Genomic DNA, 72,089 nt, shown 5'->3' with positions numbered 1-72,089 from the left:
CATTTGTACTTTCCTAAAACATATATAAAATTTTGTGATACGAAATGAAGTTAATTAGTTACGAGTTTAGCAATTTTACAAGGGTATTTGAGCAATTTTAATTCAGACACCAAGTTAAAAATTGTTGACATATGTGAAAATAACTTATTAAGAAACTTGACGAAATTCTAAGAAACTTACATATATAACATATTTTAATTGGACCAATGGTTTAAAAGTTATAACATATGCATAGAAATGGCATTTTTAAGAATGTATAAAATACAGAAATAACTAATATAAATAACAAGACTAACACAACTGAGCATTAGATATTAAATCGCACCCATAGGCGGTGTGTTGGGGATATTACTATTGGGTGTAAACCGGCCAGGAGAGGCTGGGTTAACTTCATCAATAGTTGGTTATGCTTGAAGCCCATGAAGACATATGAGGATGTTGTGTAAGGCCCAGGACCCAGGACCGGTTTAAGGCCTGCAGCTGTAAACCGGCTTTTGGTATGTAACTTGTATTGTAAGATAGAAGTAGTGGAGACCGAACCGGACACGCTTATGAGCCGGTCTCGGGACTCCGTAAACCGACGGGCATCAACCCATGTATATAAGGGGACGACCCGGCGGCGGTTCAGGACAACAGACAACAACTCGAGACTTAGGCGAAGCATATTCGCTCCCTGGTCATCAAAACCCCATAAATTCCATCACAAATAGGCATAGGCTTTTACCTTCATCGAAGGGGCCGAACTAGTATAAACTCTCTTGTGTCCCTTGTCCGCTTTAACCCCTTCAAGCTAACCCGTAGCGATGGTTCCACGACTAAGTCCTTTCAAGAGGACATCTGTCGTGACAAAACCACGATAGTTGGCACCCACCGTGGGGCTATCGCACGATGGTCTCAAGTTCTTGGAGGGAAACTTTGAAGGACTCAAGGGTTACGCCGTGGGCCGGATGACCAAGAGTCGTCACGGCAAGCTCTACATCGACGATGCAGGACGGGGCCCCGAGGCCGGCTCAATTGAGTACGGGTATCGGGTCCCCTTTGGTGGCATACACGTCTTCATCGGCAAGATCGGTGAACTGGGCCCTGAGCCGGACATCTGCACTGACCTAGTCAAAACGGCTCAGCGTGCATGATCTGCCCGGGTCAAGCCAGCCATGAAGCGTGCCTTCATGGGAGTCATCCATGGAGGGGAATACGAGGATAGATCGGAATCTGGTGGTGAGACTGTCATTTATTCCAGCGACGAGTCATCGACCAGAGAGACCGAGTCATTGTATCAATTACAAGATGGACAGTATTCCGGACCCTTCTGATCCGCCAAACCGGGTTGGAATATTCATGGTCGGTACACACTACAAAAAAAACACTTCCGTGATGATACGTGTTTGTCACAGTAGGTCGCTTTTTTGCCATGCATGTACATCAATGACAAATTTATGATAGAATCAAGATAGTCATACCTGTGCTGTCGTAGAAGTGTTCCATGACATTACCAAAATTATCATCACGGAAGAGTCCACTTCCATGACGATAAATCGCGCGTCACATAAGTGCTTTCGTCAAGGGTGACCGACACGTGGCATCCACTGTAACGGAACACCGTTAAGCTATCAGGTCGGGTTTTGGATCCGATAACCCGTTAATAGCCACGACCAATGGGAAATTTCCATGTGTAAATTCTTATTAGCCGGACGAAACACGTGTCAGCTCATCAGTGGGTCAGATAGGCGCCTATGATATGTCGACACGTGGCACGGCCCAACAGAGGCCCATTCCTGTGAAAAGGCCGGTCCGCTTGACTTGGTCAAAAGGTGGAGGGCCGGCCCAAGGAAAGCCTGTTAACGGCATGTTCGCATATAGCCCATTTACAGCCCGCTAAGCCAAGGCCCGTTACACCCAATCCGAATTAGGCCCAGTAGCGTCATCTGGGTTGTCCAATATGATTCCAGCCCGTTTTCACTTCTGGCCCATGTATAGCCCATGATGTCTTTTGGCCCATATGAGGCCCTTTGTAACTCCTGGCCCATTAGCTGCCCGTGCTGAAACTGGCCCGTAATGAACAGTGTATTACTTTACACCCCTTAACGGCCCATGGTGGAACTGGCTCGTAATGAACAGTGTATCACTTTATACCCATTAACGGCCCGTTATTCCGTTGGGCCGTTTCCAACCCAAGTTAACTTTCGGCCTTTTGAGGGCCCATTTATTCTTGCGCTCATTTGCAGCATTTGGTTACTTACGGCCCATTACTGTCCTTTTCTGCTTGTGGGCCAAATTCAGCCCGTCGTTACAGTCGGCCCGTTTGTGGTCTGTTAATACGTTGGGCCGTTTTCATAGCGTCATCAAATACGTCCTATTAATGATGGCCCGTTACGGTCGGCCCATGAACGGACGATTCCAACTCTAGACCGTTTACGGCCATAATGCGGCCTATTATTGGCCCATGTTTGGCCAATCGATCATACGGCCCATATAAGGCCCATTGATGATACGGCCCATAGAAGGCCCATTGTTTCTACGGCCCGTAGAAGGCCTGCGGTTTCTACGGCCCGTAGAAGGCCCACTGTTTGTATGCCCGTAGGAGGCCCAGTGTCACTACAGTAAATATTAGCCCATGGTTATTGTGGCCTCGTTTTAAAAAATAGGTTATTGCGGCCACTAGTTAACCGCGGAAAAAGAACTGCAATGACTACAAGCAAACAAATAAACAAGACAACAAGGAAATAATTAAGCAAGCAACTAACGCTAGGCTATCACGGCTATTACACATATTACATCCACTGGGCATCAAAGTTCACCACCAGTGCAAATATAGGGAACAAAGCAGCATACCATATACACTGGCCGTCAAAATTGGCCACTAGTGCAAATAAACGTGGTAGCAAAACAAGAGCATAACTGTAACAACTTCAGGAGAGCTCAAGAAATGTTATCCTGGGTATCCACCATGCTGGCAATAAGCTTAGCAAGCTGATTAGCTTTGTCCTGTTTGGCGCTAAAATCCTCCAACGCTTGTTGTTGCACCAGAAAGTATGCATCTGAATGCTCCAGGGACTTCCGCAGTCCTTCCGCTTCTTGTCACAGCACAGCTGATTGATGTCTTTCAGCTTGTAGTTGAGACTCAAGAAACCAAACTGATTCAGACAGTGAGTTTGAATAGCTTGTGCAAGCGTTAGTGGCCAGTAACTCCAACACTGAACCAAGAGAGGATGTGTCACTATCCTGAACCTTATCTGCATTACTTCCTTTACCGTTGCTTAATAAGGCACTCTTCCCCAATATTCTGTCAGCATTCTAAAAGAAGAAACAAGCAGACACATAACAAGTTTAGCATGTACTACTATATGAAACTCATTTCGGTGAACTAGTTCATTGGTAAGGTGGACAGGATTAAACTACCAAGTCTTCTATTGCCAAGTACTAGTACATAATAAAAGCATCAAACAAACATATATCTATGTCCTATGGTAGCAATGGAACCTTAGATTAGAACAGTTGTTCTTCAGGTTTAGGCACTTGTTCTACATGAACAGAGTATAGTAAGACGCAAGAATATAATACTTAAAAATAGAAAATTAGCTCATAGACCTTACCACAATCTTGGTTCGGGACCAGTACAGAACAAGGCGTTCCCAGTCATCGTCTAGTAAATGTGTCTCAGGAGAACGTAAGGGAATTTGATGAGTTGCTTTGCCGGTGAAGTACGTTTTCTTCAGGTAATTCTGATACTACCACCAAGAATTCTTGAAGATAGCAGAGGTATTAGCATAGGTTACCTCATCCTGAGTTTCCAAATCGGTCCTTCTCTATAGAGAAAAATGGGAAAATTTGCTGTATTATAACCATCATGAAGGTAGGATGTATGGGACGAAGCAAAGTAATTGCCATGAATAACATTACTTACACATAACTCCTGGACAAACACCTGCAACTGGCATTTTCCTTCATCTTCAGTATAATATTTCCAAGATAGGAAGATATGCACATACGATTTAACAACATCAAATGCGATAGATGCTAAACTACGACTAGCTGGTTGTGTTTCCTCCACAGGAATAGGTGTATTAACTGGTGGAGTTGGGGTTCGCCGTGATAGTACTGGCCCTTTGGGCACTGGAGCTGCCTTACTAACTGCTCTTGTTTGGGAGCTCTGTGGTGGAGATGGTGCTATGTCAACAAGAACTGGGTTACTATCGGCTGGGGTTGGGGTTAGATTGGGTGAAGCTGGTTCTCTGTCCATCGTAGTAGGGGTACAATCTGCGAGAGTTTGGGTTATGTGTGGTAGGGCTGGTTCTCATGCATGTACAACCGGGGTGCTATCTCCACCAAGAGGTAGCACTATTTTATTCGAAGACTGTGTTTTTAGTCTGCTAGATACTAGCATCACCCGCTCCAATTCAAATGGCTGATAAACAGGAAACATAGTTGAATGTACAAACATTGTATGAGAGACGGATGCAATAGATAGTGTTGAAAAAAGAGGGCATGAGAGAGTTGACATGTATATTGTTTAACTAAAACGGATAGCATGACATAATTTCACATATGTGATGTCTATCTAAACTGGATAGCATAGCATAACATAATTCAAAGATATGATGAATAACTAAACAGGATCGCATGACATAATTCACCTACATGTTATCTAAGTAATCAGTATCGCATCATTTAATTCACATATGTGATTTATATGCTAAACAGAGGGCATTCGATATGATGTCTGAACTAAGAACATGGTGTTGAATATTGTGTATATGATCTCTAAACTATGCAATGCAAGACATTGTATGCATGATATGAGTAGTATAACCGTGCCAAGTTAGAGCATACACCTCAGTGGGGGAATAGGATTGGTCATCTGTCTCTGAATCCATCTCTGAGGAGCTATCGGGACCCAACAAGAGATCTGCTTCGACAGGTAGCACTGTCTACTCTGAAGGCCTTGTTTTCACTCCAGATTTTTCCATCTCCCACCCAAATGGCAGATTCACAGGAAGAGTAGTTTAATGTACAAACATTGTCGACAAATGGAAATGTAATGATGAAAAGGAAGGGCAAGATATCATTCAAATATATGATGCCTGGTTAAACAGGATGGCATTGCACATTTCACATATATTATGGCTGGCTAAAAGACATGAGACTGCATAATTCCCATATATGATATAGAAACTAAACAGGTGGCATTACAGAACATGTCTAAACTAAGCAAATGACATATATGATGTCAAAAGTAGGCACTGCAAGGCAACATATGCATGATATGACAAACATCATCATGCCAAGGTAGATCAAACACTTTGGGGGGTAAATAGGAGTGGTCAGCGGCGTCTGAATCCGCCTCAGAACAGATATCTTCCTCTGGATTACAATCTGGAGAGGGGTGGGGAGGGTTTGCCATTAAACCCACCATGGAGCGATGTCTGCATGACATTGTATTGCCGTGCAAAATTCTTCTCTTTTTCTCTACATGTTCAACGTGACTGTGTACAATATCTGACATGCATACGAAAAAATATGGTGAGATTATGTAAGGAGAGAACGCAGAAATTTAGAGTGATGGTAACAACCAGTGGATCTATCTTTTTCCGTTGAACCAAAATAGCCCTAATGGATCGACGTTAATGTATAGTAATAAGTGATGCAACAAGTGTACAACCTCTTTGCTGTAGCCGTGTCGACCTCAGCATCATTGGGTTGGTCGCTGAAGCAGTTGAGTCAGAGGTGGTTGTCGGAGGTGTGGAGGAGGATCTGAGGAATCTGTAGACGGTGTCCAGGGCACTGCTCTATTGTGATGGATGGTTCTATCGTTGGAGCAGCTCCGATGAGCCGTAAGACGTCAAGGCTAAAGCAGCACAAAACAGACATCGTCAATCTCAAGTGGGATTCTAATAGCATCTCCAACAGATGATGTAAAATGGATGTAAAATTAACATCACCAAAAACCACCTGACTAAAATAGATGAGGTAAAAACTGTTGACTCTGAACTCAACTGTCGAAACTGAAATTTACTGTGGAATCTGAATACTACTGTCGAAACTGAACGCAATGGTAGCAGAGAGGCACTTGACATGTAGTTTAGGGAGGGCCTGCAGTTCATCTTCAACCTGCACCCCCCTGAGCCACCAGCCATCACCGGCCGAACCGCCGGCCCCAGCGCCGCCTCGCCGCCCCGAAACAACTCGCCACCGCCGCCCCGGCCAGCCCTCTAGCCCCTCCCCCACCGTGAACCCTAAGATAGATAGTGGGGTACCTCTCGGTCTATCTCGTCCCCATGATAGACGAGGTTAAGGCGGCGCTGTGGGGATGGAGCAGCCGCGATAGACGAGGCGATCGTCGGAGTAGCTCCTTGGAGGTGGAGGACGGGGCGGATGAACCGGCGGGACGGCGAGATGGATGATGGATCCTCATCCGGGGAGGTGGACGAGGGACGTCGAGCTGTTGCGGTGGACGACGTCGTCGAGGAAGAGGCTCCGGCTGGGCAGCGGTGACGTGGCGGACGGAGGAGGGTGGGGTTTCACGGCTGGAGCGGATAGGTTATGGCGGCCTGAGATTTCGAATGGCAAAAAGGGGGCGATGGGAGGGGGTGAAGCAAAGACTTAGGAACACGCTTGTCCAAAATGTAGGGTGTGTTACAAAATTACCCCCCACCGATTTGAACTAGCGGCCCTTTCTACTCAGGGTTAGAAGGGGGATTTCGCGTGTCGGGATTTGGCAGCTGGAGGGAGTTTTCGCGCGCGTTGTAATTTCGGGATAGCAATGCGCGGGTTGTGAAGGCTCCAGTTTTCGGAGCACGATATCTGAATTTTTGGGATATAACAAGACGCGGGTTGAATTTTAGGGACAAGCCTAACGTGTCGTCATATTGTACTTGTACGTACCAAATCAATTCGCACTTCCCTCAACCAAAAAGAAAACGAAAAAAATAAAGATATTCACACCACACAAAGAGGGAGTCTTGCCCCGTTTTACTATACAAATGCTACTCCCTCCTTCCATCTATATAGGGCCTAATGCTTTTTTCGATGCTAACTTTGACCAAATATTAGAGCAATGATATATGACATGCAACTTACACAAAGCACACCGTTAAATTCGTCTATGAAAGGTTCTTTCAATGATATAATTTTCACATTGCGCATGTAATGTACTATTAATCTTGTCAATAGTCAAAGGCGGTCTTAAAAATCTCATTACACCCTATATAGATGGAAGGAGGGAGTATGAATCCATGTTATGTCCGATTAAATTTTTTCGCTTGCTGTATAATGCATGTAACCTACTCATACCAACATTTTAGTGCATTCCAAATGTCTATACTACCGTTGCAATTAGAACTAAATTTGAATTCGTTTCTCTATTTCAATAAGAATCTACAATCATGATTGTTGCCAACTTCAACCATCAAAGTTTCCTTGCTATCCACCAGATATAAATCAGACGGCCTATAATGCAGGATGGCAGGCACACCATCATCAACAACTCCGTTTTTTTATAAGAGTAGAGATAAAATATATTAAATGTAGCATACCATGTTCATAACCACACCATGTTTATCACCGTTATATATATTCACACATCCGTCGGTTTTAAACACTATGATAAATTCTTCAAATATACGAATTCGCTTTTTATAATGAAGTATATATGATCTCTAAGACTCTTTTACACCCACACAACCCTCTTATCTTTGTAGCTAGCGCTAACTTTCTCTTGTGCATGCACACACCTGCATCCATCTCACCCTCCCTCAGCATTCTCTAGCTCCATCGTGCAAATTCGTGTTTTCAATTTAGGTCATTCACCCACGGTGTGTGTAGGCCCCCCAGCTCCTTCTTTACGGCACACATCGATCGATATGCCTCTCTAGCCAGGTGTGCCTAGCACAAACACAAGCTTCCTCTCTTCTCTTGTCACTGTCCATGCCTCACTCCCACCACTCTTCTCATCGTTCTTGTACTCGCACACTCCTCCCCCTCGATATAGTACGCCTCTCGTACCACCTCCTACATGCATCCCTCTCTCTCTATCCTTCTCCTCGTGCCTCATTTGCTTCTAACACACACATGCATGTAAACCGATCGATCTCCCAACATATACCTAGATCGACTTTAACTACCCCCCCATTGATCGACGTACCTCACAAGTTATGTCTCTCCTTTCTCTTACAAAGGGCGATTGATCTCCCTATGTAGTTATGTCTGCTTACCACAGCCACATCGTCCCACCTCATCATTCGTGCATGCCTCCTGACCCGTCTCTCACACGCACATGCACAGACAACAAGCAGCCATCTCCTCTCTTATTGATATTGCGGGCGTGCCCTCCGTTTTTCTAGCAAGCCTATCCCACCATTTGTTAGAAGCAACTCCACTACCACCCCCTCCAACACTGTAGCTCTGTCTCTCTCCCAACCTTATTCATCTCCTGCACATATGCATGGATGCCGATCGATCTCCCTTAATTCATGAGGCAGATCGATCTCCTTAATACATGAGGTAGGCCTCTCTCCTCCTCCACACATATACCAGCCATTGTACCTCTATAGTTAATTGGGCCTCCCTCTTCCCCCAGCACACACTGATAGTCGAGCGCTGCAGGTAGGTATCCATGCCACAGAGACAAACTGCACATGTCCCATCTCACGTTCCAGTAGGCCAGCCACTCTATATCTTTGATGTGGGCACACACGAATTCGATGGCACTCTTTATCGATCGCGCGCGCACACACACACACACACAAATCATCCCTCTCTTTGATTCTATGGACACCTCAAGCCGATGATACCTCCACTCTCTTCTCGTGGATCGCCCCCTCTATATATATGTTATATCCAGGACTCTATTTCACACACATTGCATATGTTAATTTTTTCGATTGACGCCCCCCCCCCCAAAAAAACTCTCAAGAACCCACACACTATATCTCTCTAGGTTTGTATCTCTCTCACACAACCCCACGTAGGTGGTGTACGTATACAAGAAGAGAATAGGTGCACCATGCACGTACTCACGCTTCGTGCCCAGCCACACCCGCGCGGGTACACGGTGGAGCTCATTTCTTTACGAAATGGCAGCCCACGTGCTAATTTGAACGCCTGTAGCGGTTGTTTACCTAGGGGGGTCGTGTACCACGCGTGCACAAAACAAAGTTCGACTTGACGCGTTGCCGCGTTATTTTTAAATAAAGTTATAGTGCTCAATGGCACGTACACAGAATATAAAACTATTTTTATGGAGGAAAATGTAGTCCGCTCTTCAGAGTATCTCACACAAGGCTCCGGTGGCCTCTCTCTCTCACTGTTGGTCACTGATCCGGCCGCATCCCGTCCGCAGGGGGAAAGGAAGTGCGGTGGCCTCTCTCTCTCTCTCACCATTGGTCACTGATCCGGCCGCATCCCGTCCGCCGGGGGAAAGGGAGTGCGGTGGCCTCTCTCTCTCACCGTTGGTCATTGATCCGGCCGCATCCTGTCCGCCAGGGGAAAGGGAGGAAGTGCATCGTTTCTCCGTTCAACGGCACCGAGGCAGCACGTCCTGATCTGCGGTACACGTCGTTCTCTTTGACCAAGCTCTGGCGCGGCAGGGCCTACGCCACCTAGTCGCAGATTCTGCCCGCCGCCGCTCACCTAGTTACATCTCGACGACCTCCAGGTATCCCCTCCAGCCTTGCTCCACTGCCCGTTTTCCCACGTCGCTGCATGTGGATCTTCCATAGTTCTTTGCCCAAAACGTAGCTCGTCCCGCATACTTTCCATATTGCATTCTCGTCCTCACACCGCTTTAGACAAACACAACCGTGTTGTTATCTTCCCTTAGGACAAGGAATATGCTTCTTTTTTGTCATCACATTGGCCAGTAATTGTTTCCTTTCTACCTCTTTTTTGCAAACAGGGCTATCCATTTCACCTCGTTGCTATTGCGACCTTTTGGTGAACTGCACAAATCACTTTTTTCTTAAGAGTGTTTTATGCATTTGTACTAAAATGTCACACAGGCAACGTCTCTACATTTCAGTGCGACTGCACAAAGGGAGATTGGTTTTGCTCTATCCTCCTCATCCAACTCCGAGCCTAATCTTCTCCAACTAGTTAGTCTTAAGAGACACTGCAAAGGTGACCGGCTTCTATTTGTGTGTTTATTGTTTCATCAGCAATCCTCTATTATCGTAATCACACTTGATATCTTTGGAACAGGGACGCTCAGCTCTATTTTAGTGGAACTGCACAAAATGATCGGAATCTTGCATGCTCTAGACAGCTACTTTTTTTCCCAACATGCCTTGTTGATTTAGACAGAGCTGGGGGACATTGCTGCCAATGAAAGCATGGATCAATTTTAGTTTAACACCTTCTCACAACTTTGTCTTTAGTTGTGATGTAATTATTAGCTCTGATCTGCTAATAATTGACATGCATTAGCAAGGAAGTTAGTTTTTTATTGTTTCCGAAAGAGCATCGATGGCAAGGCACGCGGAACAAAAGCTGAAAGCTCACACCATTGTACAATTTCATGTCGCTGAAAATTATTTGTATAGTACGTCAATTATGTAAACAAATGATGGAAGCTTGATAGCATTGCCAGAAGCCTCTTCATCATCCGGGTCCATGTGCCATGCACAAAATTATACTCCTTCGTTCCTAAATATTTGTCTTTTTACAAATTTCAAACGGGCATATTTTAGAGTGTAGATTCACACATTTTGCTTCGTATGTGTACTCCCTCCGTTCCTAAATATTCTATTCGTCTTAACAGAGATTTCAACAAGTGACTACATACGGCGCAAAATGAGTGAATCTACACTCTAAAATATGTCTATATACATCCTATGTGCCAGTCCATTTGAAATCTCTAAAAAGACAAATATTTGTGTAGTCACACGTTGAAATCTCTAGAAAGACAAATACTCCGGAGTATATTTAAGAACCGAGGGGGTAGTGCACAACCGCTTGAGAGACTCAGCCCGGTCGTTGCGCCGAATTAATAGTGAGCAATGAGCATTCAAATCCTAAGCCCGACCTTTCCCACTGTAAGTTGCTCTGAAGAAGCAACCATCAATACGCTCTTCTTTGAATGTTCTCATACTACTCCATCCGTCACTATTTATACAGCACGCTTCAAAAAAAAGAAAAAAAAATCTGTGGGACCAAGGCGACTAGCCATTAGCCTGAAAAATAGCATTGGTAGTTATAGCACGGCGTCTATTACTAGAGGGAATAATGCATACACACATGCATGCAGTGCTTCCACCCCGGGTACACACATGCATGCACTCCGTAGTAGTATAGTACATGGAGAGAAAATTGTGGACTTGATTGCGGTTACCACGCCCTAATTAATTGAGCATTAAACCAAACGCGTCTAAAGTCTCTCTGGTGGTGGAAATGCATTGAGAGAAATGCATCATAATGAAGCGGTCTCCCTAAACTGTGATAGAGGGTGGAGTAGTATGAAGGTGCAAAACCAAGTACGCGTACTAGTATTGTGCTTGGCTCTTCGCCCCTTCGTGAAGTCGAACAATGATGGTACTCCGCATGTTGGGTACTACAGTGTATGCCTCTGACAATCTGACACCGAATGGACTGATGCATGTCCATCGAGGGTAGGTTGCATTAGTCAAAAGGCGTAAGCGAGCTTCACCATGTCCTGCAAGCTTGACGGGACACACCAAAAAGTAGTGCTAGTCCATACTCCCTCCTTTCCGGTTAATATGGCTTAATCTTTTTGCGGGTAAATGAGAGAGCTTTATTCATATATAAGCATTCTTAGGACGATCAGCCAAGACACTGGTCACTAGGAAGCGAGGTACCCCGCAAAAAAATAAGTAGGAAGCGAGGTGTTTCATCAAGCTAGCTCTCGGCCACATTCAAAGTGCAGCAAGCACGGTTCGCACGAAGATGCGCCGCAAGGTTTGCTGACCTGTTTACATGCTGAATAACAAAAAAGAGGAAATATTACTGAGCGCTACTATTTGTAACAGGATATGAGCCAGAATTAAACGAGAATTGTGGCGAGTGTTCCATGCAATCAACTTCCATTATCACATGCGAGAACCCTCGAAGAGAACCAAATGTGTTGAAGATAGCTTTATCACATTTTAAAATTACACTAGTGCAGAACTGGGCAATAGCACCGGTTCGTAAGGCCCTTTAGTGCCGGTTCGGTAACCGTCACTAAAGTGTGGGCACTAAAGGCCCCCCCTTTAGTACCGGTTCAGCACGAACCAGTGCTAAAGGGCAACCACGTGGCACGAGCCAGCTCCGAGGGCAGGGAGCCCTTTAGTACCGGTTGGTGACACCAACCGGTATTAAAAGGTTGCGGGGTTTTGGGTTTATGATTTATTTTTCATTTAATTTTGTGTTTTCCATTTAATTCTTTTTCGTTTGCTGATATTTTACGATGCTATATATTGTACACGTTATGCATATATATAAATAGAATTTCTAGTAGAACCGATCATATATATATATATATATATATCATCGAATGTCTCACATCCACCATTATAATTAATTCACACATAGATACACACGTGTATATATGTATACAATTAGGTAGCTATATACAATTTCTCCTAATTGGTGCCTTCGAAGCCAGTGGCATTAGCCTAATTGGTGCCTTCGGAGCACGATGACAATTGGAAGTGGTTCATGGGGGCGGTAGCGGGTAATAGTATTCTCCTTTGGGATCTATGACCTGGTCGAGCAAAAATCCCGCTATTTCCTCTTGATGTGCTTGTACGCGCTCCGTTGATAGGAGCTTCTCCCGCACCTCTGTGAACTGTTAAGAAGGAGATCAGTATGCATGTGTATTAGTTGTGTGACTAGATATCGATAATGGTGTAAAAATTGTGAATAGTGTTCTGACAAACGTACCCATTCCTGTCTTTGAGATCTGCTCCTTACGGACGCCATCATGCGAATGTTCTCGCAAATGCAGTATGCACACAAATCGGTCCCCTATGCCTGCTCAAGGGCCTTTACGTGAATGGAATTTGATCAGATAATAATTAATCAAGCATGATAATTAAAGAGATGGCAGCTAGCTACCTAGTACTACTTAATTAATTACCTCGGGTCGAAACCATTTCAGATTTCGATTCCATTTGCCTGGAGTGACGCTGATGAACTTTGCCCAAGCCCTGCCCGCCGACAAAGAAAATGAATAAATGGGTTATTAAATAGTTGTTATCAGGAAATGACAAACTAATTAAATAGGCCGAGATATAGTTAATAATGATTGAAATTACTTGTTGACTATCCCCTTCACGATGGTGTAGTCACTTGCTTTCTTAAGTAATGAGTCTAGTACTTCAACTGTTCTTCATCAACTTTAATGATTAAGAAGATACAGTGAAATCTGCATGCACACATGTTTGCATGTCTTAATTAAGCGGGCATATGTAAACAAAAACATGTATCTAGCTAGTAGGCAAAAACAGAGAATTTGTAGTATAAAACGGTGTGACTCATTGGAAGTTGTAAGGAAGTAGTATATCTTGATTGGTATTGAGGCGCTTCAAGAACTCTAGCATGCTTTCCTCTACATTTTTCTCATAATATGCATCTAATTTCCATGTGTATTCATTAACGGTATTTGGGTCAATGAACCCAATGCCATAGCGTCCACCTTTTTTCATTTCATACATCTTCATCCTGCATAATCCCACAGAAAAGAATATAGTGAGGATAATTACATGTAATGATTGATCAAAATGATCACTACAGCTACCTTGAGACTTAAATTACAGAAAGAAATCACTTACAGACAATAGAAACTAACTATAGATTTGTAAGTGCGTCTTGATTGTATAGCTGAAATAGTTCTGAATACTCAACGGCCACAGCTTACTCATGGTAGTAATGATCCTTCTTGACATTCACCATGAGGGACTCTCGATTGGAAATCTTGGTAATGTTCATGTACCATTGATGCAATTCATACATTCTCGTTGGGAGCTTCTTGACCTCGTCTGGCTCGACCAAAGGTTGGCCCCGGACATATTTCCGTTTTATTTCCTCCTCTGTAAGCAGAGGCATGGGCTTGATCTCGCAGAGTTGTCCAATAGTGATCTTGAGGATTTCAGCCTGCCTTATATGCTCCTCGGTTATTACCACATCGCCCAGCTGGGGAACGTTAATGGTTTGCCCAAAATAATATTGGGCGCATGTACTCTTATGTATTGTTGGCACAACAAGCGGGGGGATTGATTGCGCCGCCTGTTCTCCCAGCTGGGGAACAGTTTTACCGCATTTTTTGCCAGCTGATTTACTCGAGCTCGAGCTCACCTCTTTCTATAGACGTGCTCGATTTAACTTCCTGATGTGGCGCTCATAGTCTGTGTCAACAGGCTTGGGATCTGGTGGTCTAGCCATACGAATGAAGTGGTCAATCTTTTCCGCAGGCACTTTCTCCCTTGGCGGCGGTGGCGGTTTCGGTGCAAAATGGGCATCCACCTCGGCCTTCGATATGGCTGCGTTTTCCTCCTCGGACTTGTCATAATGCCTCTGTGCCATAGCTTTTATTTAACTAATCCAAAAGAAATATAAAACAATTTAGTATTCAAATTACAATGCATGGATGCAATCAATTAATAAGGAAAAACTGAATCAATCATAGTACATAATAAGCATCATCGAATAGTCTCGAATAATAGATATAATCTCGAACACATCGTCTCGAATAATATATATATAATCTCAAATAAATCATCTCGAACATTATATATCAAATACATCACTAGCTAGCTAGCTATCTATAGAAGCTAATAAAGATCGAATACTAAAGAGTAATCTAGGCCACTCGCGGTTCCTGAGGCGCGGGCGGTGGAAAACCAAAGTGAAGGAACCATCACTGGAGCATAGCTCGGGTGATCTCCCCAAAGAACCTGCCAGGTATTGGAGAACCTGACGTCCATAGCAGCCATGTAGCGATGGACGTGCTCGTCCTCCTCCCTGACACGGCGACGTACCACCTCCGGCGGGGCCGGCTCCCTCCGCACCGAAAGTGGCCCACGCGAACACCACCAAAGGAGATGAGGGTCGATGACGGGACCCGGGGCCGGGTTCCTCACCAAGTGTCGCGCCCCTGAAGGTAGCACCTCCCAGTGCCAGCCCGGCGGAGCCCAGTACCGGACATGGGTCCTCTGAAGCAGGACGTCGTCGTGAACGGGTCGATGGCGAGGATGCGGGCCGGGCATCGTCGACAACAAATACTATATGCCGCAAAAGTAAAGTAACATTTTTTAAATGATGGATTGTGATTTCATATATGCAAATTCTAAATTTTATAACTAAAAATATAAGAAACTAAAAAAACATCGATCATCGTCTAACAATTTGAAATTAATCTAATTCATCTAGCTAGCTAAAACTAACATTTCCAAAATTTCTAACATTTCTATATAACTACCATTTCTATAACATTTGACATTATATATATTATAACTAACATTTCTATATACTATTTGACATTAATCTAAGCTAATTAATTAATTCATCTAAAACTTTGTATGAAAAACAGAAAAACAGAAAAAACAGAAAAATTGTGTGTGTGTGTGCGCGTGTAGTGTGTGTGTGCATGTAGTGTGTGTGTGCGCGCGCGCATGCGTGTGGGTGCGCTACGGCCGGCGCCGGCGCGCGGTGTGGCTTTGATCGATTGGAGGGAGGAGAGGGGCCGGGGGAGGGGCTCACAGCGCGCGCGGGTGAGGTCGAGGCGACGGTGACGGCGAGGCGAGGTCGATCCAAGGCGACGGCGACGGCGAGGGTAGGGGACGGCGACGGGCCGGTGCGGCGACCGGGACAGGCCGGCGACGGGGGTGCCGCGGAGTCCACGGGGACGACGCGACGAAGACGGGGGCGTCGTCGAGTCGACGGGGACGGTGCGACAGGGGCGGCGACGGCGCGGGATGGGGCGGCGGCAGAGACAAATGGGAGATGAGAAAATGAAATTTTTCGAAGTGTTTCTTATATAGGGGACACCTTTAGTACCGGATGGAGCCACCAACCGGTACTAAAGGCCTGTTTTGGCCAGGCCAAACGGCGGGAAGGGCAGGCCTTTAGTACCGGGTGGTGGCTGGAACCGGTACTAAAGACCCACCCTTTAGTACCGGTTCCAGCCACCAACCGGTACTGAAGGTGGTGCGCTGGCGCAGGTGCGGTGTGGCAAGTTTAGTTCCACCTCGCTAGCCGAGGCGCTCCCGCACTGGTTTATAAGCCCCAGTGCAGTAGCTCTCTCGAGCTCCTCTCTTAAGCAGACTTTCCAGTCCTATGTCTACTGCTATGCCCTGATGGGCCTATTGGGCTAGCGGGCCTGCATCCTGGCCCAATTACAATTTGGGTTTCTAGTCGTATGCAGGTCGCTGTGGCCTAGTAGGTGGGCTTTTTTCATTTAGTTTTTTCTTTTCTGCTTTATTTATTTATTTTTATTTATTTTTAGTTTTTTTTGCTGTATTTAGTGTTTCTTTGTGAATATTTTTGCTTTAGGTAGAAAAATTAGAAACTTTCTGTTAGTGCCGGTAGTTTTCAAATTTGAATAGTTTCAAATTTGAATTATTTGAAATTTGTGTGACTCACTAGTTTGTGAATAACATAACTTTAAAAATCAGTAAAGGCATGAAAGAATTTGTTTGCACATAATATTTCTTCGCGTTTCAAATGCCAAAACACATAACTACCCTAACTATTACAGAGATTCCCTCCTAGGTGTGAAACACAGAAGAAAGTGATGATAGTGAAGCCGATCACATCCCAGATCTTTGGGTGTGAAACTTTTTCTTCGCGTGTCTCCCTTTTGAATTATTTGAAATTTGTGTGAATCACTAGTTTGTGAAAAACTTAATTTTAAAAATCATTAAAGGCATGAAAGAATTTTTTTTGCACACTTATGTGTTGTTGGCACAACAAGCGGGGGGATTGATTGCGCCGCCTGTTCTCCCAGCTGGGGAACGGTTTTACCACATTTTTTGCCAGCTGATTTACTCGAGCTCGAGCTCACCTCTTTCTGTAGACGTGCTCGATTTAACTTCCTGATGTGGAGCTCATAGTCTGTGTCAACAGGCTTGGGATCTGGTGGTCTAGCCATACGAATGAAGTGGTCAATCTTTTCCTCAGGCACTTTCTCCCTTGGCGGCGGTGGCTGTTTCAGTGCAAAATGGGCTTCCACCTCGGCCTTCGATATGGCTGCGTTTTCCTCCTCGGACTGGTCATAAGGCCTCCGTGCCATAGATTTTATTTAACTAATCCAAAAGAAATATAAAACAATTTAGTATTAAAATTACAATGCATGGATGCAATCAATTAATAAGGAAAAACTGAATCAATCATAGTACATAATAAGCATCATCGAATAGTCTCGAATAATAGATATAATCTCGAATACATTGTCTCGAATAATATATATAATCTCAAATAAATCATCTCGAATATTATATATCAAATACATCACTAGCTAGCTAGCTATCTATAGCAGCTAATAAAGATCGAATACTAAAGAGTAATCTAGGCCACTCGCGGGTCCTGAGGCGCGGGCGGTGGACAACCAAAGTGAAGGAACCATCACTGGATCATAGCTCGGGTGATCTCCCCAAAGAACCTGCCAGGTATTGGAGAACCTGACGTCCATAGCAGCCATGTAGCGATGGACGTGCTCGTCCTCCTCCCTGACACGGCGACGTACCACCTCCGGCGGGGTCGGCTCCCTCCGCACCGAAAGTGGCCCACCCGAACACCACCAAAGGAGATGAGGGTCGATGACGGGACCCGGGGCCGGGTTCCTCACCAAGTGTCGCGCCCCTGAATGTAGCACCTCCCAGTGCCAGCCCGGCGGAGCGCAGTCCCGGACATGGGTCCTCAAAAGCAGGACGTCATCACGAATGGGTCGATGGCGAGGATGCGGGCCGGGCATCGTCGACAACAAATACTATATGCCGCAAAAGTAAAGTAACATTTTTTAAATGATGGATTGTGATTTCATATATGCAAATTCGAAATTTTATAACTAAAAATATAAGAAACTAAAAAAACATCGATCATCGTCTAACAATTTGAAATTAATCTAATTCATCTAGCTAGCTAAAACTAACATTTCCAAAATTTCTAACATTTCTATATAACTAACATTTCTATAACATTTGACATTATATATATTATAACTAACATTTCTATATACTATTTGACATTAATCTAATCTAATTAATTAATTCATCTAAAACTTTGTATGAAAAATAGAAAAATAGAAAAAACTAAAAGCTAAAAACAGAAAAATTGTGTGTGTGTGCGCGTGTAGTGTCTGTGTGTGTGTGCATGTAGTGTGTGTGTGTGCGCGTGTGCGTGTGTGTGCGCTACGGCCGGCGCCGGCGCGTGGTGTGGCTTTGATCGATTGGAGGGAGGAGAGGGGCCGGTGGAGGGGGTCACAACGCGCGCGGGCGAGGTCGAGGCGACGGCGACGGCGAGGCGAGGTCGATCCTAGGCGACGGCCACGGCGACGGGAGGGGACGGCGACGGGCCGGTGCGGCGACCGGGACAGGCTGGCGACGGGGGCGCCGCGGAGTCGACGAGGACGCTGCGACGAGGACGAGGGCGTCGCGGAGTTGACGGGGACGGCGCGACAGGGGCGGCGACGGCGCGAGACGGGGCGGCGGCAGAGATAAATGGGAGATGAGAAACTGAAATTTTTCGAAGTGTTTCTTATATAGGGGACACCTTTAGTACCGGATGGAGCCACCAACCGGTACTAAAGGCCTGTTTTGGCCAGGCCAAACGGCAGGAAGGGCAGGCCTTTAGTACCGGGTGGTGGCTGGAACCGGTACTAAAGACCCACCCTTTAGTACCGGTTGCAGCCACCAACTGGTACTAAAGGTGGTGCGCTGGCGCAGGTGCGGTGCGGCAAGTTTAGTCCCACCTCGCTAGCCGAGGGGCTCCCGCACTGGTTTATAAGCCCCAGTGCGGTAGCTCTCTCGAGCTCCTCTGTTAAGCAGGCCTTCCGGGCCTATGTCTGCTGCTATGCCCTGATGGGCCTATTGGGCTAGCGGGACTGCATCCTGGCCCAATTACAATTTGGGTTTCTAGTCGTATGCAGGTCGCTGTGGCCTAGTAGGTGGGCTTTTTTCATTTAGTTTTTTCTTTTCTGCTTTATTTATTTTGTTTTATTTATTTTTAGTTGTTTTTGCTGTATTTAGAGTCTCTTTGTGAATATTTTTGCTTTAGGTACAAAAATTAGAAACTTTCTGTTAGTGCCGATAGTTTTCAAATTTGAATAGTTTCAATTTTTAATTATTTGAAATTTGTGTGAATCACTAGTTTGTGAATAACTTAACTTTAAAAATCAGTAAAGGCATGAAAGAATTTGTTTGCACATAATATTTCTTCGCGTTTCAAATGCCAAAACACATAACTACCCTAACTATTACAGAGATTCCCTCCTGGGTGTGAAACACAGAAGAAAGTGATGATAGTGAACCCGATCACATCCGAGATCTTTGGGTGTGAAACTTCTTCTTCGCGTGTGTCCCTTCGCGTGTGTCCCTTTTGAATTATTTGAAATTTGTGTGAACCACTAGTTTCTGAATAACTTAACTTTAAAAATCAGTAAAGGCATGAAAGAATTTGTTTGCACATAATATTTCTTTGCGTTTCAAATGCCAAAACACATAACTACCCTAACTATTATAGAGATTCCCTCCTCGGTGTGAAACACAGGAAAAAGTAATGATAGTGAAGCCGATCACATCCCAGGTCTTTGGGTGTGAAAGTTTTTCTTCGCGTGTGTCGCTTTGCGCCGTAACCATGGAAAATCTTCATCATTTAACGGGATGCTCGGGTCCATATTCACTATGAATGGAGCAATTTCATCAAACTTTTCATAATCTTCTGACATGTCTGTATTGTCATCCACTCCCGTGATGTTTCTCTTCCCAGAAAGAACTATGTGCCACTTTGGCTCATCGTATGATGCATTCGCTTCCTTATCTTTTCTTTTTCTCGGCTTGGTAGACATGTCCTTCACATAGAAAACATGTGCCACATCATTAGCTAGGACGAATGGTTCGTCTGCATACGCAAGATTGTTGAGATCCACTGTTGTCATTCCGTACTGCGGGTCTTCCGTTACCCCGCCTCGTGTCATATTGACCCATTTGCACCGAAAAAAAGGGACCTTCAAACCACGTCGATAGTCAAGTTCCCATATGTCCTGTATATAACCATAATATGTTTCCTTTCCCATCTTGGTTTCTGCATCAAAGAGGACACCACTTTTTTGGTTGGTGCTCTTCTTATCTTGGGCGATCGTGTAAAATGTATTACCATTTCTCTCGTACCCTTTGAAAGTCATTATATTCGAAGATGGTAACTGGGACAGCAAGTACAGGTCATCTTCAATAGAGCCGTCATGCATGGTACGTGTCTGCAACTAGCTGGCGAAACTCCTGGTTTGTTCACGTGTAATCCAGTCATCAGACCATTCCGGGTGTTTGGAGCGTAGCAAATTATTGTGTTCATCCATATACGGAGCCACCAAGGCAGAATTCGGTAGAACTGTGTAGTGTGCTTCAATGAGAGAATGTCCATCCATACATATTATTTGTTCCCCTCCTAGCGTGCCTTTTTCCATCCAGTCTGCCCTTATGCCGCGATTCAGGAACACCAATCGGCTTAAGGTCAGGAATAAAGTCAATACAAAACTCAATGACCTCCTCATTTTCATGGCCCTTTGAGATGCTTCCTTCTGGCCTAGCACGGTTATGAACATATTTCTTTAAGACTCCCATGAAACTCTCAAAGGGGAACATATTGTGTAGAAATACAAGACCCAAAACGTTAATCTCTTCGCATAGGTGAACTAGGACATGTGTCATGATGTTGAAGAAGGATGGTGGGAACACCAACTCGAAACTTACAAGACATTGCACCAAATCATTCTCTAACCTTGGTATGATTTCTGGATCGATTAACTTTTGAGATATTGCATTGAGAAATGCACATAGCTTCACAATGTCTAATCGAATGTTTTCCGGTAGAAGCCCCCTCAATGCAACCGGAAGCAGTTGCGTCATAATCACGTGGCAGTCATGAGACTTTAGGTTCTGGATCTTTTTCTCTGCCATGTTTATTATACCCTTTATATTCGACGAGAAGCCAGACGGTACCTTAATACTGAGCGGGCATTCAAAGAAGATTTCCTTCTCTTATTTGGTAAGAGCGTAGCTTGCATGACCCTGATGTATGTCGTCTCTTCCATGCATACGTTGCTGGTCCTCCCTTGCCTCAGGTGTATCTTTTGTCTTCACATACATGACCAAGAAGCCAAGCAGGTTCACTCAAAGATTCTTCGTCACGTGCATCACGTCGATTGCGGAGTGGACCTCTAGGTCTTTCCAATAGGGCAGGTTCTAAAATATAGATTTCTTCTTCCACATGGGTGCGCGTCCGTCAGCGTCATTCGGAACAGGTTGTCCACCATGACCCTTTCCAAAGACCACCTTCAAATCCTTGACCATATCATGTACATCAGCACCAGTACGGTGGGGAGGCTTCGTCCGGTGATCCGCCTCACCTTTGAAATGCTTGGCTTTCTTTCTTACGGGATGCCTGCTCGGAAGAAATCAACGATGTCCCAGGTACACATTCTTCTTACAATCAGCCAAATATATACTGTCGGTATCGTCCAAACAGTGCGTGCATGCGCGGTATCCCTTGTTTGTCTGTCCTGAAAGGTTACTGAGAGCAGGCCAATCATTGATGGTCACGAACAGCAATGCCTTTAGGTCAAATTCTTCCCCCATGTGCTCATCCCACGCACGTACACCTGTTCCATTCCACAGTTGTAAGACTTCTTCAACTAATGGCCTTAGGTACACATCAATGTCTTTGTCGGGTTGCTTAGGGCCTTGGATGAGCACTGGCATCATAATGAACTTCCGCTTCATGCACAACCAAGGAGGAAGGTTATACAAACATAGAGTCACAGGCCAGGTGCTATGGTTGCTGCTCTGCTCCCCAAAAGGATTAATGCCATCTGCGCTTAGACCAAACCATACGTTCCTTGTGTCATCTACAAACTCCTTCTCGTACTTTCTTTCAATTTTTCTCCACTACGACCCGTCAGCGGGTACTGTCAACTTTCCTGTGACGCCCGAATAATTAAGCTACAGTAATCCCATGTTAACGATGCCACGTCACCTCGGTTATTGTTGCTAATCTCACGTTAGTTCGAAACCGATTCAAATTCAAAATTTAAAATCAAGCAAACAATAAAAGTTTTCAAATATTAAAACTAAAATGTTCAATAAATAGTAGATAAATCAGAGGCTATGATAAAATGGTAAACAACATTATTGAAATTTGATAGGTGACTTAAATAACCTCAAACAGTGGTTGAAACAATTATTTAATAACCTTTTTATTAATACAAAATAAATATGAAATGATATTTACCCCAAACTAGTTGTTGTGGTAGGATATATTGTGCTGTGATTTGTGGGCCAGCTCTCATATTTTACAAAACTCATTTGGTGCCCAGACAATTAGCCAAAACAGAAAAACAAAAATAAGAAAAAGTAAAACAAAACAAGACAAACAAAAAAAGAGAAAAAGAGACCCCTCCCCCGAACTGGGCCTCGACCCAGCAGGCCATCGGGCCAACCAGCCCAACTGGGCAAAGGCCCAGCCGGCTACCCCACTCCCCCCGTAACCCCCACCCCTGGTCAAACCCTAACCCAACCACCCGCACTCCTCCCCGCACATCGTTTCCCCCCGATCCAGATTGGATCGGGGCTCACAAGCACGCCGCCGCCACTGCCCGTAACGCCGCCTCACCGTCCTCCTCCTCGACCCCTCGCTGGAGCTGCCCCACCGGACTCCATCGCCGACGTCGTCTCCGTCTACAAGGCCGTCCCCGTCTTCCTCCTCATGCCTCGCTGCCCCGTACCCTGCATGTTGATGTGAGCCGCCGCCTCCCTCCTCCCTCTCTGCTTCTGCAGCACCGTGCCCTTCCACCCACAATGCCGGCGACTACCGCTGCTCTACTGCCGCGGCTGCTGCTCCGCTGTCGTCGCCATGTCTCACCCCGCGCCCTGCTCCCCGCAGCGCCTGCCGAACTGTCATGGCCCTCGCTGCCTGCGCCCGGGGCCGGCACCCACGCCCGCACGCGCCCCCTGTCGCGCTCGCCGCGACCTTCATCCCCCGAGCGCGCGCGACCCTGGACACGCCACGCCCGTGACCCCATTTCGGCTCCGCCACCTCCCGCCTCTCGCTCCACCTCGTGGTCGAAGTCCTGCCGCTGCTCACTCGCCGCCCCGCTCCGGCCTCCCTCGCCGTGGTCCGCCTCCCTACGCTGGTCGCTCGCCGCGGCTTGCATCGCCACGCCCGCACCAGTAAAAAAGAATTAAAAATATATATAAAAAATTATAATTAATTAATTAATTACAGAAATAATTAACTTAATTAATTTTGATTAATTAAACTAAACAAATAATTAAACTAATTAAACATTAGTTATCTAATTAACCTGGTTAGTTAATTAGCTAATTAATATGTATGACAGTGGGGCCCACCCCCTAATTAATACTAATTAGGCTAATTGAAATGTTTATTTAATATGTGTCACTGACCAGTGGGACCCCCTGGTAAGGTTGACCAGTCAACTCTGTTGACTGCTGACGTCAGCATGACATCATGCTGATGTCATTAATCCATTTTTCGAAATAATTTAAATAATTAATTAAATTCCAGTAATTAATAAAATCTTTAGAAAATCATATCTTTTAATGTATAACTCGGATGAAAATACTTTCTACATGAAAGTTGCTCAGAACGACGAGACGAACCCGAAAACGCGGCCCGTTCGTCCACCACACACCCCTAACATACCGAACTCGCAACTTTCCCCCTCCGGCTCCTCTGCCCAAAAACGCGAAACACCGAGGACACTTTCCCGGTTGTTTCTCCCTTCACCGGTATCACATCATACCGCGTTAGAACATGTCTAGCTCTGCCTGTTATCCTGTTATGCACTTGCTTGCTATGTATTTACTGTTTCTCCCCCCTCTTCTCTTCGGTAGACCCCGTGACGATGCTGATGCCCCTGTGGTCGACTACGTCACCGACGACCCCTCCTTCTTGTCTAAGCAACCAGGCAAGCCCCCCCCCCTTGATCACCAAATATCGCCTATTCTCTCCTATACTGCTTGCATTAGAGTAGCATAGCATGCTACTGCTTTCCATTTATCCTATCCTGATCCATAGCCTGTCCTTACTACTACTGTTGTTACCTTTACCTGCAATCCCACATGCTTAGTATAGGATGCTAGTTTTCCATCAATGGCCCTACATTCTTGTCCATCTGCTGTGCTATACTATCGGGCCGTGATCACTCGGGAGGTGATCACGGGTATATACTATACTTTATACATGATACATGTGGTGACTAAAGTCGGGTCGGCTCGAGGAGTACCCGCGAGTGATTCACGGATTGGGGGCTGAAAGGACATTTGTCTCGACGGCCCTCTGGGTGGATCTTTGTGGCGGAGCGACAGGGCAGGTTGAGACTACCAGGGTGAGAGGTGGGCCTGGCCCTGTCGGCATTCGCGGTTATTTCAAAATAACACGCATAACGAGTTCTTGGTATTTGATCTGAGTCTGGCCATTTGGTCTATACGCACTAACCAACTACGTGGGAAAGTTATGGGCACTCGACGTGGTGGTATCAGCCCAAGCCTTCGTGATGTCAGCGACTGAGTGGCGCGCGCCGGGTTGGACTGCGTAACGTGACTTCCTTTGTAATGGAGGTTGCTAGGTCTGCTCGCCGGCCGCGTTCGCAACGTGCCGGTGTGCTAAGGGCGATGGGCCCAGACCCCTGTGCGCTTAGGTTTAGACCGGCGTGCTGACCTCTCCGTTGTGCCTAGGTGGGGCTGCGACGTGTTGATCTTCCGCGGCCGGGCATGACCCAGAAAAGTGTGTCCGGCCAAATGGGATCAAGCGTGTTGGGTTATGTGGTGCACCCCTACAGGGAAGTTTATCTATTCGAATAGCCGTGTCCCTCGGTAAAAGGACGACCCGGAGTTGTACCTTGACCTTATGACAACTAGAACTGGATACTTAATAAAACACACCCTTCCAAGTGCCAGATACAATCCGGTGGTCGCTCTCTAACAGGGAGACGAGGAGGGGATCACCGGGTAGGATTATGCTATGCGATGCTAATTGGAGGACTGCAGTCTACTCTCTTCTACATGCTGCAAGACGGAGGCTGCCAGAAGCGTAGTCTTTGACAGGATTAGCTATCCCCCTCTTATTCTGGCATTCTGAAGTTCACTCCACTGATATGGCCCTTTACACATATATCCATGCATATGTAGTGTAGCTCCTTGCTTGCGAGTACTTTGGATGAGTACTCACGGTTGCCTTGTTCCCCCCTTTTCCCCATTTCTTTACCCGATTGCTGCGACCAGACGATGGAGCCCAGGAGCCATGCGCCACCGTTGACGACTCCTACTACACCGGAGGTGCCTACTACTACATGCAGCCCACTGACGATGACCAGGAGTAGTTAGGAGGATCCCAGGCAGGAGGCCTGCGCCTCTTTCGATTGTATCCCAGTTTGTGCTAGCCATCTTATGGCAACTTGTTTAACTTATGTATGAACTCAGATATTGTTGCTTCCGCTGACTCGTCTATGAACAAGCACTTGTATTCGAGCCCTTGAGGCCCCTGGCTGGTATTATGATGCTTGTATGACTTATTTATGTTTTAGAGTTGTGTTGTGATATCTTCCCGTGAGTCCCTGATCTTGATTGTACACGTTTGCATGCATGATTAGTGTATGATTGAATCAAGGGCGTCACAAGTTGGTATCAGAGCCGACTGCCTGTAGGAATCCCCCTTTCCAACTCCTTGGCCGAAGTTGAATCTAGTCGATGAAAACTGTTTTACTAACATGGTTGTGCGGCTCATGGGCCCACGTCGCCATTGGGTGGTATTAGGATCTTTTATTCCTTGCCTATACTCTGGGACTCTAAGCTCTCTTCTATTCGGGTTAAACGATTTTACTAACTCCGACTCTAGGTTCTCGTAATTACTTCCTCCCGGAGAGCCCCTTATTACAGACGATCGCCCGCTGCACCAGAAGTTTCTGAAGATGTTATTTGATGTTTTACCGAGACACTTGTGCCCACCGCCCTTGAAAATTCACTACCACCGAGACATCCCTATGGATAACTACTTATACTTGCCATCCATACCTTCATTCTCGATTACTATTTTTAGTACAAGATACCCGAAGCTGCTTCCCGCTATTCTGAGAATCCTTTGTGCTTACTGCCTTGCAGTCTCTTTGCCACCTGAATACCCCTAAGTATAATTCCTCACACTTACCAAGGATTTGTTCATCCTCAGTTGTTCATGTGTTTCATAAAATTCTTTGGAACACTATTCGGTTTTCTGAAAATCCTTAGCAGCCTATTGCTCTTGAATTCCTTGAATTCCTGCATTATGGTTAATTCCATATTTCTAGTAATCTCCGTTGACATCCTTTGTCACTATCATTTTGAGTCCATTGATTCAAAATATTGCGAATGCTCGCAATCCTCAATCAGATCCTAGAATTCATCCTTTCGGCTCAGACGTCATTTTAAACATGAGCTGGATCTCGACCAATCAAATTGTTGTCTATTTTACCCCTAAGCTTACTCAACCTATCCATCCTTAATCGGAGCGTTTGCTTCTGATCCTTTGATTTGGAAATCATAACTCCTTTACATGTGATCTTTGAATTAGCCAGTTGCTTCTATAATCCAATGCCTTTGCATTGTTTCTTCCTCTGGTTGAGTACCGATACTCACGTTAGCTCCGTTATGGACCGCCACACCCATTGCTGGTTTGTTACCCGATGGGTTCATACACATTCAAATCTTGTGAGTTCTTTCCCTGATGCATAATGCTTTGAAAACCGTGCTCCACTTTCGAGCTTGTGTTAATTACTCCTAAAAATTCATGGTATATGTTTCTAAGATGCCCCAATGGGTTGAACCTATGCCTTCCTTAATCTGTGTGAACCCGGAAACTACTACGGGTCGTACTCTACAGGTGTTATGACAGATAAAATTTCAACACCACAACCTCGTTGAAGATGAGAAGTGAATGAAAGGTTATGCACTAAAGAAGTGGGAGTCGACCTTGAACTTTGTGTTCATGCCCATGGAAATGATGTAGATCCTCTCGTGGAAACATCTTGTAATAATAACTATTTCCTTGATAAATATCATCTCGTATCTGTGAATTGATCCATTGCAACCGTGGTTCCGACCATGATTGTTCTCCTTTGACTCTATTTCTCGGACAAGTTAAAGTACTTGCCTTCTGCAGACCAGTACGCCTTCCAAACCTCTATTTTGATCTACCTTCGAGTACCACCCCCTGGTATCTCGAGGATATCTTGCCATCGCACTACATCTTATGAATTTCTGATGAAGTAGTACATTTCCCTGTCATGGTCACTCCAATGGTTCTGGGTTGTCGTCATCCGAGGACTCCGAGAATTGAATCGAATCCGCAGTGCAATTCAGTACTCCTAGTACTTTGTTGTTGAGAAGTTTAATACTCCATCATGTCATTCCTAGCCTGATCGGCTACATCATTATCATGCTAAATTTAATCGTGCTACCTGGTCCTTATTCCCGGAGCAAAACTTTCAACGATGAGCTAAGCTTGCGTCGATTTTCGTCGTCATATCATTTCACCTTGAACAACAAACTTGATTTCAAGTTTGTGTCCTAAGCATGGTTCCAATAACCTTTCGCTTCATCATCCATTTCACTTGATGTCATCGCCGATCGATTACATCTTCGTGAAATCTCTCGACAAATGTGTCGTGATCATCATCTGTATTCCGAGCTTTTCCATGATATCAATTGAATTCATGATGAGAAATACCATCGTTGCCTCGATGATTTGTGATATCATCGACCACTTTATTGTCTTCCCTCCAACACAAACTTGCTCGTGTTTCGTGATATACCTTGAGATCCTTGCTATCCAGCCTTTGTTCTTCTTTACCTTGGGGTATTAGCATCTTTTATGTCAGGATTGTTATGAGAATTTCACCACCTCTGGAGAATTCTTGATACAAGTGATACTTATCACGATCACCATTCTAATACTGATCATGCTACCTAAGCCCATATTTCGGGTGCACCTTTCGACCAATGTTTAAATTGTGTATGTTTCCCTTAGCATACGTCATTAGTTCATTTGATCTGAAAAATGTTATCGCCTTGTTCACATGATTGTGGAAATCCATCCTTTTGGAATTATCGATGAATGGTCGCTGAGTCCATCAGCCACCTCCTCATCCTCTCCTTGGCTTAATGATGAACCCTCGTTCGGAACTCGCTTCCATAGTTCATTTCCCGAGAATCTTACATTATCATCTCGTCAATGTGTGTTACACCTTTTCTTCTCAGGCACCCTGAGTCTGAGGTATCCTAACACCGACCAGATCTGAATCCCGGTCAGATATGATGGTTGGAATATATTTCCAAGGGTAATAACAATGTTCTTTTATGACCTGGTAAGGTGGTGTCATGCCCAGCACACCTGGCCAGAGGACCTACCGTTATATTTCCTTTTTAGCAAGATTATCCATTCTTCCATGAGGAAATTGAAAGGCTTATTCTATGAGTTGTTCCTGATGGATCCTTTGTATCCAAAGTCTGACCTTGCTTGAAGACCATGCCAATGTTACCTTGAAGCATGTCTGTGATACTCCGATTTTCAATAAGAGCACTTGAAGAACAATGCTAAAATTTTCTTTGTCCATTATCCAAACACCGTTGCTTGGCTTATGTCATGAAATTCCTCTCCCCTTACCGAAATGGTTTTCTACTTTCTATCCTGTCATGGATATCATGCTCTGTTCGTCCTTGGGAAGGATATATCCCAGAAACATGTGTTTAAACACATTTTCCCTTCCATTGTTCTGTTTAATATGATTATCACCTTTTCCTTTCCATGGCTTTGTTTAACCTTACTAGTGATCTATATGATCTAAGCAGTATTATTCTCATGCTTAGGTAAGCACCTCGTTGAACCACTCTGTCACTAAGACCCTGTTAATATGGTTGATAACGTTCCGGTAACCACCGATGGATGAGAACTTTACCTATTGGTCCGCCTCGTTCAACGAGCAGGAAGATGGTTCTCGTCGTCCCTCGCCCTTGGTGCCGACATTGCCGACATAATTGATAGGCTATCCTTTAACATGCCTTGTTATCATGACTGTGCAAAATATCACCGCCCTTTCTACCTTTAACCCACATGGTGGGCCCATAACTCACAGTTCCACAGGATCGAAACCTAACTCACCTGTACACCTCTTGTTCCCAAGGTTGCTCCTCGCGCGTGGCCTCATAAGTAATTCACGAGCCACCTTTGGAGAGCTCATCAATTCTGGTATCAGACAAAATACTTATTCCCGTTGCTTTGAACCCCGTTCACGCCCCGTTTCAGGCATCGAACGTTTGTCTGCCCGCTTGAAACTTCACATGATACCTCCTTACTATGCTCTCGATATTTTCGTAAGTTTCCATTCGAGAGTTACTTCCGCGGTTCCGCCACCTTCCTCGATGTTATCGACCAGATAGTCGACCTTGCGGAGGTCTGTTCTCTTGGAAAGCCCACCCTTTATTCTTTCGTAAGTACGATGGAGTTCCTGATGAAAGGATGCCGACTTTCTCATGATTACCCGAAGCAGAGAAATGAAGCATCAATGTAATGGATCGACCTCTTTGAGAAGAGCAACCAAGGCCGAGAAGATCCATTAGGACTTCGTAACTAGACCTTTCCCCCTTCTCTACCTCTTAAATATCCGAACGAGATTTCTTGTAGTGGAGGAGAATTGTGATGCCCGAATAATTAAGCTACAGTAATCCCACGTTAACGATGCCACGTCACCTCGTTTATTGTTTCTAATCTCGCGTTAGTTCGAAACCAATTCAAATTCAAAATTTAAAATCAAGCAAACAATAAAAGTTTTCAAATATTAAAACTAAAATGTTCAATAAATAGTAGATAAATCAGAGGCTATGATAAAATGGTAAACAACATTATTGAAATTTGACAGGTGACTTAAATAACCTCAAACAGTGGTTGAAAACATTATTTAATAACCTTTTTATTAATACAAAATAAATATGAAATGATATTTACCCCAAACTAGTTGTTGTGGTAGGATATATTGTGCTGTGATTTGTGGGCCAGCTCTCATATTTTACAAAACTCATTTGGTGCCCAGACAATCAGCCAAAACAGAAAAACAAAAATAAGAAAAAGTAAAACAAAACAAGACAAACAAAAAAAGATAAAAAGAGACCCCTCCCCTGAACTGGGACTCGACCCAGCAGGCCATCTGGCCAACCAGCCCAACTACGCAAAGGCCCAGCCGGCCACCCCACCCCCCCCATAACCCCCCACCCCTGGTCGAACCCTAACCCAACCACCCGCACTCCTCCCCCCACGTCGTTACCCCCGATCCAGATTGGATCGGGGCTCACAAGCACGCCGCCGCCGCTGCCTGGAATGCCGCCTCACCGTCCTCCTCCTCGACCCCTCGCTGGAGCTGCCCCACCGGACTCCATCGCCGACGTTGTGTCCGTCTACAAGGTCGTCCCCGTCTTCCTCCTCATGCCTCGCTGCCCCGTACCCTGCATATCGATCTGAGCCGCCGCCTCCCTCCTCCCTCTCTGCTTCCGCAGCACCGTGCCCTTCCACCCACAATGCCGGCCACTGCCACTGCTCTACTGCCGCGGCTGCTGCTCCGCTACCTTCGCCATGTCTCACCCCACGCCCTGCTCCCCGCAGCGCGTGCCGAACTGTCGCGGCCCATGCTGCCTGCGCTCGGGGCCGGCACCCACGCCCGCACGCGCCCCCTGTCGCGCTCGCCACGACCTTCATCCCCCGCACGCGCACGACCCTGGACACGCCACGCCCGTGACCCCTTTTCGGCTCCGCCACCTCCCGCCTCTTGCTCCACCTCGCGGCCGACGTCCTGCCGCTGCTCACTCGCCGCCCCACTCCGGCCTCCCTCGCCACGGTCTGCCTCCCTACGCTGGCCGCTTGCCGCGGCTCGCATCGCCGCGCCCGCACCAGCCACGGCCTCGCCTAGCGTAGCCGCACGCCGCCGCTGTTGCCTCCCGCCTCCGTCTGTGCTGCCCGCACGCAGTGCCACTCCCCTCGCCATCGGCGCCGCCATGCTGCTCTCCTACCGGCGTCCCCCTCCGGTGACCGCTCGGCCTCGCCACGGCGCCCTGGGCGTGTGCCCGATTGGGTTGCGCCCGAAACCGTCGCCCGCGCCCGTTTTCCCTCTGTGCCTGTGCCCACTAGCCCCTCTGGACCAATGACAGGTGGGCCTAGCCCAGAACGTTTTATAAAAAAAAGAATTAAAAAATATATAAAAAATTATGATTAATTAATTAATTTTGATTAATTAAACTAAACAAATAATTAAACTAATTAAATATTAGTTATCTAATTAACCTCATTAGTTAATTAGCTAATTAATATGTATGACAGTGGGGCCCATCCCCTAATTAATAATAATAATTAGGGTAATTAAAATGTTTAATTAATATGTGTCACTGACCAATGGGACCCCCTGGTCAGGTTGACCAGTCAACTCTGTTGACTGCTGACGTCAGCATGACATCATGCTGATGTCATTAATCCATTTTTTGAATTAATTTAAATAATTAATTAAATTCCAGTAATTAATAAAATCTTTAGAAAATCATATCTTTTAATCCGTAACTCGGATGAAAATACTTTCTACATGAAAGTTGCTCAGAACGACGAGACGAACCCGGATACGCAACCCGTTCGTCCGCCACACACCCCTAACATACCGAACTCGCAACTTTCCCCCTCCGGCTCCTCTGCCCAAAAACGCGAAACACCGAGGATACTTTCCCGGTTGTGTCCCCCTTCACCGGTATCACCTCATACCGCGTTAGAACACGTCTAGCACTGCCTGTTATCCTGTTATGCACTTGCTTGCTATGTATTTACTGTTTCTCCCCCTGTTCTCTTCGGTAGACCCCGTGACGATGCTGATGCCCCTGTGGTCGACTACATCACCGACGACCCCTCCTTGTTGTCTGAGCAACCAGGCAAGCCCCCCCCTGATCACCAGATATCGCCTATTCCCTCCTATACTGCTTGCATTAGAGTAGTGTAGCATGTTACTGCTTTCCGTTTATCCTATCTTGATGCATAGCCTGTCCCTGCTACTACTGTTGTTACCTTTACCTGCAATCCCACATGCTTAGTATAGGATGCTAGTTTTCCATCAGTGGCCCTACATTCTTGTCCGTCTGCTGTGCTATACTATCGGGCCGTGATCACTCGGGAGGTGATCACGGGTATATACTATACTTTATACACGATACATGTGGTGACTAAAGTCGGGTCGGCTCGAGGAGTACCCGCGAGTGATTCACGGATTGGGGGCTGAAAGGACCTTTGTCCCGACAGCCCTCTGGGTGGATCTTTGTGGCGGAGCGACAGGGCAGGTTGAGACTACCTGGGTGAGAGGTGGGCCTAGCCCTATCGGCGTTCGCGGTTATTTCAAAATAACACGCATAACGAGTTCTTGGTATTTGATCTGAGTATGGCCATTTGGTCTATACGCACTAACCAACTACGTGGGAAAGTTATGGGCACTCGACGTCGTGGTATCTGCCGAAGCCTTTGTGACGTCAGCGATTGAGTGGCGCGCGCCGGGTTGGACCGGGTAACGTGACTTCCTTTGTAATGGAGGTTGCTAGGTCTGCTCGCCGGCCGCGTTCACAACGTGTAGGTGTGCTAAGGGCGATGGGCCCAGACCCCTGTGCGCTTAGGTTTAGACCGGCGTGCTGACCTCTCTGTTGTGCCTAGGTGGGGCTGCGACGTGTTGATCTTCCGTGGCCGGGCATGACCCAGAAAAGTGTGTCCGGCCAAATGGGATCAAGCGTGTTGGGTTATGTGGTGCACCCCTGCAGGGAAGTTTATCTATTCGAATAGCCATGTCCCTCGGTAAAAGGACGACCCGGAGTTGTACCTTGACCTTATGACAACTAGAACTGGATACTTAATAAAACACACCCTTCCAAGTGCCAGATACAACCCGGTGGTCGCTCTCTAAGAGGGCGACGAGGAGGGGATCGTCGGGTAGGATTATGCTATGCGATGCTACTTGGAGGACTGCAGTCTACCCTCTTCTACATGTTGCAAGACGGAGGCTGCCAGAAGCGTAGTCTTTGACAGGATTAGCTATCCCCCTCTTATTCTGGCATTCTGCAGTTCATTCCACTGATATGGCCCTTTACACATATATCCATGCATATGTAGTGTAGCTCCTTGCTTGCGAGTACTTTGGATGAGTACTCATGGTTGCCTTGTTCCCCCCTTTTCCCCCTTTCTTTACCCGATTGCTGCGACCAGACGATGGAGCCCAGGAGCCAGACGCCACCGTTGACGACGACTCCTAGTACACCGGAGGTGCCTACTACTACGTGCAGCCCACTGACGACGACCAGGAGTAGTTAGCAGGATCCCAGGAAGGAGGCATGCGCCTCTTTCGATTGTATCCCAGTTTGTGCTAGCCATCTTATGGCAACTTATTTAACTTATGTCTGAACTCAGATATTGTTGCTTCCGCTGACTCTTCTATGATCGAGCACTTGTATTCGAGCCCTTGAGGCCCCTGGCTTGTATTATGATGCTTGTATGACTTATTTATGTTTTAGAGTTGTGTTGTGATATCTTCCCGTGAGTCCCTGATCTTGATCGTACACGTTTGCGTGCATGATTAGTGTACGATTGAATCGGGGGCGTCACATTTCCGTCTTTCTTACGGTCTTCTCTATGCCATCGCATCGCCTTGGCATGCTCTTTGTTTTGGAACAAACGATTCAACCGTGGTATTATAGGAGCATACCACATCACCTTGGCAGGAATCTTCTTCCTGGGGCGCTCGCCCTCGACATCACCAGGGTCATCGGGGCTGATCTTATAGCACAATGCACCGCATACTGGGCAAGCGTTCAAATCCTCGTACTCACCACGGTAGAGGATGCAATCATTAGGGCATGCATGTATCTTCTACACCTCTAACCCTAGAGTGTAGACAGCCTTCTTTGCTTCGTACCTACTCTCGGGCAATTCGTTTTCCTTTGGAAGCATATTCTTTATCATTACCAGCAACTTTCCAAATCCCTTGTCAGATACACCATTCTCTGCCTTCCATTGCAGCAATTCCAGTGTGGTGCCCAGCTTTTTCTTGTCACCTACGCAATTCGGGTACAACAATTTTTTGTGATCCTCTAACATGCGCTGCAACTTCTTCTCCAAATCACTTGCGCAGTTTCTTTTTGCATCGGTAATGGCCCGACCTAGATCATCAACGGGCTCATCTAATGCCTCTTCTTCAGCTTCTTCCCGCATTGCCGGCTCAGCTTCTCCCCGCATTACCGGCTCAGCTTCTTCCCCCATTGTTGTATCATCGTATTCTGGGAACCCATGGCCAGGATAGCTGTCGTCACCCTCTTCTTCTTCATCGTCTTCAATCATAACCCCTCTTTCTCCGTGCTTGGTCCAAACATTATAGTGGGGCATGAAACCGGACTCAAACAGGTGGACGTGAATGGTTCTTGACGTAGAGTAATTGTGACCATTCTTACAGCCAGCACATGGACAAGGCATAAAACCATCCGCCCGCTTGTTTGCCTCAGCCGCAAGCAGAAAAGTATGCACGCCATTAATGAACTTGGGAGAGCATCGGTCATCGTACATCCATTGCCGGCTCATCATTAATACACAGCACCAAAAACACCAAATTAATACAATACATAAAGTTCATACATAAAGTTCATACAACACTTAAATGCAACAAACAAATAACTCTCTAGCTAAAGCATTTAAATGCAACAACAAATGCGATCAACATTGCAACTAAGGTAACAATTGATCCAACAGCATAATGATACCAAGCCTCACTATCAATGGCATATTTTCTAATCTTTCTAATCTTCAAGCGCATTTTATCCATCTTGATCTTGTGATCATCGACGACATCGGCAACATGCAACTCCAATTCCATCTTCTCCCCCTCAATTCTTTTCAATTTTTCTTTCAAATACTCGTTTTCTCTTTCAACTAGATTTAACCTCTCAACAATAGGGTCGGTTGGAATTTCCAGTTCACATACCTCCTAGATAAAAATATCTATGTCAACTTGATGGGCATAATTTGTCATAAACACGAAATGCAACAAATAGTTGTAAAAGAGAATATACCACATCCGAATCATAACAAGGACGAGGGCCGACGGGGACGGATATCAAAACCATGGCACTATGTATAACAAACAACGTACGGGTAAGATAATTATACGAGTAACTATATATCCAAATCACACAAACATCAATTTTTTATATAAAATTACATGAACAAGAGGCTCACCACAAGGTGGTGTCGGCGACGGGACGATGCGGGTGATCGACGGTGGTTACGACGGAGATTTAGAAGGCACTAAGTAAACCACACCTACATATGCAAAGTACGTGTTATTTTGACCTCAATTTGCATATAAATCAAATACTACCACATATAATTCCTCCCAAATTACTAAAACCCACAATTAGTCACTATATAAACTAATGCAAGATCTAATCTAGCAATGAGAAATGAAATGACAAAGTTGCTAACCTTTGTGATCATTTGAATGGATGGGGGCCTACAAATCTTGACAAATTTGGGGCAAATTTTGTGATGAACTTGAGAGGAAGAAGGAAAGAATAGAGGAGAGGGAGAGGGGAAAGGGGGAAGAACATAGTGCTGGTGGACGAAGGGTTTATATAGGACGACCTTTAGTACCGGTTCGTGCCACGAACCGGTACTAAAGGCGTTGGAGGGGCCCCACTCTGACAACATCCTGCCACCACTTTCATTAGTACCGGTTCGTGGCACGAACCGGTGCTAAATGTTTGCCATGAACCGATACTAAAGAGATCCTCCCGCCTAGCCGTTGGAACCGGCACTAATGTGTCTCACATTTGACCCTTTTTCTACTAGTGTTATAATAAGAGTGCAGACGCTCCTCCATCCGGTTCCTAGTACTAGTATAGTACGTACCTTTATGGACTATAGTAGTAGTACTACTCCTAGTAAACTTTGCGCTTGGTTGTTCGGGAAGTCGAACAATAATAGCACTAGTAGTATAGTGTATGCTTCTGGCAATCTGACACCGAATTAACTGTTGCACGTCCACCGCCTGAGCGAGGGAGAGCTTTCATTAGTCAAAAGTTTCTCCTTGTCCTGTGAGCCACCGCGCGCAAGCTTCTCCCGTCCTGCAACCTTCTCCTTGTTCGCCAAGTTGACGGGACACAGCAAAGTAATGCTAGTCCATGCTGCCTCCTCTCCGGTTAATATGACTTAATTTCAAACGAGATAAATACACTGTCTGTCACTGTATATTTGTAAAAATACGGTGAGTGGACTTCATAATACGCTCATTTCGCTCAATATATATATATATATATATATATATATATTCCGGTGTTCATATGGTCACTAGCTCACCCTGACTGAGTATGTGGGTGCATGCACGTGTAGGTTGAGCACTTGAGCGTCACCGTGTGTGTTCCGTCATGTGCTCGGACATGCATGCATTAGGGTGTCGCGCGCGTTTTTACGTCCATGTGTACGTGTGACTGTCGGAGTGTGCTGACCCACGAGCACCTATGGGACTCGGCGGACCGAGCCCCTTTTTGGTTCGGCGGGGGCGAGGGTTGCGCAAAGAGCAGATCGAGGCAAGGCACGCGAGCGATTTTACCCAGGTTCGGGCCGCACGGATGCGTAAAACCCTACTCCTGCTTTGTGGATTGTATTGAGTTCTTGCTCGGGAGCGAGGAGTGCTACAGTACACTCCAGCAGCTGGCGAGGCCGAGCGTGAATGAGTGTCCTCTCCCTGCTACGTTGCACACGGGCCTCCTTTTACATGCTCAAGGGGTCACCGACAGGTGGCAACATAGACGAAAGGGCAAAAATGGAAGATTGGTGGTTGGTACAACTACTTGTACAGTGTATCATACCTAACCCTGATGGCAGGGGACAAGGGCATTAATTGCCCGTCTGTGTCGCCCAAACAGTGCGAAAAGGGACCGCCAGGGACGCCACCATTTGCCACGATGGCTATCTTGTCAGTGCATGCTTGCCACCGCGTACCCCTAGCTGCACAGCCTCCCCGACACGTGTGCTTGGGAGGGTCCCAGAGCGACGCGTGGTGGGTGTGCTGGAGCGCGGGCACGAAGTGGGGGCTTCCCGCGGCAAGCTCCTTGCTGCGGTCGTTGTCTTGTCGTGCTTGGGAGCTTGTCGCTCTCCGGGCCTTGCCGGGACGCGTGGCGCGTCGCGGCAAGTCTCCATGATATGCCTTGGTTGGCCTTCCCGGCAAGCTCCTCTTGCCGAGGTCTTGCATGCCTCGATCGGCCTTCCTGGCAAGCTCCTCTTGCCAGGGTCTGGTTTTCTTCCCGGCAAGCTCCTCTTGCCGGGGCCTTGGTCTAAATACTTTGTTCTTGAATGGCTCTAAAGTAGCCATGGAGGGTCTTGGCGGTTACCCGGCAAGCCTTGCCGCGGGTCGCTGCGACTGCCCGTGCACGAGTTCGGGGTACTAAGGGTACCCCTACTCTAGTACACCGACAGGGTCTTGGCGGTTACCCGGCAAGCCTTGCCGCAGGACGCTGCGACTGCCCGTGCACGAGTTCGGGGTACTAAGGGTACCCCTACTCTAGTACACCGATAGGAGCCCCCGGGCCTGGGCCAGACACGGTGCCGAGCGCTGTTGGGCCAGGCCCAAAACAGTGCACGGGCACGCGTGGCCTAGGTCACGCCGTAGATCTCTCCGCACCCACCGCACATGCCCCGAGCAGCACGCGTCGAACACGGCGTCGTGGGTGAGGTCGTGGGTGGTATGCGCGGGGCTAAGCCCCGCGTGCGTGCGTTGTGGGAGCCCTTCAGAAGGTGTTGATGAAGGTGGCCTTCCGCAATCCAGGCCTCCGCCTCAACAACGTCCTCACACCCTTGCCGCCTGATATCGATCAGGAGGAGCTCAAGGCCCTTGTCGCACCCATTGTGGACAAGGTGGGCGGGATCAAGAGGGTTGAGGGCGACCGCGTTGACTAAGCCGCCCACTTTCTTCTTTCCTTGTCGTTGCTAGCTATGTCATGGAAAACATCTGTTAGAGCAGCGACAAACTATTTTGTAATATAACTTTCTTATGGGTAGTGATTGCTATGTTATTTCCTTTACTTGCTCCCTCCCCTTGTATGCTTTTACCCTACGCTTTTAGGGAACTTGCCGGTGCGGGCACCTTTGCCGTGAGCGCAGAGTGCGGAACGTCAACAACGGAACTCCAGCAGCCTGCCGGCGATGCTGTAACCGACAGGAAACCTCGTCGCGGAGCTAGTCGCAGCTTACTTTAGTCATTGAGCGGACTCGAAACGACAGTAAGGCAACTAGCTACGAGTTGGTCCCCTGCCGGCGGTGCCGTAACCGACAAGAAACCTTGTCGCAGAGCTAGTCGCAGCTCCCTTAAGTTGTTGAGCGGACTCGAAACAACAGTAAGGGGGAGACTAGATACGAGTTGGTTCCTCCGCGCACAGGTTTTCCATACAAGGGACGATCGCAAGAAGGAACATAACTCTATAAATTTAATTTCTATGTTATTTCCTTTACTTGACTCCTTCCTTTGTATGGTGTTGCCCTGCGCATATAGGGAACTTGCCGGCGCGGGCACGCTTGCCGCGCGTGCTGAGTGCGGAACGTCAGTGATCTGCGGGCGGTGCTGCGGCCGACAAGAAACCTTGTCGCAACTAGCTCCAGCTCACTTAAGTTGCTGAGCGGACTCGAAGCAAAGTAAGGGCGCGGCTAGTTAAGCAACTAGTCGCAGCTCGCTTACGTTGTTGAGCAGGCTCGAAACAATGCAAGGGCGCGGCTAGTTAAGCAACTAGCCGCAGCTCACTTAATGTTGTTGAGCGAGCTCGAAACAACGCAAGGGCGCAGCTAGCTACGAGTTGGCTCCTCCGCGCACAGGTTTTCCATACAAAGTACGGGCGTTCAAGGAAAATAACTCAAAAGCTCAAAGGAAGTCTGATTAATCAAACTTTGACAACTTATCTGTTCTGTTGTTTGCTTCCCGGCAAGGCGAAATCCTTGAACTCCGCCCGGTCCACATCACTATCTTCTCCTCCCCCACCCGCGCCCCCAAGGCAGGGGCCTTCTCACGGTCGGCGTCAACTTGTTGGAATTCTTGGCGGACTGAATGCGCCGAAGAACAAGGTCGCCTTCCTCGAGACTTCTGGCATCAACTTTGCGGCTATGGTAGCGGCGCAAAGCTTGCTGGCAGCGAGCAGCTCGCACAGCAGCCTGAAGACGGTCTTCCTCAAGGAGCAGCGCGTCATCCTGCCGCAGCTGCTCTTGCTCGAGCTCATCATGAGCGAGCACTCGAGGTGACCCGTATACGAGGTCCGTGGGGGGGGGAGATGATGAAGATCTAGCTCGTGTGGACGCCGGATCTGGTTCGCACAACCTCGACGCCCCTACCTGGCGCGCCAGAGATGTCGGGGTGTGCTGACCCACGAGCACCTATGGGACTTGGCGGACCGAGCCCCTTTTTGGTTCGGCGGGGGCGAGGGTTGCGCAAAGAGCAGATCGAGGCGAGGCACGCGAGCGATTTTACCCAGGTTCGGGCCGCACGGATGCAAAAAACCCTACTCCTGCTTTGTGGATTGTATTGAGTTCTTGCTCGGGAGCGCGGAGTGCTACAGTACACTCCAGCAGCTGGCGAGGCCGAGCGTGAATGAGTGTCCTCTCCCTGCTACGTTGCACACGGGCCTCCTTTTATATGCTCAAGGGGTCACAGACAGGTGACAACATAGACGAAAGGGCAAAAATGGAAGAGTGGTGGTTGGTACAACTACTTGTACAGTGTATCATACCTAACCCTGACGGCAGGGGACAAGGGCATTAATTGCCCATCTGTGTCACCCAAACAGTGCGATGGCTATCTTGTCAGTGCATGCTTGCCACCGCGTACCCCTAGCTGCACAGCCTCCCCAACACGTGTGCTTGGGAGGGTCCCAGAGCGACGCGTGGTGGGTGTGCTGGAGCGCGGGCACGAAGTGGGGGCTTCCCGCGGCAAGCTCCTTGCTGTGGTCGTTGTCTTGTCGTGCTTGGGAGCTTGTCGCTCTTCGGGCCTTGCCGGGACGCGTGGCGCGTCGCGGCAAGTCTCCTTGATATGCCTTGGTTGGCCTTCCCGGCAAGCTCCTCTTGCCGAGGTATTGCATGCCTCGATCGGCCTTCCCGGCAAGCTCCTCTTGCCAGGGTCTGGTTTTCTTCCCGGCAAGCTCCTCTTGCCGGGGCCTTGGTCTAAATACTTTGTTCTTGAATGGCTCTAAAGTAGCCATGGAGGGTCTTGGCGGTTACCCGGCAAGCCTTGCCGCGGGTCGCTGCGACTGCCCGTGCACGAGTTCGGGGTACTAAGGGTACCCCTACTCTAGTACACCGACAGGGTCTTGGCGGTTACCCGGCAAGCCTTGCCGCGGGACGCTGCGACTGCCCGTGCACGAGTTCGGGGTACTAAGGGTACCCCTACTCTAGTACACCGACAGTGACTGTTGCATACACGTAGGGGGAGTACATGTAGGGGCCACTAAGGAGCAGTCAAATCACACATTAAGTTAGTCGGAAGAAGCAACCATCATTTCACTCTTGAATGACACGTACGCAATATAAAATGGTTGATATGGAGAGAAAAAGGAAACCACTATATATACACTAGCAGGAGCCTAAGCTACAAGCCTGCTTTCTTAGGTTGCTCTCTTCACAAGAATAATACGACGGGCCTGATCCCGCAGTTGGGGGAAGGGAATAATGTTCTGCGTAGACGCGGTCGACATTGGCGAGGGAGAAAACCAATAGTCGGTGCGTCCCAATCGGGGGTCACCGCGGTATGGGCCGATGCCGCGTCCCAACCGCCCTTCTAGCTACAGCCCGACGTCCCAGGTAGTCCATCTTCCTTTTGCAGCCGGCTTGCTCCACTGCCGTAGCTCCATCTCCATGTCGATCTTTCTCTACTTCTACCGACTTCTACTTGTGATGAGTTTATGTCTCATGAACTAGTGCGAGTACTATTATTCTAATCACACTTCTTCAATATCTTTGCCATTAGGGATGCTCAGGTCGATTTTAGTGGAACTGCACAAAAGCATCGTATGATCCGAGGGTTCCATCCTACTTTCCTTCGACAGGTTCTACCTGGCCAGGAAATTAAATCATGTTTAGGGTTTAGGGTTTAAGTCGTAGTGACCCCATCAGTAGTTTTTCTATCGTACACGCTCTCACAACTTTTTTCTTTAGTTGTGAAGTAAATATTGGCTATGATCTGTGAATCATTGAGATGCATCAGCATGCTTGTTAGTTTTCCTTTGTATTTGATGGAATGTTGTAACGGGGCAACCTTGGAATAAGAATGAAAATGGAGTGGAAAAGTTTCCGTTTTTCCGGAGAAAAAATGCAAACGGAGAGAAACCAACGTTTCGTTTCGTTGGATCGCGCCATCGAGCAAAACCAACGTTTAAATCACGTCTGTCATGTTCGTGTCTCACCATCCTCCATGGCTCGACTCGACACGGTCGCTCAGCATGCCACTCACCGCAAACCGAGTAGTATACCATAACTTCCCTGCCTGCTTGTCGATGGATCGCGCCATGGAGTACTAGCACTACTGGAAGAGATTTACGAGTTGGGGGAGGACAGCTAGCTATAGCACGGACTCCCAAGAACTTTTTACATGCATGTTGTAGCCGGCTATTGCGACCTTTGAACGCGGAGCAGCCGCGTGCACTCGGAAGCGGCGCGGGCGACGCTCTCTCGGCCGGCGCGCCGCTTCAATGCCGGCGCTAGTGAGAGGTCGCGTCCGTCCTGGCCGGGCATGAATGCGGCACTGACCGTTTCGGGCGGGAAGCACGCGCGGGTGATGAAGAGGGTTCGGGTTGGTCAGGACCGGCCGTGGCAGCGGTCCGGACATGCGCAAACAAGAGATGATGTACGTTAATATTGCTGTGTATATAATTAACAACGTAAATAATGTGCCAGTTGGACAAATATGATTGGACATGGAGATGGAAATGGAATTTTACGTAAACACGGATATGCATGTCTATGTCTATGTGTGTGTGCGCGACGACTCTCGCGACCTGGAATCGGGGGCGTGTTTTTGATCGAGTTTTTTTTCTTGGTACGTTAGAAAATCGGTTTGTCTAATTCACATCTAGATGTTATTTAAGGATATCACATCTAAGCTCCCACAAGTATATAATGTAGCAACAAGAAACAAAAAAAACTAGGAAAAGACCACAAACAGAGTGGACATCAACTTATATGTGACATAACTATGGCACATCTAGATGTGTCCTAGACAGACCCTTAAAAAATTGTCCAGCAGTTTTCGTTTCTTTTTTCCGGGAACGCGCGTATTCTATTTAAAACCACTGCTATGTAGAGATTTTTTACTCCATTATTGCCTCTTGTTTGATACAGTTTCTCGCGTCTCGCTCTCTCACCCTCTCCATATCAAAACAAGATGACAGTGTCGACTCTATCTCTCTCCTCACCGGTGGTCACAGATCCGGCCGAATCCCGTCCGCTGCGGGAGGTGAGGAGGTGCAGCGTTGACGTTATCGCCGTCGGCGACGGAGGAAGCCGATGCGCACCATCCTCTCGGAGCCGGCGCTGGCGCGGATGAAGATCCTCTGCGCCCTTGTTTGCTGCCGTCGTGTGGGCAGATCCCGCCCGCCCGCCTAAACGACATCTCGCCCACCTGAGGTATAACTTCTTGTACTTGTCCAGCTCCCCAGGTCGCTGCGTGCGGGTTTTCTTCTATGCGACTACTCCCCAGCTCCCCATGCATAGTAGCTAGGGTTCGTCGACTAGTCCAACATCACCTACTAGTACTACTACTACTACTATAGAGGAAATGCCACTCAAAAAGTTGTCCTGATTTATGCCTCGGTGGAGGTATACATGTTGTTTCGACAAAAAGTACATGGTGGTTGTGCGGTCACTGCCCATATGGTGGTAGTACTATCACTGCACTACTAGGAAAAGGCCTACTAATTAATGGCGCACCAGTTTTGACTACTAATGGCGCATCACTGGTGCGCCATTAGTAGCACGCCACTAGTAATTTTTACTAATGGCGCACCACTGGTGCGCCATTAGTATTTGGTATACTAATGGCGCACCATCCAGTGCGCCATTAGTATATAACACCATGCGCCATTAGTGTGCCTCCCAGGGGCCATATTTAACCATGTGCTTTGGCACACTAATGGCGCACTGCGGATGGATGCGCCATTAGTATACTTGGCATATTAATGGCGCACTCTGTAGTGATGCGCCATTAGTATGAATATTAGGTTTTATTTTTTTTACTTTTCTGATTTTTGCAGATGTTACAAAATATATTATTTGACAGAATATAGACAGTAGCACACAGCAACAGCAGATTCATCGAATACAATAGAAGATTAGTCTCCGAATACAATTCATCATATTAGTCTCCGAATTCAAAAGACCGAACAAATATAAAACATTACAAGTCTCGAGACCGCGAGTATCGAGTTTGTCGGAAGTAATACTAATCCTAACAAGTCCTACTAATCATCATCATACAACTTATACTCGTTATTCATAACAAGTCATACGATCATCATCTTGATAGTCATCGAACCAACCCTACTTAATTGTTCTTACCACATGATCATCAGTATTAGGCAGGACCTAAATACCCTATTTAAGCTAAAATAACATAAAACAATATAGACCCTGACTCTCCATTATGGAGAATGGAGAACATCCTGTCTCCAATTCTTGTGCTTCACTTCCTTTTGCTTCCAAGAAGCTCCTTACGACTGCCCATACATTTTTTCCATCCTTTGATTTTCATGTCTCCACTTCTTTTAGAAATCTCGTATGGACAGTTGAGATTTGTAGGACAACCTGGCTGTATGTTCCAAACATTAACACTACCTTTCAGATACATCATATGAGGCACACAATTCTCTGGGATTATCTGTTAAAAAACATAGTAATAACTTCATAGTTAGCAATGATGTACTAGTTTTAGAAGTATGCAAAAGATGCACGGATGTCGTAATAGTAAAAATCTTACCAGGGTATCCCCATGGTAGTTACCGTAGTTGAACACATGCACTAGTGGCACATATTTACCATAATGTTGAGGAGTTTGATTGTAGATATTGTAATTCTCAATGTCAGTACAAAATCCGACCAAATGATTTTTCTCCTTGTAATTTGTTAATTCGGAGCCATCGTTGTAGTGGGTTTTGTCTACCATCTCCCGCACATTCTTTGAACAATAAAAATAAGTTGTCAATGGAAATAAGCTGTCAACTATTTTGAAATAAACAATATAAATTAGCTAATAACTATGTTTCAGAAACTCACATAGCGGTAGAACTGGAGGCGTATCAACAAGGACCCAAATGTCCATATTGTCTTGGTTGATGTCAGGATTACCAAGATCCATGGTCATAAGCATACCCTCATCAAAACCATACATCTTGCAAAATGCTTCCCAATTTTTGCAACCAAAATGGGTTACGCTCTCAGAATTATATGGATTTACTTCAAAGTCCACATCGTGATGAGTCCTTAGGTGAATTTTCTTTGTTTCATAAATTTCATGGTCTTCAAAATCCATCCTCTCCAAGACATAGCGTCTTGCATGGCATGGGATAAGCCATACTTGAATTGTAAAAGATGAAAATTACATGTTGAAATAGTTGAAGTCATGCTTAATTATGAAAATAACACTTGTTGTCATTGTGTACCGTTTCAACTTCGAAGGTCTCCTCGAGCTTAATGCTGAAGCGCCGATCATCGTCCAGGTGAGGCATGTCGCACAGACCTCGATCGTCGTGGCACCAGTCGCACTCCACCGGGAGACTTTCGTCGTCCGATGATCATGACGACATATCCTACGTTCATAATTCAAAACTACATCATTTAGGGTTTGTCAACACCGAGGCATCCTAAAAGCTAAGCTTTTATCATTTAGGGTTTGTCGACGCCGAGGCACCCTAAAAGCCTAAGTTTTCATCATTTAGGTTCTTATCGACACCGAGGCACCCTAAAAGCCAAGGTTTTATCCTTTATGGTTTAATGCAGCAAGAATGGCGAGGTAGTTGATCCTACTTAATTAAGTACTAAGATACCCCGGCCCATGCATTAGTAGCAAGTACCCCATATGTCTGACTTTTAGCAACGTCATGCTAAAATTCACGGAAAATTTCAGCATGACCTTTTGCTGAAAATAAGACATATGGAGTACCCGAATTTTCCAGAACGGAAGTTAATCGACATTCCAGCAAACTCAAGGGCCTCTCGGGGTACCTGCAAAATCATCACGACACGGTCACTAGTAGAAAACGGAGCTTTAAAACCGGTTTGTAAGGGCCTTTAGTGCCGGTTATGGAACCGGCACTAAAGTGTGGCCACTAAAGGCCCCCCCCCTTTAGTACCGGTTCAGCACGAACCGGCGCTAAAGTGCCACCACGTGGCGTAAGCTCGCGCCCTGGTATGGGGGACCTTTAGTACCGGTACTAAAGGTTTTTTTTGAAATTTTTTTTGAAATTTTTGGAAAAAAATTTGATTTTTTTTCAATTTTTATTTTTTCTGAATTATTTGATGATTTAGTCTCTAATCACCTCTCTTAACTGCTCAAGTGTGGATCACTCATTCCAAATCATCTAACTTCCGACCGGCCACCCATCCCTCTCACTACTCTAGCCCGAGCACGCTTAACTTTCGGGTTCTATTCTCCTTCGTTTCCGAGTCTGCACTTGTTGTCTTCCTGACAATAGTAAGATGTCAATCCTATTAACCCTCAGGAGTTTAGCTTGAGCATGAAGTCACACATTTGACCGTTTGAGTTTTAAACTATTATTCTAAAAAACAGTAATTATTTAGTAACGCTAATATTTCTTGAATAAGTTTGACCATAGTTTGACCACCATTTGACCATAGTTTGACCAGATTTGACCAAAATTCAAAAAATTGAAATAATTATTTAGTAACACTAATATTATTGAATAATTATGTAGTAACATTAATACTTCTTGAATAAGTAGTTTGACCAGATTTAACCAAATTTTGTTAAAAAAACTGAAATTTGACCATATCTTTTTTTCCTTTTGGAATTCGAGGATTCTAAAAAATTCCAAACAGGCCGGAGGCTGTCTCCATCGGCGGATTTTCGTGCTGAATTTTTTGATATAGTATACGGTTTTTTTCCGACATCGTATGCAAAAGTTATAGCCGTTTTACATTTTCCCTACACTTTTTGCAAAACATGTCCAAATTTAAGTTTTAAATTTTCCTAACTAGTAGATGTAGTAATATAACTACCTCTCGAATGATTTTAAATGGCGATACACGGGGGGGGGGGGGTAGAGTATGAAAATTGCCCCCTTTAGTGTGGGTTCGTGGCACGAACCCACACTAAAGTCTTGTCCCCTTTAGTGTGGGTTCGTGGCACGAACCGGTACTATAGGTTAGACCTTTAGTACCGGTTTGTGTCACAAACCATCACTAAAGGGGCTCGTGGGGCCCTGGCCTGACGCCAGCCTGCCACCACCCCTTTAGTACCGGTTCGTGGCACGAACCGGTACTAAAGGTTCATTACGAACCGGTACTATTCATTGCCGCCACGAACCGGTACTATTGATCATATTAGTGCCGGTTTTTTTACAAACCGGCACTAATGTTCATCACGTTTGACCCTTTTTCTACTAGTGGATGGTCAGAGACAAAACCCAGCAAACTAGCACCAGAATGTGCCTCTACTTTCATATGGATGAAAAGGCCACAGACCATATGGTCCTCTGCTTTCATATGGACAAAAATCAGCTCAACTTATGTGAGCTTCCATTCCAGATCTAATAGGTCACCCAACAAAAAATCATGAACAGTTTTAGCTGGAAAAAAATCATGGATTGCTGTTAACTGAAAATTAGTGAAAGAAACTGTTGCCGATCATGGATTACTGTTAATTAAAAATAGATCATCTAGCTTGTCTTATCATGTTCACTAAGTCCACAAAAATGAATAGGTTCAGTAAACTTGAAGTACTCAACACTAAACATGGTTTAGAGCTCACTACACTACACTACATCGTGCAATGGTTCAGACCACACTACACTAGAACAAGCTCACTACACTACACTACACTACACATGCTTAAACTCTGAACATAAACAAACACCAGCAATGCAATATGTAAACTACCTCTGTTTCTAGGCAACAAGAGTTATCATCAATGCTTTTGAGTTTATTAAGTACCTTCAGTTCTGAGTTTTAAATGTCAAAAGTGCTTCACAGAATCTTGAATCCTCCAAATCACTTTTAACAGTTCTGCATTGCACAAAGGCAGCAATCAGCCAATGATATCAGTAGCAATAATAGGTGCTTACATTCTCATAACTTCAGTATTAGTTAACCAAAATTCAACCTACAGAGTTCTAGTACAGTGAGTAACTCCCAATTCTTTTAATAGAAGCACAATTGACAACACAACTAGGGAGTCTAGGACAATGCCACCAGATAGAATTTGAAGGAAAAACGTTCTTCCAGAACCTTCAAGCCACAATCATACATAGAGTGGCTGATCATATAAGCTATATTTAAATAAACATCAACTAAACTTGATGACAAGAAAAACTACAATCACATTGATACAAACTAGAGCATATAGCAATAGTAAATTGCTGCTCCATATAGCAATAGTAATGCACCTAATCAACATTGTAGAGCATCCTGTTACAAACTTGTTCTGATCCTGCAAATTAATGGGGAGGAAGAACTAGGGAGGGAGGGAATGGTAATGGTTCAGAGAAGAACAATAGTAATGCTCCATATAGCAATAGTAATGCTCCATATGTTCTGATCCATATAGCAAGAAGAACTAGGGAGGGAGGGAATGGGGAGGAAGGGTGGAGAGGCAGGAAGGAGGAGAGGTACCTGGGCGGGCGTGGCCAGTTGCCGGAGGGGTCGGGGTCGGCAGCAGCGTCGAAGGGGTGGCTCAAGGGCGTCCGAGCTCGTCCGGGTCCTCATAGTCGAAGAGGAAGATGACGGCGGTCCTCCTGGGCGCCTCGGTTGGTCGTGGGGAGGCCGGCGGCCATGTGCTTCGCGGGTCGGGTGGCGCGGGGGCGGCGGCGTGGGGGAGCGGGGGCAGCGGCGCGGGAGAGCCGGAGCGGGTGTGGCGAGGGATGGAAGGGGATCTGGCGAGGGAGAGGGAAGGAGGTATCGCGCGGAGGGCCGGGTATCCAGCTATAGAGGGGGGAATGTTAGTAATGGCGCACCATCGAGGGGTGCGCCATAAAAACACTCATAGCAATGGCGCACCATTCTCTGGTGCGCCCTTAGTAACTTTTTTTTCTGATAGCAATGGCGCACCCTCCTCTGGTGCGCCATTAGTAACTTCTTTTTTTCATTATTTCTTGTTGCATATAATAATTTGTTTTTTGTCAAATTTGTTATTTTCATGAGGACTAGAACAAAATATATCATCAAATATCATCAAATTTGTTTTTTTAATATCATCAAAATTGTTTTTTATTTTTAACTGAAAATATCATCAAATTTGTTATTTGAAAATATCATCAAATTTGTTATTTGAAAATAATATCAAAAAGCGGGGGAGGGTGCGGGGTGTCGGCGGCCGCGGTGGAGCGGGTCGAGGGAGGGTGCAGGGGGTCGGCGGCGGCGGTGGAGCGGGGGAGGGTGCAGGGGGTCGGCGGCCGTGATAGAGCGGGGGAGGGTGCGGTGGGTCGTCGGCGGCGTGGAGCGGGGGAGGGTGCGGGGGGTCGTCGGCGGCGACGTGGGTCGGGGCAGCGGGGGGAATTAGCTAGGGGGCGAGGGAGAGGGATGAAGGGGATCTGACGAGAGGGAGGGAATTAGGTAGGGGGAATCTTACTAATGGCGCACCATCGGTCGGTGCGCCATTAGTAATCTTTTTTTTACATAGCAATGGCGCACCGGGCAGAGGTGCGCCATTAGTAATCTTTTTTTTCCATAGCAATGGCGCACCAGGCAGAGGTGCGCCATTAGTAATCTTTTTTTATATATAGCAATGGCGCACCAGCGAGAGGTGCGCCATAAGTAATTTTTTTTGTTGCATGTAATAATTTTTTAGAAAATGAATATGAATATGAAATAGTAATATTTTTTTATAAAAACAGTAATAATTGTTGTTTAACAACAATTGTAGTCTACACTTTTTTATTATTATTTTTTAAAAAATGAAGAGGGGAGAGGAGGCGCGGGTGGGATCAAGATCAAGATGGAGGGGGAATCGAGATCGAGATGGAGGGGGATCGAGATCGAGTGTCCTCATGAATATTCAATATTTTATCATATTGAATATGAAAAAATATCATCAAATTTGAAAAAATATTCATGAATTCAAAAAGTGCCCACGAAATTTAAAAATATTCATGATATCAAAAAGTGCCCATGATATTTAAAAATATTCATGATATCAAAATATATACTAATGGCGCACTTCTATAGGGTGCGCCATTAGTAGTTTAAACTAGTAATGGCGCACTGTGAGGCGGTGCGCCATTAGTAGTTTTGCAAAAAAAGAATAAAAAAAATTCAGTACAGGCGCACTTCCTGTCTGGTGCGCCATTACTAGTTAGAACTAGTAATGGCGCACTTCGGTAGGATGCGCCATTAGTATGTATGTAAAAATAAAAAAAATATCACTAGTGGCGCACCTGTTTTCTGGTGCGCCATTAGTGTCTTCCACACTAATGGCGCATCACCAACGGGTGCGTCATTAGTGTATAGTAGTGGCGCACTGCCTCCCTGGTGCGCCATTAGTGTCAATCCTATCTATAGCCCTTTTCCTAGTAGTGCTGGTAAAATGAAGAAATGTTTTTTTCTTGGGTATCCTGGTTTAGTTCCCATCAAGATAATTATGATGCTTCTGTTTGTAGGTGTACTCTTCATTAATTCTTATTGACAATTGAGATGTCGTCGCTAACCCTTTTTTATATTTTTGGAAATAGCGATGCGTGTCTCCATACCCGGGCATGTCTTCCTCAATTTTAGTGGAACTGCACAAAATTGGATGGCCATTGTTGTTCCGCCTCACTGTCCTCTGCCACATGGTTCTTCCTTCCTCGAGCTTGATTACTGAGAAGAAACAGACCACAGTGAAGATTTGTCGAACTTCTTAGGTGCCTTACCCTAACTTGATGCCAAATGGATGATGCATCACCATGATGACCTATCGATGCTCATGGTTGCGCCTCATGGTTGCGTCGGCTGGTGAAGCTGATCGATTTTCGATGAAAAACAAGTTGTCTTCCATCAGTAGCTAGTCAAACTTTGTAATACTCCCAAACCATTCTTATAATTGAAATTAAATTTCTTTATTTGTACACTCTCTCACACGTTTCCGATAATTTGGCGCATGTGTGGTTGTTCATAGTGTACCACACGTGAAGGACAGGAAGTGCGACCACGACGCGTGGGCGTGGATCGTTAGTTCATCGGATGTAGTACTAGTTTTCTTCACTGTACATTAAATAAAGAGTTTCGTTTCGTACTTACATAATTTAAAACGATTGTTATGGAGAGAATAAGAAAACCACTCCACTATATATTAGTCGTATACACGAGAGTACTATATGGACGCATCTTCATTGACTTAGTGCACCTGCCTTTGGATTTATGACAGGTGGGCCCAAAATGTAGCTGGCTCACCTGTCATACAGCCAAAAGCAGGTGCAGTGAAGGCACCAGAGCTCACTCCGTACTACAGTAGTATATATATAAGCGGGAGCCTCAGCGCTTGTTCGCTAGGGTTTGCACTCTCCACACGCTGGCCGCACTACATATATGTTACACGCTGGAGGCTCACCGTTCATTTGCTAGGGTTTGCTATATTCACAGTCTCTCACCCTCTCTTCACCAGATCTAAACAAGACTGCGTTGGCCTCTTGTCTCTCTCTCCCCCCTCACAGCTGGTGGAGGCGTTTGTATCCCGTCGCACCGGGAAGGGGAGGAGGTGCAACGTTTACTCTATCGCCTTCGGCGAGGGAGGCAATCCACTACCGGCTGCGCTATTCTCTTTCACCCAGCGCCTGTGCGGGAGGGCCACCGACCCCTTCTTCCTCGCTGTCGTACGTAGTATGGGCAGATCCGGCCTCCCGCCGCACGCCTTGCCACATCCCGACGACCCTAAGGTATAAGTTTCTTTGAAACCGTCGTTGCTCTAGCTGCATGTGGATCTTTCTTGATTTGTAGTCGAATCTAGGTCTTGGTTCAAAGAGGAAAGAAGGGTGTGGTGGGCTGGAGAAAGAATCTAGGACGTGGTTCAATGAGGAAAGGAGGGGCGGAAAGTAGTATAGACTGGCTATCCAGCCGCTTTGTAGGTCGAAAAGGGAAAAAGGGGGTAACCCAGTACACACATCTGTAAGGAACCGATCTCTTTGTTGAAAAGGGAAAGAAACTGGGGGGTCGGGTAGTTTGTGCACGACTAGATTTGCTGCCCTCACATAGGAAGAAGGTTCAAGAGAACAAATATGGGACCAGCGCATATATGCTGCTTGGCTACATACTCCGCATCACCCATTTATACATGTGGACGCACATGGTGCTGGCATGTCCCATGCAGCTATTTTGCTGTTCTTATTCTAAGAATGCCGCCGGAAAATTGAAGCAATGCCACTATTAAATGTAAATTACATTTTTTAACGAATGTTGTTTCAAGAGAATGTCTCTGTTAATATGAATCAGTGCAACCGTTTTAGAAATGCTACTGTCCTACTTTGTTTTCCATCCAAGATAAGTTAGATGCTTCTTTCTGTCACTGTTTGTTTCATCCTCCTTTATCGGCAAGTAATTGTTTCCTTTTTTGCCTCTGTTAAAACAGGAGTATCGATTCAACTTGTTGCTATTGCGACATTTTGCTTTGCTACTCGAAACACTTATGTTTTAAGAGTGTTTTGTGCAGTTCAACTTGGATGTCACAGCGGTGACTTTGCTTAATTTTTGTGGAACTGCACAAAAGGAGATCGAGATTTGTTTCCAGTCTTCATGGCGAGTTGTTTCAAATCTTGGTCTCAACCACATGATGTGCAGTGTGCTTTGAGATGTTGTGCTTGTTTTGGTACTGTTTTTCCCATCAAGTAGTGAACAAAAATGGGACCAACCCAGACATGATGCTTGTTGCTTTGTTACAACAAATTCAGCATCACCCCCTTTATAAGCCAGTAGTTGATGCCACTCTCAGAATTAACTACTGATCTGTTTTAAGAGAATTTCTCTGTTAATATGAATCAATGCAACCGTTTTAGAAATGCTACTGTCCTATACTTTGTTTTCCATCAAGATAAGGTACATGCTTCTTTTTGTGGCCGCATGTTTCATCCTCCTTTATTGGCCAGTAATTGTTTTCTTTTTTGCCTCTTAAAACAGGGATATCTATTCAACTTGTTGCTATAGAAAACTTAATTGTCACACCGGCAACTTTGCTTGATTTCAGTGCAACTGCACAAAACTTTATTGGATTTCCTATTCGTGTTGGTAGATTCATATTTTATCTTGGTCGTCTCATGAAAGGTCAGTACAGGCCTTCATCCACATGATTCTGCAGTGTGCTTTGAGATGTTGTGCTACTTGTATTGGTACTGTTTTAAATAAATGATGAATTGAAGCTATTGTATTGCTGTCTTTTCCCATTAAGTAGTGAACAAAAATGGGACCAACCCAGACATGATGCTTGTTGATGTCTACTACACAACCTTCTTCTTGTAGACGTTGTTGGGCCTGCAAGTGCACAGGTTTGTAGGACAGTAGCAAATTTCCCTCAAGTGGATGACCTAAGGTTTATCAATCCGTGGGAGGCGTAGGATGAAGATGGTCTCTCTCAAGCAACCCTGCAACCAAATAACAAAGAGTCTCTTGTGTCCCCAACACACCCAATACAATGGTAAAGTGTATAGGTGCACTAGTTCGGCGAAGAGATGGTGATACAAGTGCAATATGGATGGTAGATATAGGTTTTTGTGAACTGAAAATATAAAAACAGCAAGGTAGGAAGCGGTAAAAGTGAGCGTAAACGGTATTGCAATGATAGGAAACAAGGCCTAGGGTTCATACTTTCACTAGTGCAAGTTCTCTCAACAATAGTAACATAATTGGATCATATAACTATCCCTCAACATGCAACAAAGATTCACTCCAAAGACACTAATAGCGGAGAACAAACGAAGAGATTATGGTAGGGTACGAAACCACCTCAAAGTTATTCTTTCCAATCAATCCGTTGGGCTATTCCTATAAGTGTCACAAACAACCCTAGAGTTCGTACTAGAATAACACCTTAAGACACACATCAACCAAAACCCTAATGTCACCTAGATACTCCAATGTCACCTCAAGTATCCGTGGGTATGATTATACGATATGCATCACACAATCTCAGATTCATCTATTCAATCCAACACAAAGTACTTCAAAGAGTGCCCAAAGTTTCTACCGGAGAATCACGACGAAAACGTGTTCCAACCCCTATGCATAGGTTCATGGGCGGAACCCGCAAGTTGATCACCAAAACATAGATCAAGTGGCACGTGATATCCCATTGTCACCACAGATACGCACGGCAAGACATACATCAAGTGTTCTCAAATCTTTAAAGACTCAATCCGATAAGATTACTTCAAGGGGAAAACTCAATCCATTACAAGAGAGAATAGGGGGAGAAGAAACATAAGATCCAACTATAATAGCAAAGCTCGCGATACATCAAGATCGTGCCAAATCAAGAACACGAGAGAGAGAGAGAGAGATCAAACACATAGCTACTGATACATACCCTCAGCCCCGAGGGTGAACTACTCCCTCCTCGTCATGGAGAGCGCCGGGATGATGAAGATGGCCACTAGTGAGGGTTCTCCCCTCCGGCAGGGTGCCGGAACAGGGTCCCGAGAGGTTTTTGGTGGCAACAAAGGCTTGCGGCGGCGGAACTCCCGATCTAATCTCTGTTTTGGAAGTTTTAGGGTACGTGGATATATATGGGAGCCGGAAGTATGTCGGGGGAGCCACGGGGGCCCCAGGAGGCAGGGGGGCGCGCCCCCACCCTCGTGGGCAGCTCCCGTATCTTCTGACGTGCACTCCAAGTTCCCTGGGTCTTATCCGGTGAGAAAATCACGTTCCAAAAAGGATTTTTCTGTTTGGACTCCGTTTGATATTCCTTTTCCTCGAAACACTGAAATAGGCATAAAACAGCAAATCTGGGCTGGGCCTCCGGTTAATAAGTTAGTCCAAAAAATAATATAAAAGTGGATAATAAAGCCCAATATTGCCTAAAACAGTAGATAATATAGCATGGAGCAATCAAAAATTATAGATACATTGGAGACGTATCACTTGTTGCTTTGTTACAACAAATTCAGCATCACCCCCTTTATAAGCAAGTAATTGATGCCACTCTCAGAATTAACTACTGAATCTTATTTCAAAACTGCGACACTTGTTAGGGATTGGCGGGATTACCATTTTTGTGGCCGCATGTTTCATCCTCCTTTATTAGCCAGTAATTGATTCCTTTTTTGCCTCTGCTTAAACAGGGATATCTATTCAACTTGTTGCTATTGCGAAATTTTGCTTCGCTATGCAGAACACTTTGCCTGATTTTAGTGCAACTGCACAAAACGAGATTACATTTCCTATTCGTGTTGGCAGATTCATATTTTATCGTTGTTGGTCTCATGAAAGGTCAGTAGAGGCCTTCATCCACATGATTGTGCAGTGTGCTTTGAGATGTTGTGCTACTTGTATTGGTACTGTTTTAAATAAATGTTGAATTGAAGCTATTGTATTGCCGTCTTTTCCCATTAAGTAGTGAACAAAAATGGGACCAACCCAGACATGATGCTTGTTGCTTTGTTACAACAAATTCAGCATCACCCCCTTTATAAGCTAGTAATTGATGCCACTCTCAGAATTAACTACTGAATCTTATTTCAAAACTGCAACACTTGTTAGGGATTGGAGGGATTACCATTTTTGTGGCCGCATGTTTCATCCTCCTTTATTAGCCAGTAATTGATTCCTTTTTTGCCTCTGTTTATACAGGGATATCTATTCAACTTGTTGCTATTGCGACATTTTGCTTCGCTACGCGTAACACTTTGCTTGACTTCAGTGCAACTGCACAAAACGAGATTGGATTTCTTATTTGTGTTGGCAGATTCATATTTTATCTTGTTCGTCTCATGAAAGGTCAGTATAGGCCTTCATCCACATGATTGTGCAGTGTGCTTTGAGATGTTGTGCTACTTGTATTGGTACTGTTTTAAATAAATGTTGAATGGAAGCTATTGTATTGCTTTCTTTTCCCATTAAGTAGTGAACAAAAATGGAACCAACCCAAACATGATGTTTGTTGCTTTGTTACAACAAACTCTGCATCACCCCCTTTATAAGTATTTGGAAGCACATATTGTTGTTGCGCCCACTCTACCCTGGAACTGTTTATGCTTTTCATTAATCTAATGCCGCTGGTAAAATTATGCAATGCCACTCTCAGAATTAATTAACTACTGAATCTTAGTTCAAAACTGCAGCACTTGTTAGGGATTGGCGGGATTACCACTTTTGTGGCCGCATGTTTCATCCTCCTTTATTGGCCAGTAATTGATTCCTTTTTTGCCTGTGTTAAAACAGGGATATCTATTCAACTAGTTGCTATTGTGACATTTTGCTTCGCTTAATTTTCATGGAACTGCACAAAATGAGACCGGATTTCCATATATGTGTTGAGATCTCTTTTTGATCCATCTCAGGCGTAGTTTCAAATCTTGGTCCTGAAAGGTCAGTACCTACTTTCCTCAGAATTAACTACTGAACCTTAGTTCAAAACCGCAACACTTGTTACGGATCGGCGGGAGTACCATTTCTTTTAGGGATCGGCCGGAGTACATGTTTAAGAAATGTATTGTTCAGATAATGTGTGTGTTATTATATATCAGTTACAGTGTTTTACAAATGGTACCGTCCTGCTTTGTAGTTCTTTCTACATGTTTAACCAAGGTATTATTAAGATAATGTCTCTATTAAAATGAATCAGTCGCATTGTTTTAGGAATGATACTTTTCTGCTTTTTCGTTCTTTATACATCTTGAAACAAGGCATTGTTAAGATAATGTCTCAGTTAATATGAATGAATCACACTGATTGAGAATTTCTACTCTCCTGCTTTGTTTCCCGTTAAGGTAAGGTAGATCAGTAGATGTTTTTCTTCTGGGAGTACAAGTCATCAACCGTTATTTCTCAGTAATTGTTTCCCGTATACCTTTTGTTGCTTACAGGGATATCAAAATTAAAGCTCGGTTTTATTCCGAATTCGATTTTAGTTCAACTGCACAAAAGGAGCCAATGTGTCCAAGGCAAACTGCTCCATTACTGGTGAGGGAGTCCTGGATAAGGGGGTATCTGGACAGCCGGACTATAACCTTTGGCCGGACTATTGGACTATGAAGATACAAGATTGAAGACTTCATCCCGTGTCCGCATGGGACTCTCCTTGGCGTGGAAGGCAAGCTTGGCAATACGGATATGTAGATCTCCTTTCCTGTAACCGACTCTGTGTAACCCTAGCCCCCTCCGATGTCTATATAAACCGGAGGGTTTAGTCCGTAGGACACAATAACAACAATCATACCATAGGCTAGCTTCTAGTATTTAGCCTCTCTGATCTCGTGGTAGATCTACTCTTATACTACCCATATCATCAATATTAATCAAGCAGGAGTAGGGTTTTACCTCCATCGAGAGGGCCCAAACCTGGGTAAAAATATCGTGTCCCTTGTCTCCTCTTACCATCCGCCTAGACGCACAGTTCGGGACCCCCTACCCGAGATCCGCCGGTTTTGACACCGACATTGGTGCTTTCATTGAGAGTTCCTCTGTGTCGTCATCATCAGGCTTGATGGCACCTTCGATCATCGTTAGCGATGCGGTCCAGGGTGAGACTTTTCTCCCCGGACAAGATCATCGTATTTGGCGGCTTTGCACTGCGGGCCAATTCGCTTGGCCATCTGGAGCAGATTGAAAGCTACGCCCCTGGCCATCAGGTCAGTTTTGGAAGTTTAAACTACACGGCCGACATCCGCGGAGACTTGATCTTCGATGGATTCGAGCCCTTGCCAAGTGCGCCGCACTGTCACGATGGGCATGATCTAGCTCTGCCGCCGGAAAATGTTCAGGAGATCCCACCTGCAACCACTCTGACCTTCAATTCAGAGCCAACTGCGCCATCCATGGACGGGTGGTTGGACCCCTCCATGAAGGCCGTAGACTCAACGGCGATCGAGCCGAACACAAGCCTTCCCCTTAGCAAGGCCCGTGACTCCGCGCTGCCGGACTCCCCTTCGGACTCCGAGCCGCCCGCGCCCCTGCCAATCGAATCCGATTGGGCGCCGATCATGGAGTTCACTACCGCGGATATCTTCCAGCACTCGCCCTTCGGCGACATACTGAATTCACTAAGTTCTCTCTCTTTGTCAAGAGAGTCCTGGACGGATTACGACCAGCAGGATTGGGACGCGGACGACGAAGAAATTCAACACCCACCCACCACCCACTTTATAGCCACTATCGATGACTTGACCGACATGCTCGACTTCGACTCCGAAGACATCGACGATATGGACGACGATGTAGGAGACGAACAGGAACCAGCACTTACAGGGCACTGGACAGCCGCCTCATCCCACGATGTATACATGGTGGACACACCCAAAGGAAACGAGGACGAGGAACGAGAGGACGCAGCGAAGGATCGTTCCCTCGAAAAGCAGTCAAAGAGGCGGCGTAAGCGCCACTCCAAACCCCGCCTCAACAGAAACAGTGGTCATACAGACCTAGCCACAGAGCAGGGCGAGCCGGCGAACGACGAACAAAGCAACTTGGATAATCAAGCCGAACAACCCGTCCCCGACGAAGATAACAGTCTGGATGACCTCACACCGGACAAATTCCTGGAGCAGAAGAACCTCCATAAAAGGCTTGTCGCCACTGCGCGTAGCCTAAAAAAGCAGAAGCGGAAGCTCAAAACTGCGAAAGATGCACTAAGAATCAGATGGAGCAAAGTACTCAACACCACAGACAAATATAGCGATAGTAGCCACACAAAGAGCTACCCGAAGCGAAAGCTACTGCCCGAATTTGATCCAGAGGCCTTAGAGCCCCCGAATCAAAAAACAAAGCAGCCATCCAGTCGGATAGACGACCTCATGGCCAACATAGAGCGGCAGACGACGCCGCACACAAGCCGGCACGCGATCCACACGAGGGCCCGCATCAAAAAGATGGTCCAACCAGATCTATCTACGGGCCAAGAAAGCACGCCCTAGCAAGCAATGCAACACAACAAATATCCGAACACCACGGCACACCCAAATACAGGGGTGCCGCACACCCCCTATGTTTCACTGTTGAGGTGCTGGACCATGAATTTCCAGTGGGATTCAAACCCGTAAACATAGAGGCATATGACGGAACGACAGACCTAGGGGTCTGGATTGAGGATTATATCCTCTATATCCACATGGCTCGAGGAGATGATCTCCATGCCATCAAATACCTACCCTCAAGCTCAAAGGGCCAGCCAGGCATTGGCTCAAAAGCCTCCCCGAAAACACTATTGGAAGTTGGAAAGAGCTCGAGGACGCCTTTCGGGCAAATTTTCAAGGGACCTATGTCCGACAACCGGATGCAGACGATTTAAGTCATATAACTCAACAGCCCGGAGAGTCAGCCCGAAAACTCTGGAACAGGTTTCTTACTAAAAAGAACCAAATAGTCGACTGTCCGGACACCGAAGCCTTAGCAGCTTTTAAACATAGCGTTCGAGACGAATGGCTCGCCAGACACCTCGGCTAGGAAAAGCCAAGAGCAATGGCCGCATTAACAAGCCTCATGACCCGCTTTTGCGTAGGTGAGGACAGCTCGTTGGCAAGATGCAGCACCAGCGACCCAAGTACATCCGAAGTCAGGGATGGAAACGGGAAGCCACGACGTAGCAAAGACCAGCGCCGGAATAAGGAAAACAGCCCGAAGAGCACGGCAGTTAATGCCGGATTCAAAAGCTCTCAGCAGGGTCAGCAAAAGCTGCCTCTCAAAGACAACAGAGACAAGCTGTCCAGTCTTAATAAAATTCTGGACAAGATATGTCAAATCCACAACACCCCTAATAAACCTGCAAATCACACCCATAGAGAATGTTGGGTATTCAAACAATCCGGCAAACTCAACGCCGAACACAAGGGGATGGATACACCAAGTGAAGACGATGACGAACCCCGCAAGCAAAGCACTGGGGGACAGAAGAAATTCCCATCAGAAGTAAAAACAGTAAACGTGCTACACATGACAAAGGGGAGAAGCAAGGTGGCTCCCATAGATATATGTGCCCTAGAGCCTATCACAATGGAGTCCCGCCACTGGTCATCCAAACCGATCACCTTCGACAATCGGGATTACTCCGGAAGTATCCGGCACGCAGGATGGGCTGCCCTGGTGTTAGACCCGATAATTGATGGATACTACTTCACACGAGTCCTGATGGATGGCGGCAGTAGTGTGAACCTGATATATCAGGACACAGTCCGCAAAATGGGGGTAGAACCAACAAAAATTAGCCATAGCAATATTTCCTTTAAAGGAGTAACACCAGGCCGAGGGACTCGTTGTTCGGGCTCCGTCCTACTAGAAGTCATATTCGACTCTCCCAATAACTTCCGTAGCGAAAAGCTAACATTCTACATCGCTCCGTTTAAAAGTGTCTATCAAGCACTACTGGGACGCGACGCTTTCGCCCGCTTTAACGCAATACCGCACTATGCGTCTCCTACGCTTAAGATGCCCGGTCCACAAGGCATCATTTCAGTAAAGAGAAACATTGAGTGCTCCTTGCGCGCGGAAGACTGTGCGGCTGCTTTGACAGCCACACACTAAACTGACTCACCAACCTGAGCGCCTAACAGGTCGTTAAGACCACGGACACGGCTGGACGAGTCCGGCGTAACTATATAATTGTTAAAGGTTTGATGGTTATACACCCCTATACAAGGGGCTCCGCACATGTAAACAAGCAGCAATAAAGCTCAATTCTTCCCACCTTGAATCATACTTTTTTTACTTAGTATAACATACATTTCTCATGACTACTTTTTCAACCAAGTTTCTCTCTTTTACAGACGAACATCGTGCTACACCAGTCCAGGATACGGCACAAGGGAGACACAGGGGCAAACGTGTAGCAGGGACCCGTTCCAAGGATTCTTTTCAGATTAGGACCATGCGTAAACCTTTTTCACTGTCTCTTGTTGATACACATCCCACGGATTCTCAGTGCAACTGAGAAGGAGGCTCGCGTCTTGGCATGTGGCCACATCAGAATAATGCATGTACTTGGACACCAGGGGCTTATTACAAAGGGCGCTTCAGCCCGTTTAAAATCACAAAGACCGAATACCTTAGGGAGTGTTCGGCGTCGCGAGTTTGGCCTTATATGCATCAGCTCCGAATCATGTCTTTGGTCAAATGTTGGGTTTGCCCGGCTCCTGTGTTTTGCTGCCTTATGTTCCGCTCTATCGGCTAAGGCGGCACCAGGAGAACTACTGTGATTGTGCCCCGGTTCAGTCAGGCGAGCACCTCAGTAAAGAAAGCCGAAAATTGACTATCATGATATAGCGTGAGACTGGTCAACCACTCGATGACCTAGCGGAATCTTTGGGATTCCTCCGCCTAAACGAAGGGCCGTTTCCCGGCCAGGCACACACGCGCCCCGAATTCGGGTGAGCGCGGAGCCACCAGGGCCTATATAGTAGCCCCACTGTCAAACTCCTATGGCTAAGTGAAACTGATAAAGCATTATAGTCCGATTACCTAGTTCGCTGCGCTACCACCTCCTTAATGGACCAAGACGTTGGATCAAGTGTGAGAATGCGCCTTCTGCGAACACCCCCGCATTATATGCGTGGGGGCAGAAGCCGACGACTTCCATCTTTCAGGTTATATATACATATACGTAAACGGCCGCATAGGAGGTATTATAATTCTTGCAGGCACAAGTATAAAAAGCTTCTACATTTCAGCAAAATATTGTTTTCCATAAGAATACATGTTATTCGAACATAATATCCTTCGAGCTCTACGTCTCTATTGAATGAGCGCCTTCCAGGACTTCTTGAAAGTAGTGCTCGGCAGGTACTCGGCTTTCGTCCGAATCTTGGGCTGCAACCGCGATAGCCTCCATCTCCGCCCAGTATGTCTTGACATGGGCAAGGGCCATCCGCGCACCCTCCATGCATGCCGACCTCTTCATCGCATTGATATATGGCATCGCACCAAGGAACTGCTGCACCAAGCTAAAATAACTGTTCGGCTTTGGCCTTTCCGGCCACAGATGATCCACGAGATAACTCATGGCAAGTCCGGATAACCTATTCAACTCGGCCCATTCGGCCAACCGATCAGTCAATGGAAGCGGATGCTCTGGAGAATTGTGACCAGAATAGCTTTTCCACTTCGCGATCCATTTGATCCCGGAAGTGTTCGGTCGCATCAGCAGCACTCGCCGCTAAATCCAGATATGCATCCGCCGAACTCCACATCCGGTCCAACGGAGCATATTAAGGATCTCCGAACTTCATCCGCAGCATAAAGGGCTTCCCAGCCGCGATATCTTTGGCTTGACGCAGCTCCTCCTTCATTGCTCTCATCGTAGAACGAGCATCCTTGGCCGCCGTCGTGGCCTTCTCCAGGTCCGTCCACTCCGCCCGGTCTTCCTTTTCAAGAAGCTTGCAGCGGTCAGCAGCGTTCTTCAACTTCATAGCCATACCGGCCATATCCTCCTTGCTCTGGTAGTGAGCAGCCTGTTCGGCTTTTAGCCCCTCAACCGCGTTTAGGGCAGCCGCGTCGCTTTTCCTGGCTTCTTCTTTCGCTCGGGCAAGCTCTGCCCGAAGGTTCTCCATGGCGGCAGCCCCATCTGCGTTAAGCACACACGTTATAAGATACTGGCATCAAGCTCTTCTTACCAGGTGTCTCCGGAGAAATTACATACCTTGTGCCTCGTCAGGCCGCTTGTTGACAAGCGCGATGTCGGCATCTGCCACGTCAAGTTGCCGCTTTAGCTCGGCAAATTTATCAGTCCGGCTGGCCGCCGGACACTTCGCCACCTACATATGAAGGCGGCAAAATTATACCTCGGACTATGATCCTCTACGTGTCGTCATCTTCGACAGCACTTAGAGTATCAGGGGCTACTATCTATACAGGGCGCATCTTAAAATATGTGGTACTGTCAAAAGATCCTTCAGTACCTCCGACCGTGCACCGGGCGGTGCCGGACTCACTCAATTGCTTCTTCTAGAAGCCGGACACGGAGGGCTTCGTTTGCCCATATGACGACTTTCCGGCCTTGCCAGATCAGGAGAAACCCTCCGCGATGACACCTCGGGGTCGCCCGCCTCATGGGGCGGTATGGTAGGGGGAGGCGTTCCGCTCTCCATCATCTCTAGCAGAAGATACCTGGAAGACGAGCTCTGCTGAGAAGGGCTAAGATCCGAACTACAAGGTAAATTTTCGGTTATTATCCTCAGAAGTGAAGCAAGGATTTCTCTCATTATTAAACACCCTTTTACTTACGGCTCGGTGGAGGGCTGATCCCCTTGAGGGCATAGTATGGTCGGGGTATCCCCCGGCTCAGGACCCCCTGGCGAAGACTTCTTCCCCTGCTTCGAGATCCTTGTCTCCGGGTCTTCAGAGGCGGTCCTCCTCTTCCCCTGAGGAGAGGAATTTTCGATTCCTCCCTTCGGGACCACCTCCTCTATGGAGGCAGTAGCTTCCTTGTTCCCCCCTTCATTTTCTTCTAACGGCGCGACCTCCAGCATCCTGGTTAACACGGCATCTGGTGAGCTCTCTGGAAGGGGGTCCGGACACCTGATTAACTTCGCCTTCTCTATCCACTCCTGGTTCAAAAACAGCTCTTTTAAAGGCGATGTTGCGATAAAGGAACAGATAGCGTGTCCGGGCACAGGGCTACTTACTTGCGTATCAGGACGATTACAGCTCAGACCTGCATCCTCTGTGGAATCCGGACACATTACTTGTGGTCCGAAGAACAATTTGTACATCTCCACGGGCGTCATGCCAAGGAAATGTTGAAGAGCTCGCGGTCCCTCCGGATTGAATTCCCACAGGCGGAGGGGGCGACGTTTGTAGGGAAGAACTCGGCGAATTAGCACAACCTACATCACCACGACGAGACTGACATCTATCTCCAAGAGGTCTCGGATGCGGCTCTGCAATATGGGAACGTCCTTTGCCGGCCCCCAGTCTAGTCCCTTGCTGACCCATGACATTAGTTGTGGCGGGGGACCCGAGCGAAAAACAGGCGGGGTCACCCACTTGGTACCCCTGGGAGCTGTGATATAAAACCACTCTTGTTGCCATAAGCAGGATTCCTTTGGGAAAGAGCCCTCGGGCCATGGCTTGTCAGCATTCTTGCTTATTATGGCACCTCCGCACTTTGCTTGCCGTCCCTCGACCATCTTCGGCTCCACCTTGAAGGTCTTGAGACATAATCCGATGTGAGGGTTAATACGGAGGAAAGCTTCGCACACGACTATGAATGATGAGATGTGGAGGATAGACTCCGGAGCTAAGTCGTGGAAGTCCAGCCCATAATAGAACATGAGCCCCCTCACGAAGGAATCCGGCGTTAAGCCTAGCCCTCGGAGGAAGTGAGAAACAAACATGATGCTGTCACCGGGCTTGGGAGTGGGGATAACCTGCCCTTGAGCCGGTAGCCAATGCGGGATTTCGCCAGTCAAGTACCTGGCCTCCCTTAGCTTTATTATGTCTTCCTCCATGACGGAGGAAGGCATCCATCAACCTTGGAGGTTGGATCCGGACATGATTGAAGGTCCGAAGCGCGTGAATCTAAAGCTTCAGGTGTTGGAACTCGAGGTAGGAGGCGGATTCGATTGAGATCGAGAGAAAAAGTAAGGCCTTGGTCTCTTTATAAAGAGGTGGAATACGAGAGCCCTCCATGTGATCGTTTGGCACTTACCTTCGATCGAGGAGACATCCCAACGGGCACGATCGGGTTACCCACGTCCGTATTGATGAGAACCCCATGATAAAGGGACACGATCTCTGCTTCGAAAAGACGTGCCAAGGAAACTGCCTCGCAAAACACGCTGAGGTGGGGCAGTAAAAAATTAAAGCTTGGTTGTGGTGTGATGTCATGCTACAGAGTACGTCAGCAGATTAGATTTTTGAAAATATTACTCTTTCTATGATGGTATGTGGAACTTGTTTTGCAGAGCCGGACACGATCCTCGTGTTCAACATCTTCTATGAAGTATTCGGAGGAGGAACCCGCCTTGCAATGCCGAAGACAATCTGCGCGCCGGACTCATCGTCATTGAAGCCTGGTTCAGGGGCTACTGAGGGAGTCCTGGATAAGGGGGTATCCGGACAGCCGGACTATAACCTTTGGCCGGATTGTTGGACTATGAAGATATAAGATTGAAGACTTCGTCCCGTGTCCGGATGGGACTATCCTTGGCGTGGAAGGCAAGCTTGGCAATACGGATATGTAGATCTCCTTCCTTGTAACCCACTCTGTGTAACCCTAGCCCACTCCGGTGTCTATATAAACCAGAGGGTTAGTTCGTAGGACACAATAACAACACTCATACCATAGGCTAGCTTCTAGGGTTTAGCCTCTCTGATCTCGTGGTAGATCTACTCTTGTACTACCGATATCATCAATATTTATCAAGCAGGAATAGGGTTTTACCTCCATCGAGAGGGCCTGAACCAGGGTAAAAACATCATGTCCCTTGTCTCCTAGTACCATCCGCCTAGACGCACAGTTTGGGACCCCCTACCCGAGATCCGCCGGTTTTGACACCGACAACTGGGTCCAGTTGATCATTACACTTTGCTGAAAGAAGCAGTCACTGTTTGCGCTACATTACAGAAGGAATGACCGAGAAGCTTTACAGAGTATTATTAGACACCGGTGACATGACTAGTCTACAGAGACCATTGGCTATTTAACAACACGTGGAGTGCCTCCACGATCATAGGCATTACATATTTTGAATGGGAAAAGCTTGTCAAAGTTTAATCATTGATGTTAGCAAGAAGACGTTAGTTTAATATATTGGAATTGGAAAACCTTGTCAAAATTTGCTCATTGATGTTAGCCAGAATACATGAATTTGATATTTTTGAGTAGGACACCCTTGCTGTGAGCAGCGTCGAGTGTTTTTTCCTATTCATGTGTTCAGTTTAGAAGTAAATAGTTACTCTGCTGAGATATTCCTGTGTTAAGAGTTTGTTCTGAATATTGTCTATGTAATGCCAGGCCTTGTGTTTGATTGCAAAGTTGAGCTTGGAATGTTGTGGCATGCGGCATCACGAGCTGTTCACCGTGCCTCCTGAGAATAATGCTTCGTATTGTTTTGCATGTCGATCTAATGCCAGTGATTTGCTTGTTAAGAAGATCATCCTCTTCTGTTGTTTCCGTGCTTAAGAAGTTCATCGTCTGATGTTTCATTCATAGCCTATATGACAAGTCGGGTAGGTTAGACGTGAAACCATATGATCTTCCGACCAACTCGTGATATTAGGCCATGATTGGATCGTTGTTTTCCAACCAAAACCGCTTGTAAAACTGACGCTTGTAAATTAAAGCAGATGGTCTCAGGCGAAGGCGCTTGGTTGGTCGTTTTCGACTAGTAAAATATCAGAAGTACTTGACACATGATAAAAACGCTGAACGACACTCGGACAATTGCTAATCCAGTCGTTAGCTGCTGTTTCAGCCTTGCCCATGGATGGCATGATACACACGTCGTGCATGTATCGTCTGGTAATGTCGTCCATATAGCAGTGCTCATAAAATATACACTAGTCTCTCAAATTACAAGCGCAACCCACCAGTTTTACTTACAGACCTCGGGCCCTCGGTTTCATTACGCCTGTATTTTATGCGTTGTTTTCGAAGACGAGTAAATTACACTTGTATGTTAATACATGTTTGAAATAAACCAGAGCTCCCAAGCGCGGCCTTACCGTTTCATGCTGTCTCAGTTTCTCGAAGGTGCTCATAGGTGTCTAATGATCCTGGCTTCCTGAATGAGTAGCGGGCGTTGTATCAGACCATCCATAGGGCCCGCGAGGCCCACTCCGTTGTCCTTCGAGTTGTTGCGCTCGCCGTGGCGCCGAGCATTGTTAACATCGTCAACGAACATGAGGATTCAGGAGATGACTTTATTTTGACTGGATGACACTAGGGACCCACTAGGGCCGTAGCCGTACGTACACAAGTGCCTCCTTATTTTGTACAACTATATTTTTTTTGCTTTCTCCTGGTTTCCTGGCATCACGGTCCCACACCATTGTCAACCTATGTAGTCAATATAAATGAGAGAATTGCACAAGGTGCGGCCGACAGCTGGGACCAAGCAGCTCGAGGAGTATTTGTGTTTTTGAGGCATGAGCACTGCAGAGTTTTTCTTGGTGATGATTTCGTTGTTGTTCAGAGGAGAGCAGGGTATTAACTGGGCGGGCTATGGCCCGTCTAGCCCAGGCCAGATATCCAGCCCAGATACTAATTTTTTCAAGATGAAAATGGCTAGCCCAGTTATACGTCTTTTTGAGGAATACCCAGGCAAGGTCAACTTCTTATTCTCCGCCCCGCTGGGCTGCAAATCTTTCCTAGGAGGGATGCATTAGGCTTAACAGGAAAATGGGCTTTAAAAAATAATAAATGGGATGTAATTATAAAAACTGGGCAGTAACTATAAAAAAATGCACCAAACACAAAAATAGTTTATAAAAGACTTCCATCAAACGTGGACTATATGTGGAGAGGCTGACAGCTGGGTCCACGGCCGCAGCAAGGAAGTGCCTCCTTATTACCTGCAAAATAATTATTCCTCCACCTGACAGCGGGGACCAACCGGACGGGCCACCGTATTCCACCCCCTGACTGCTGGGACCCACCAGCTACATCTTCGCTTGCAAGGAAGTGCCTAACAGTCGGGACCCACCTGGTCGAAGCGTGCGTAGCGTTGTCATTCTGGTCGCGAACATGTACGTACATATATACTAGTCGATGTAGAGGCGTGCACATGTCATACTAGAGGCGGGCAGGGTGCATATAGGCAGGGTCTCGACCGCCTACTCGCGCATACGTACGGCGAGGGCTCGTGTACATGGCTGGATCGGAACGGAGAAACAGCGTCGTCGTCGTGTTCATGGGGAGGCAATGGAATGTGTCGTGTTCATGGGGAGGCAACGGAATGCGTCGCGTTCATCGGGAGGGCTTGGACAGAACAGGCGATGGAAACGAGGCCTGGCGTACCGCAGAACGGAGGAAACGGCCTTGTGTTCGACTGGCCACGTTCGAAACGGGATCCTGTTCATCAGGAGGGGTCTGGCGTACCGCAAAATGGAGGAAACGGACCTCCTACGGTCGAAACGGGGGTCCTGTTGATCGGGAGGGGTGTGGTGTACCGCAAAACGGAGGAAACGGACCTCCTACGGTCGAAATGGGGGTCCTGTTGATCGGGAGGGGTGTGGCGTACCGCAAAACGGACGAAACAGACTTGTGTTGGAGCTCTACGGTCGAAACGGGGGTCCTGTTCATCGGGAGGGGTGTGGCGTACCGCAAAACGGGACTCCATGGGATACTGTTCATCTCCACCGTCGACCCCCTCCATCCTCCACGAGCTACTGTTCATCCACCGTCGACCTCCTCCAGCCTCCACCTGCGACTATTCATCCACGGGCTCCTGTTCATCCAGCCTCCACCGCGCGCCACTCCACCGGCTACTGTTCAAGAAGCCCTCTCCACGGGCTCCTGTTCAACCACCCCTCCACGGGCTATTGTTCATCCTGCCCTCCACCGTCTACTGTTCATCCAGCCCTCCACACCATGGGGTCCTGTTCATCCAGCCATCCACGGGCACCCCTCCACCGTCTACTGTTCATCTAGCCCTCCACCATACCACGTGGTCCTGTTCATCCAGAGGCAATGCCACCGCTCACTGTTCATCCAACCCCCCTGCAATGCTCACTGTTCATCCCATCGATCGGCTTCAGTTAGCAGCAGTAGCGAAGGAATCGCTCGATCGGGTTCAGTTAACAGCCATCGATCGATCGCTCGGGTTCAGTAACGTGTAGCCTGCAGTGCAATCGCTCGGGTTCAATTAGAGACCAACGCCTCGCTCGGGTTCAGTTAGAGCCCACGCCTCGCACACATGCGCGTACGTGTACGAGAGAAACGCGAATCGCTTGGCCCCCGACCTCCCACCGTAACCGGGAACTCCCCGAAATTTTCCTCCCCCTCGCTTCTACGACGGGTTTTTCCATCATGGATGGCCCAAAGAATGTCATGCAGCTGCGTCTCCGGCCCGCCCAGGACGAAAAGCCCATTTTCTGTCATGATTTTTTGTCATAGAAGTAGGAGCCCACCACATCTGTGATGATACCGGGTTTTGTCACAATTATCGTCATAGAAGTGTCATATGTATGACAGAAAAAAATTCGTTCAACCCAAAATGGCACGGATGTGTCTTTTTTTGTAGTGACACAGGCGGCGATCCACTCTTCGACCGCAGCAGCAATGATCTCCGGGTCAGCAGCGGCGACGGCAGTCGGGCAGGAGGCCCTGTGTGGCCGCCGGCTGAAGTTTTATCTGATCTATTTGATGCATTGGCTACGCTCATGGAAGAGGCTAACCCGGCGGATCTGGATGCCCACAACGTGGAAATTACAAAGATAAAGGATCAGATCACCCAGGAAAAGGCCGATTTGGCGGCTGAGGAAGTAAGGATGACTGCGGAGTGGGCCGCTTTGGACGCACAGGCTTATCGGCTTATGCTGGATCAAAACGCATCGCATGAAGTCCTGGAGAGGAGGCACCAGTCCCGCCTACCTCCGATTTACGATGCTAGGAACCTCTTTAACACCCCAGGAGCGGGGACCAGTAACCCGTCTGTAGCAAACCAGGCAGAGGCACCTGGAGCGGGTGCGTTGGTTCAGCCACGTTTGATGGATCCGCCTCGGCAGAACAACATTGTGTCTCAGCCCGTCCCAACGCCGCCGGGTCATTATTCTACTCCAATGGACAATCTCGTTGCTGCCGCTTCACGACTGGAGGCCATCTCGATTGAAGGTGATTCTCCGGCGGCTGTTGAGACGCGCCGGGTTAAGGAGCTTCTTCGGACAGCCTTGGTTCAACAGGAAGCGTATTCATACAGCCGTGATCGAATTCATTCCACCCCTCGTCCAAGCCGGAGTTATAGCAGGCGTATGGATGAACCGGCCGTGTCAGTAAACGCACGGAACCATGAAGAGCCCCGTGGCAACAACCCGGCAGGTGGTGCTGGTGATGCTCAGGAGGTGGTAGACCGGGCCCGAGCGTGCAGGGAGGCCGAGTTAGCAGCGCAGTATGAAGCTCGTCAGCTTACTCCAGTTCGTCCAACCACATCAGTCGAGCCAGGAGTTACCTCTAGTTCTTTGGGGTGCCGTGCCTTGTCCCAGCATTACGCAATGTGCGCCTGCCCAAGGATTTCAAGGGCCCGCGTAAGGTGCCGAATTACACTTCCGATTTATCTCCAGAAATATGGGTGGAAAGCTATGAGGTGGCCATGGAGATGCTTGATGTGGATGATGCGGCGTGTGCGAAATATTTCACCATGATGCTAGAAGGAACGACCCGTACTTGGTTAAAAAGTCTACCGGCTAACTCTATCAGTTCATGGGCCGAGTTGAGAGCCCGGTTTATCCAGAATTTTAAGGATACATGCAAGCAGCCTATGTCGATAGTAGACTTAGCTGCCTATGTCCAGGAGGAAGGAGAGTCGACAACCCGTTGAGTGCGCCGGGTCTCGAAAATTTTGCATTCATCAGACCGCATCAATGACGATACTGCAGTTCTATCCTTGGAAGGCAACTGCCGGTTTGAACCTCTGAAGTTGAAATTGGGACGGCTAAAGCGCCATTGCAATGATATGGGGACCCTCATGGACGCGTTAGTGAAGTATGCCGACTCTGATAGTACTAAGGATCCCGAGTCTGATGATGATAAGGCAGGGAAGGGAAAAAAGAGCGGCAACACCAAAGAGCAGCACTACAACCCGGCGGGTCATGGAAACGACGGCAAACGTAAAGCGTATAATAGTGTGGACTTTGTGGCTAATACCAGCACATAGGACAAGGCTAGTGATGAAAGGGTAAACCGCCCAATCGCAGCGGAGCGCCTAATCCTAACCCGGACCGCCTATCTTACCTGTTGAACCAGCCCTGCCCAAAACATGGGACGAAGGAGATGCCGGCCACACACCTCTCGAAGGACTGCTACATCATGCAAGAGTTCAAAAATTCTAATGCTTTCCGGTATGATCACGGACCAGGTGGCGGTTCAGGCTCCGGATCTCATGGGCTGGGTTATGGTGGAGGAAATTTCGGTTCAGGCTTCAATGGTAATCAGGGCGGACACAACAATCAAGGTAATCAGGGCAGTCAGGGTGGCTACAATCAGCAGCAGCAGCAATCGAGTTATCAGAGCAACCCGAAGCAGTTAAACAGTGGGCAGTATCATGTCTTCACCACTAGTTTAGACAAGCGTGACCAAAAGCTTCATAAGAGGGCCGTGAACTCCGTTGAACCAGCAGTGTCGCGTTACTTGCACTGGTCCGAGCAGCCAATTGTATGGAGTAGAGAGGATCATCCACCCCGGGTTGACAATCTGGGTCATCTGGCATTGGTGGTGGCACCTCAGGTGGGAGGTTATAAGTTCATCAAGGTACTCATGGATGGAGGAAGCGGTATCAATATCATTTACTATGAAACCTTCCGTCGCATGGGGTTAACCGATGAAAATCTTAAACCGTCCAATACGGTGTTCCATGGTGTAGTGCCTGGTAAATCGGCGTATCCTGTTGGTAAGATAGCTTTGGGGGTGGCTTTTGGAGATGATCATGATTCCAGATCAGAAACGTTGACCTTTGAAGTGGTGAAAATCAGAAGTCCGTATCATGCCCTGTTTGGACGGCCGGCTTGTGCTAAATTTATGGCACGACCCTGTTATGTTTATCTGCAGCTCAAGATGCCGGGTCACAAAGGAACCATAACCGTCCATGGAAGCCGCAAGATCGCTCTGGAGTGTGAAGAAGGTGATGCGGCCTATGCTGAGTTGGTTTGTGCCACAAAAGAGTTAAAATTTTACAAAGATAATGTTGATCCGGCAGATATGACTTCATTAAAGAAGCCAACTACAGAGCATGATCCGGCCCTGAAGTTTAAATCTGCTGCTAAGACTAAGCTTGTTGACTTCGTACCTGGCGATTCATCCAAGCAGTTCAGCATCAGCGCAACCTTGGTTCCAAAAATAGGAAAGCGCGCTCATCGAGTTCATCCGTGAGAATCGGGACATCTTTGCGTGGAAGCCTTCTGGGTGGACATCTTTGCTATACTATCGGGCCGTGATCACTCGGGAGGTGATCACGGGTATATACTATACTTTATACATGATACATGTGGTGACTAAAGTCGGGTCGGCTCGAGGAGTACCCGCGAGTGATTCACGGATTGGGGGCTGAAAGGACATTTGTCTCGACGGCCCTCTGGGTGGATCTTTGTGGCGGAGCGACAGGGCAGGTTGAGACTACCTGGGTGAGAGGTGGGCCTGGCCCTGTCGGCGTTCGCGGTTATTTCAGAATAACACGCATAACGAGTTCTTGGTATTTGATCTGAGTCTGGCCATTTGGTCTATACGCACTAACCAACTACGTGGGAAAGTTATGGGCACTCGACGTCGTGGTATCAGCCGAAGCCTTCGTGACGTCAGCGACTGAGTGGCGCGCGCCGGGTTGGAC

Source organism: Triticum urartu, chromosome 3A (assembly GCF_056163025.1).
Source record: "Triticum urartu cultivar PI428250 chromosome 3A, HENAU_Tu73, whole genome shotgun sequence".
Taxonomy (NCBI): Eukaryota; Viridiplantae; Streptophyta; class Magnoliopsida; order Poales; family Poaceae; genus Triticum; species Triticum urartu.
This window is presented reverse-complemented; position numbering follows the sequence as displayed.